The sequence below is a fragment of the Trifolium pratense genome, linkage group LG3 (genome assembly GCF_020283565.1).
Source record: "Trifolium pratense cultivar HEN17-A07 linkage group LG3, ARS_RC_1.1, whole genome shotgun sequence".
NCBI lineage: Eukaryota > Viridiplantae > Streptophyta > Magnoliopsida > Fabales > Fabaceae > Trifolium > Trifolium pratense.
The window spans coordinates 37,872,880-37,944,760 of record NC_060061.1 but is presented as its reverse complement, the minus strand read 5'-3'; the positions used below and the strand labels follow the sequence as shown (position 1 = coordinate 37,944,760).

Sequence of the window (71,881 nt, the reverse complement as noted above, 5' to 3'; positions counted from 1 at the left end):
ACATCAGTCTTCAAGAAACACGTACGAAGTATTGGAATGCGTCACCTTCGAGACATTTGAAGAAGAATTACCTAGGCTTGGTTAAGGGGGAGCATAATGTTGTACTCTTTTTCCCTTATTGAGGTTTTTATCCCAATGGGTTTTTCCTAATAAGGTTTTTAACGAGGCAACGTATGTTCCCATCACATTCTTCTAAACAAAATTAAATGGAGCACTATGATGAATATTTCAAAGGGGGAGTGTTATAAGTAATTAAATAAATCATCAAATTAAGGTGAAAGAGATGTTTCACTATTAATGTTGAAATATTCATGGATAATGTCAACTTAAAATAGTAATATAGATTATTGTCTATCTTTGTCAACTTAGAATAGTAAATTTAATTTGTTTTTATCCATGGCTTTACTAGTATAAAAAGCCACTTTGTGTTCAATGTAAAATGCACCTTTCATGAATGATATGAATACATCTAACCCTTCTACTCTCATAATTTTCTTAAGTTTTAATTTAATATTTGCAGCTTATAACTAGATTAGTAATTTTATCATCCTATTAGTACCTAATAAATAATTAAATATTTAAATTTCTCAACAAGATATGTTTTCTGTACTCAAGATATGATTGTTACTATAACTATTTGTAACCAAAATCAATATTTAGAAACGCATAGTGAATTAGGTTTAGTCTTTCACATGAACTAGTCGATTGAATTGGATTGGATTGGAAATGCAAAAATTATGTACAAAGGTATTTATGATATAATTAGTTGTGTGGTCTAGTCTTTCACATGAACACACTCTTTGAGAGATTCTTTTATGATACAAGAGATTATGATCCAACTACTCGATACAATGATCAACTGGATCATGTTTTAAGACATTGCAATGCAAATTATGCAATCATAAAAGATCAACAATAATCACGTAAACATCGTTATATAAAACTATGACTAGATTATTTTAGTCCACGAAAAGAAAATAGAATTATCATATAGAATATAGACTTTACACATTTATAAGTTCACACCTCTACTAGATACAATAATGTCCTGAGCTAATTATATAATAACTGTTAAATTAGTGTATAGCCTTAAGGTTTAGTGTCAAAAAAGGAAAGTATAGCATTTTAAGGTTGTGATTAGAAAACGATAACAAGCAAAGAGAGACAATTTTTTTTGAATGAAATATAATATATGAAAAGGACCAGAGAAACAGCATAACTTCTTTTTTTTTCTTTCTTCATAGTTTTGCTTGATTAAAACACACAAGACATTGAGTCAAAAATGGAAAATATCATTGGCCACATGTTTATTATTCATCCACCCAAATAAACGAATTAATGAAGAGTGTGAATAAAATCCGGGTAAAGTTGTCATGTGAGCTTAGCTTAGTTGACAGAGACATTACATTATACATGAAGGAGTCGGTGTTCGAACTTCGATTATCCCACTTATCCACTTAAGGATGAAATTTCTAACCACTAGATTACTTGCAAAAAAAATTAGGTAAAGTTTAATAGTATCCATCCACGTACCTGCCTTACTGTTTGAATAAATATTTGTACTCATAGTTACAGTGGTCCGAGTAGCAAGTAACATCAAGCATGCTCATATTACCTACACAGATCCAGATTCCCTGCTGTAGCAGGTGCACGCAGTAGTCAATCTCAGCCGTTGATTATCATATCGAACAAATCAGATTAACTCATTTACAAAATTACTAGAAATGATCCTAACCATCAGATTTTAATCGGGCGATTCCTAACTTTTACAGCACAGCATCCTGCTGTAACAGTAGGAGATCTGTTTCCTTACCCACACTGCTCTATGACTTTGAGTACCCATTAACTCGTATCTTAGCTAAAATAAATTAATAAATAGCAAAATATTACTATATCATTTTAAGCCAATTAATAAATAGTATTAGTATTTGGGAAACAAAGATCTATGAATTAGGGTTTGAGCAAGTTGTATTAACTAAACATGGAACTGCTAATGAGTATGAGTGTTACTGTTACGGGGTGTTTGATTGGAGTTAGAGAATAAGGTTAGTCACAGCAGGAGAAATAATGGGCCCGGTTTAATGGTTGATTAGAGGCAAAAAAGTCAAAGGAAATTCAACTTGAATCACGTGAGATTCTCACAGCCTGGTAGTGGGCTCTCGTTACGTGGAAGACGTTTAAGTCATACTTCAAGCTGCTCTTTTGTTTTTAATAATTAATAATGCCTTTCTTTTCTTCAAAGACTTTGGATTTAACTTTTTATTGTTGTCTAAATTTTATATAGTGGATGAAAATTATGCTTGGACGGTAAACACAGCCGCCGCTCCCCCTCTCTTCTAACCCTATTTTGCTTTTCTTCTTCATCATCCACCAAGGAGGGGTGGTTTTTGGGTCAATTTTTGACCCAAAATCACCCCTCTAAGTTGTTTTTTTATTTTCTTTCCATTTAAATAAGTGATTTCACATAAATTAAGTTTTTTAGTTTTGTTTTTCTTGTTTTGTGATTTCGTCGTCTGAGTGCGGCGCTTTGTTGGTGGTCGTCATTGTTACGGCGTTTGTTTGTCCGTCTTGTTGCGGTGTTCGTTTGGTTCATTTTGAAAGGTAGATTTCAATCAATTGCAGATTCGATCAATGATTTGGGCATCATCGTTGCAGATCCGGAAGCATGGACATTCTGGTGACTTTTATCATATTATATTATTTGTAGGCATATTGCAATTGCCGTTGTATGCTATTAACATGGATGCTGTGAGATTGTTTGCAGTTTCATCCTTTTTGTTTTTAGCTATGTTGAATTTGTATTTGCATGTGATGTACTGTATCAATTATTGGAATGAATGAATATCCTTATTTTGAGTCAAAAAAAAAATTTTATATAGTGGATTAGTACGTAGTACATTTTTATAATTTGTTGCATTATGTTCTTGATAAAAATAAAAATTAGTTAACAAAATTTGATGTAATTGATATAAAATTTTAGACTAAATATATTAATTCTTGTGCATCCATTTTTTTTTCTTTATTTTTTGCTTGAAAAAATAAAATTAATAAACACTAGTAATACACTACTACTTTTTTTTTTTGACGTATAGGTACACTACTACTTGTATTCAACGAAATCTTAAAGGAAAATTAAGGCACTTTTTATTGGGGGAAACAAGCGCAAATTGTTAATAACTTAAAATAAGAATATTTGTTTTATATAAATCGTGTATTTAATTTTTAAAAATTTAAAGTGTATTTTTTATGTAAAATTTTATTTGTGGGATTCTTATGTGTCGGCCCATATGACACAAGTTAGTAATACTGGATTCTAATATTTATCGTATCAACAATTACATATACAATGATAGAAAAAGAAGGATGAATTTAGTGGTGAATGATACATTTGAAAATATAGTATGGAGCAACAAATTGGAAATATACATTTGAAAAATAAGAAATTATAGTTACATTGAAAATTAATTGATCATTAATTGATTTAGTGGTGAATGATGTTTGACTTAATAGGGAGGAACCACGGTTCAATCCCCTACAACTGCAATCTAAAGGTGACTGAAACCACTTGATGTCAGAATTGACTTCCAAACAAAATTAAACTTCTAACGTAGTTGAACATTCCGAGGCTCCAAATAAAATAAAAAAGTGTTAGTGTCTGTTTGGTTACAGATTTTGAGGCTTCAAAGGCGAGTTCGTCGTCCCAAAACGTGAGTTCAGTGTGAAGCTGCACATTCAAACAAGGGCATTCTATGTGACTCCATATGCTCTAGATGTAATAAAGTGCCAGAAACCATTGACCATATTTTTATGACTTGTGAGTGGGCTCAACAGATGTGGTTTAGCTCTCCCCTAACCATTACTACTACTACTTCTAGGACTCAATCTTTCTCAGATTGGTTTGCTAAATAACACAAACAAGGAAAGTATGCAAATCATTACTACAATCACTTACACTATATGGTTTGCTAGAAATCAGAAAGTTTTTCAACATCAAGACATACCTGTGGAATTAGCTCTCCCTCGTGCACTGAAGCTGCTTCATGAATACCACCATAACATCAATGACCAACGACTTGAACCCAAGACTTCGTCCCATCCTTCGTTTTCTAGTAACGACAAAAGCTGGAGTCCCCCGCCTAGGAACTGCCTAAAGCTCAATGTGGATGCTCATCTTCAGGATGATGGCCATTGGGGGTTAGGTATGGTCCTACGACGGGATGATGGCCGCTGCGTTGGGGCTGCAACAAGGGTTATAAAGGGATCGAATGATGTGGGTTTAGCAGAAACAGTGGGACTCAAAGAAGCGCTGAATTTGATTCAGTCGATGGAGCTCGATGAAGTTATTGTGGAGATGGACGCAACAATGATAGTTAACGCGATTCACAACAAAATTTTCCCAAGGAACCAATGGGGATTGTTGGCTCATGAGTGCTCTAGGGCTTTCGATCTAAACAACAAGCTTTCTCTGAAGTCGGTAAGCAGAGAGGGGAATCACGCAACACACTCTTTAGCTAGATGGGCTTTAACTGAGCCCAACAAGTGGTGGTCCAATTATTTCCCTGATTGTATAAATCACCATATCCAAAAAGATATGGCCTTTGTAACCTAGTCTTGCTTCTTTAATAATATTTGCTTTGATTCAAAAAAAAAAAATTTACTACAAATCATAAAATATAAAGTTGGAAGAATCAATTTTATGTTAATGTATTTAAACATAAATAAATTAAGCCTCAATTCACTTTTAACCAAAATTAATTTTGGCAAATTCAATTTCAATTATATCAAACTCAATTTTTGTCGCGACGGAACCAAACACATTCTTAGAGTAAACCCTAAACATAATTGGTGATGAGCAGTATACTAGTCCTTTCTTTTGACTTGGGTAATTGGTTGCTTATAGATAAGCTTGAGAAGTTGAGTTTGGCTTTTTAGATCACAGCTGTATATGTATGTTCATGAAACAAAAGTGGTCAAAAAGGGTTTCAACCCCACTTGCAAATAATTCTTTAAAATTTTTCTGTTGTATTTTACTAGTAAACAAGATTTTTAAAAAAACGTTTGTTGTGTGCCAAACAGCTCAACTTTTCCTGTCATATCATGTTTTAAACGCATCCAAAAAAACAAAAATGTCCATTAACTACTTCTCCCCCTAATATACTATTCTATTCACTCACCGTCTTAATTTCCCTGCCCTACTTATTCAGTACGAGAATGATTTTATGAATTTATATACCCTCTTTCATTTCTATTTTTGTGCTATCTTTCTTGCTCCCTATACTATACACACCCCTGTATATATACTAGTATACTTTTACTAGTACATTATTACTCTATCTAATATTATGATGATTATGATCTAATAGTAATTAATCTACAGCTGTTCAATGTGGTACCGATCCTATACCTAGCTCTTAATTTGGACTGTTTATATGTGAACTAGCTAGTAGGTTACTTTAATTTATATTCTAACTCCAAAATTCTGCCTAACTGTTATCATTATAAGGTGCTAAAACAGTAAGGAGAAAATGACCAAATAACAACAATAATAAGTCTTCAATTTTTACAATGAGAGGGATCTGTTTTGAAGTATCATATATGTAATTTAACCAATTGATTTATTATTATAGTTAATTAGGTTTACTTAATGACAAATCTTTTAGTAGAATTCAATTTCAAATTCTGATTGAAACCGGATTTTACATATCTCTCGGATGAATTTTGAATTATCAAATTTCGCCTTCTCTTAAAATGAATTGGTGTGACAAATATTTTTTTAATAATTTAGTAATTGATATAATTCTATGCCCAAATGTTAATTAATGTCAATAGTTACAAATTTATACTTCAATCTTCTAAGTAAAATAGTAGACAAGTCATATACTCTTTAAATTCAAAGTCTTATATACATTAAAGAGAAGTCATATACCATTAGACCTTAAACTACAATAGTACACATATAATGGATGAAACAGAAAGCAAGAGGTGCAAAATAGAATAATAAATTAATAGAAAATGAAGATGTGAGGAAATTTCAAAGAGGACAAAATGGTAATAAAAGAAAGAAAAGAAAAAAAGACAAACCTGGATCAGAGTGTGCCAGCCAGAAAGTCTGGTCTATAACACAGACACACACGCATACCAAATCGCATCTAATCTATAGAGTCATTGTATGTAGTTAGACCCTCCACACACTCACACCCACCAACTATACAAAAGCCTAGTTTCCTGGAAAGTACTCTTCCCCTCACGGTCACACCCCTAACAACATCCCTCTCTATTTTTTTTAATTAATTAATTATTAATCATGATTAATTATCTTATACTTGTATAATCTTGCATGCACCTTTAACTAATTATTAATCACCAAATCAAAACATTATATTCAACTTGTTAGAATGGAGCGAATCATCGACCTCTAGCCTACTACTCAAATTTCCCACCACTACTAAATCTAGTGACTTAAGTAAATTAATGTATTTGAACTACTTTTATTAGGATCTTGCTAATCAGTGCCCCTGAGACACTCTTTATATAGTCTAAATACATTAATTATGCAATGAATGTAAAAATGTGAAATTTGCTTATAAATTGTCACAAAATGAACGATAAGTCGAGAACCTAAATTTGGTTTCTGATGAAAACAAATTTTAGTCAAACTTTATTTACTTTACATCCAAACTCTGAATTATCGAACGGGTAACACAAAGAAATAAAATAATCATTAATCAGAAAATTAGTCTCTTTCTCTCCATATATAAACCCAATTAACACTTCACACTCATTTGCTACTTTCTATTACAACATATCATATCTTACATCAATTCACTTAATTATAACAATACTAAGTTATACTATATATTATCAACACTGAATATGAATATGAATTTTGAAGCAATGAATAGAAGCTGTTCAACAACAACATCTTCATCAGACTCATGTTCATCAGAATCAAATCCAACGAACCAAAACAAACTAGACAGAATCAAAGGTCCATGGAGTGCAGAAGAAGATAGAATCCTAACTCGACTCGTTGAACAACACGGAGCAAGAAACTGGTCACTCATCAGCCGTTACATAAAAGGAAGGTCCGGAAAATCCTGTAGACTCCGGTGGTGTAATCAGCTCAGTCCAACGGTGGAGCACCGTCCATTTTCGCCGCAAGAAGATGAAACAATTATAGCGGCGCATACTCAATACGGTAACCGCTGGGCTACCATTGCGCGTCTTTTACCTGGAAGAACTGATAATGCTGTCAAGAATCATTGGAATTCGACTCTTAAACGAAGAGCGAGTTGTGGCGGTGCTCGCGGTGGTGGTGATGATTCTGTTACGGTTGCCGGAACTGTTAGCGGTGGAAATGAAAGGGGAAGTTGTTCTGCTTTGGCTTTTGAAGATGATCCGTTGACCGCGTTGACTCTTGCTCCTCCGGGGAATGTTAATGGTTATTGTGTGGAAGATCGGGAAGAGGCGGTTGCTGATCGTCGGTTTCCTTCGCCGTCGCCGGAAAGTTTTCCGACGGGGTTTTGGGATGTGATGAAAGGTGTGATTGCAAAAGAAGTTAGAGAATATGTTTCTTCTAATTTTGCTCATAATAATAATAATAATTCTGGTTTTCATTAAATTAATTTATGAATCAATAATCATGAACTTTTTTTGTGTTATTGTTAATTTAATGAAATTAATTATATTTTGTTCTGCTTAATTAGGATTACAATTCTGTTTCTGGATTAACATTTGTACTATTTTTTTTTTTTGTTAAGCTAAATTTTATTGCTGGCAAGCATTGGGCCTTTTAATTTTAATTTTATTAAAGTAACGACTGTATTATATTTGGAGCAAACTGTAGGTACAAAAGCTGTTTGTGAATAACTGAATATTGTACAACTACTTTTTGAGTATATATTTCGTCAAAAAACAAAATAAAAGTTGAAAAAACAAACTTTCCAACTATTTGATGTAGACCTAGTAAATGAGGTTGATTATTTGATATTTTGATTCAATCAAAATTGAAATATTCTTTCGAAAGATTTGTTATTTGGTTGAGCTGACTATTTAAACTCAATCAATATTGTTGACAAATAATTTTTTTTCAACCATAACTTAAAATTTGGCGTAATGTGTTAAGAGCGACAATTTAGATAATGATATCCAAATACTCATGTTTTTTCTGATTTCATTTACAAGAAAAGCCAGAAAACACAGATTTTTCAAAAAAGTAATTCCGTTTAGTCCCTAGTTTTCTTGTGAAACTAATGAAACAAAGTTTTTTATTTTTTAAGTTGGATTATTTTCTATCTCTCTTCTAACTTTAATCTCCCAATCAAGTAAGAGAGTGGAAAATGATGAATTAAGCAAGTTGCAAGAGATTTGAACCTCCACACCAACATGGCCCAATTAGGAAATTGGTCTTCGTAGGCACAAAACAAACCCATTTCATGTTTTTGCTTTATTGTACCCCACTTCAACACGGAAAGAGAATATTATTGCAAGTTGTAAGCAATATTATTATTACGTGACCAAATAATCAACAAAACTGATGGTACAAACAATATTGTACGGTTTTTGCCGTTTAGTTAAGACTTAAGATACATCAGAATCTGTCCATAAGTAACACCACAACGGTTGTACGAAGATTAGATTTTTATGATATTCTGTCCACACCTAGGCAACCTATCTTAGCCGAATATTTATCACTCAACCCGTACCTAAGCCAACACCTCAGTCCTACCATTGAGAAAAATGTACTATGTGCTACTTTGAATAATCATAATAAAAAAACAAATTAATATAAAAAAAAATTAAAAAAAAGTTGTGTATTCAACTTGTTAATAGTTACATTTGTTTAAAAAAAAAATAGTTAAATTATTATATTTTGGGTCATGCTAACCGATGCCCCCGGGGCACTGGTTAAGGAAACCAAAAAAGGAAATTTTAAAATTGAAAATAACACTTTTTAGACTTTCGAGGCGTTGACTGCACAAACTTCAATATGATATTACTATATTTGGTTCCTTAAAGAGTGCCCCGGGGGCACTGTTTAGCATTTTCCTTATATTTTTTAGGCAAAATTAGATTTTTGGCCCTTTAAATTTTAGAAAGTTGCGATTTTGACCTCCTATATTTCAAAATAGCATTTTTTTTGTCCTCTATGTTTAACTCATTTTACAAAAGGTCAATTTTGACCAAATCAATGCTGATGTGGCAAGTCACTTAAGTGACTCAGTTGCCACATCAGCTTTGTTTTGCCACTTATAATTTTTTTTTTTTTAAAAAAGAAAAGAAAAGAAAGGAAGTGTTTGGTACCGGCGAAGCTTATCTGTATCGGAGGCAATGCTTCTTCCATAGACCTATAAAGAACACATAAACAAACTCAATTTTTATTTTTTCTTAAGCTACAAAATAATAAAAAGAGCACATAAAATTGCAATGCACCTAAATTTGAACAAAATGACTCATTTTATGCATAATATTTCAATATTGATAGTTCTAAACCAAACGAAGACCCAAACCTTCCATTACCACCTGCCTACGAGAAAGATAAGCTTTGCCTGACGTAAACCAAACACTTCCTTCTTTTTTTTTTTCTTAAAACAAAATTATAAGTGACAAAACAAAGTTGATGTGGTAGCTGAGTCACATAAGTGACTTAACACATCAGCATTGACTTGGTCAAAATTGCAATTTAGCCTATTTTCTAATGCGATAATTTTACTTCTGAGTTTCTTAACATGTATCATAGACTCAAAGATATAAAATATCATTATCGTTGTTGTGGACCGGACCAATGTCTATATCCATTTTGCTTGACGCTCAAATAAAATTGGTTCACAATGACGGTCCAACACTCCAACAGACACGAGCAGACAACACTTGTAATGTCTATTATCGACCAAATATGTGACTATAAGTACCCATCAATGCATATTAATGGATCAATTTCTAATTTGCATAAGATGAATTCTCTTTAAGCCCCTCAAGAATTGTTTGAGCATGATTTAAGCTTGAATTCTTTTTAAACTGAAGTTAATTAACCACTTGAAGAATAAATTTTAGAATCGAAACAAACCAAAGCTCCATTTCGTTTATATCCAACACAACATTATGTTAATATTGTCAAAATAGGGTGTGCAACAATACACTCTTTAAATCACTTTTTAATACACTATCTTTTAATGGTTAAAATTCATACGGATTCTGCCAAATTTATACGGGACCTAAATTTTGATCAATAAAAAAGTGTATTAAAACTTGTGTCTTTTCCTCATGATTTTTTTTAAGAGAGTGTGTTGCTAGCATTATTCTTTGTCACAAATAACGATATAGTGAAATAGATATTGTTATTTATTGTTCTTGACACTTTTATGATTTTATTTTAAAGAGTTTATTGATGAAACTGACACACACTAAATATAAAGAATATAAATATTGCGAGTTCAAAACATGACTCCAACATATCAAATGTTTCGACTATCTTATTTTACCAACTCAACTATATTTAGAGCATAAATATCGGTGGATGCATTGCCAACGTGTAACCACACTTGTCAGCAGTGGCGGAACTAGAAAAAATATCGTGGGTGGGCCGAAAAATAGTCAATATATTTTTAAATTGAATTTTTTGCTCTTCTATTTTCACATGTTACTATTTTGGTACCAACAAACTATATTTTTACTCTAAAAATTGTGATTTTTGGCTATAAAGGTGATTTATTGTCTCCAACATTGAATCTAAAGATGAAATATCAAATTTGAGACCAAAATTCACAATTTTTTCCCATTAAAATTCGCTAATTTTACAGCAAAAAAGTAATAAAAAAATATTGAGATAGGACTAAAATTGCAACAAATGTGAAAATATGGGACTTTAAAAATTTAATATTAATTAAACATATTTTTTATGTCATTTCATATTTATATACGCTAGTTCAACTGCTAATTTTATCTATTATTATAAATTCAATTAATTATGAACTAACATTTACACTAGTACTTGAACTAATATGTGTACCAAATTACTTATAGTCATCAATAATATACTCTAAATTAATATTTATATTAATATTTGTACATATATATACCGGGTGACTTAAAATCATTAATAATACATTTAAATTAATACCCTACATATAAAAAAAATTATTTTTTGGGGGTGGGGGTGGGCCGCGGCCCACCTCAGCCCACCCCTAGGTCCGCTGCTGCTTGTCAGATAATCATGAATAATTGAATGCATAAGGTGTGACTTTGCTAAACCATATCATTCTCACCCACTCACACAAACACCCAAAGAAACCAAAACCTAGAAATCAAACTTCCAAACAAAACCCAAAAAGCCAGAAAAAAGGAAAGAGTAGAACTTGAATGAGTAGTTAACAATAACATGTCTTGAGAGATAGCAGATCAAACCAATTGAAAAGAGGAAAGGAAGAGAGGAGACATTGAAAACTATTCAGAGGAAACAATAAATTGAGCTCACTCACTGCAACTCTTCACAGACTAACTCTATGATTTAAAGGAAAAAGAGATTTTAAAATGAATGGAATGGACGTAAAGGAAAAAAAAAAAAAGTTTCTTTGAACTCTTCATAAGATTCTGATTCTCTCTGAAATTTTTTTTTTCTTCTGAAATTGCATTTGAGATTCTTTGATTTTTGTTTTACTCTTTTTCCTTAATTTGGGGCATAAATAACTGTTGCGGTCAAAACGCAATTGCGTTGCGGAAAAACGCCGTTGCGTTGTAGCCAACTTGGGCAAAGGTGTCTTTCAACTTTTTTTCAATTTTTTTTTCAAAAGTTTTTCGAGTTAAAATAAAAATTACCATTTAAAATACCTTCACATATGGTGATGTCAAAGTAATAGACAAGTTTACAAATTTATGATAATATTGAAAATGATAGGATAATCTCAACGATTATCAAACTAAGCAGCCTTCTCAATCTAGACTGGTCCTAAACTAATGAAAATGTTCATAACCTTTCAAACTTTCAGTATAAAGCACTGAATACAATTTACACAATCAAAATCCTCAAAAACCCACTGCAGTTTTATTTTATTTAAAACAGTAAGAGACAAAAATACATCATCAAAACAACATACAATATTCTTTTTTCTTTTGGTACCACATGAAAGAAAAACAGATAAAGACTATCCATTTTATTTTATATTTAAATTCAACTATGTTAGAAAGAAATAACTTTGATTTAATTGGGTCATGAGGTTGAAAAAGGAATTGGGCCAAATTAAAATGAACGTGTAGATGGAACTGCAATGAACTTAGTGAGTCCAGCAATACAATCATAGGCATTGCCTTCATCAGAGGCAAAGTAGTAAGGCTTCAACTCATTCAGCTCAATCTTTAAGCCTTCACCACCACCCTGAAATTCACTTCCAATTAGCTTTGCTCCTCTAAATTCACATGTCATATAGCTCCACATGTTTGGTAGTAAGTAAACGCTAGGAACAACGGTGGAATTTCCCTTTGGGGGATACTTGAACACTGCATTTACGTTTGCAAAAACCAAAATTAATCCATACAGGATGCGGTATTGACATGTAGACAATGGTAGTATGGTAATTTGATAAAATATAAGTGATTATATGCATGAAATGTGTCAGTGTTAAATAATATGAAGTGTCAGTGCTACGTACCTAATGTGTCATTTATGCGGAAGGGACTATTTTTGATGGCCCATTGAGTGTAGTTAGTACCGGCACGCCAACCTTGAGAGTCTCCAACCAAGATGCTTCTTTTGGCTCTAGCCTTGTTTTCTGACCCTGCTGCTGCTAGTGAAGCAATCACAAGGAAGATAAATCCTTGTATGAAAATTCTAGACATATGTTTATACATCTTTAATTAATTTGTACCTATGATATGATTTGTTGATGGTGAATTCTAGTTGTTGGGGTTTATATAAACATGATTTTAACATTGACTAAACTCATTCACAAGTTTATTGGGCTTTGAAGTTCAACTCATTTCAGTTATTTTCGCACAAATGTTAGAAAGTTTGAATCTCCAACATTTTCATACTTAGAAAGTCTACATGATCTCAACGACTTTGTGCACTAATTAAATACTTTTTCCCGATTATTATATTGGATTATTGCCTTAGACGTATCTTGCAGTTGAATCCCAAAATCGACTTATTTACGTGTAATGTTCCTACCAACCGGTCGAAGACAAGGGATGGATGTCGCTAGGCTAGATCAACTCATCATTGGTTTAATTATCCCTATAACGAAAAAGATATGTGCTACTACTATCCCGATGCACCAAAGCTGGGTGATGCTATTATGGCGGGGGAAGGGTCTACTTCTGCTCCGAATCCTGGCAGGTGGCTGAGACTAAAATTTCATATAAATTATTTAGAACTTAAATTTAAAATATTGTTATTTTATAAGGATAAAACATATAGTTAATCATTTTTAAAAAATTTAAGTAAAATCTCATTGTATAAATGAGTTTTTTATCTGTAATTTATAACTCAATCGACAAAAATGTCAAAATTGATGGAAGTGTCTCGAATCTGAACTTAAATTTTTTTGATTTTTGTTTGTGAATTTTATGGGATATTTACTATTTCATCAAAAATAAATAAATTGTCCGGTTAAGAACAATTTAGGGAAGGAATATCTAGAAGAGTCTTTGTGGATAGTTAGGCAAAGATACACAAAATGCAACTAGTAAGGTTCAAAGAAAAACTTTTTGGTAAGACCCAAGAGAATCATCAAATCAAAGAAATAAAATTAGTTAAAGAACAAAACCTTTTTGTGGGTCAGAAGAGTTACACTTGGGCCTGATGGGCCCAAGTAAGGGGCCTAGCATAGTAGAAAATTCTCTTCCCCAAATTTCTTTCAAGTCTTGAAATTTCAATTTTGCTTATACAAAAAAAGTTCGGAACGTATTTTTTGAACTTTTTTTACCGTTGAAAATAATATTTTATATTAGAATATATTTTCCGAACTTTTTATGCATAGACAAGGGAATAAAAGAAACGTTGGGGGTGGGGGAAGAGTATTTTTCAGTCTTGTATCGAGAAAAACTCAACTTAACTAAAATTGGATTCGTTCATCCAATTTTGGAATGAAACATCTCTAGTCTTTCATTCTATGGAGTAAAAATTTCATTATAAATTAATAAGTGAAATGACCTGAGTTTGAACTCTAATTACATATATAATGCAATGTGTTAATAAACTTATTCTTACCGTTGGATTAAATGAAACTTTTATATAGAGAGTAAATTTGTTGTCTAACGAGTACATAGCGTGGGTAGTTTTCCTGTGGAGAAATAGAATATGTGATGCAAGCATGTCCTGCAGCTAAGTGAGTGATGATGAATGAAGAAGGGAGGTTGATTTGATTCCTCCTTCTGTCTCACTCTCTATGTTTGATGAGCGGTCCAATGTTTATTTTTGATTGCGACTATATAGAAAGGAAGAAGAACTACTAAGGACCCACCACAACGAATCTTTTCATTTAGGGGAAATAGCTATTTTAGTCCTCAATGTGTAATTTGCTGTTATTTTGGAATCTTAATGAGGAAAAATTATTGAATAGTCTCTGAATCTGCATTCCGTTAGTCAGTTTGGTCCATGCTGTTAAGTTTGACCGTTAACTCAACAAAAAAGCTGACGTGACATTTTTTTGGACACACGTCAGTTTGCTGAGTTGACACGAGGGACGGAAAAATAACCATTTTGGTCCTTGAATATGCAACTCGCTGTCATTATGGTCCATGACTCAAGAAAAAAATACAAAATAGTACTTGACTCTATAATCCGTTAGTCAATTTGGTCCCTTGTATTAAAAATTGTTGCTAACATTATAAAAAAGCTGAAGTGACATTTTTAAGGAACACGTGACACACAGATTTAACACATTTGTGTGACAACAGGATGAATAATGTGACCAGAGACTAAAATGACATTACTTTTTATTTTCTCTTCATTTTTTTATCTTTTTCCTCTCATTCTTTTTCATTTTCTTCGTACATTTATAAATAAAACCTATAATTTTAAACCCAATTTATAAAGAAAAAATCATTGACACATAATCATTTATCTAAAAATCATATATAAACTACTTCATCCGTTCATTTTTATTTTTCGTTTTTTATCACTGTACACATGCTAATGCATAACTTTGATCACTAATAACTTTAATTATTTATTATAAAAAAGTATGAAAATTTTATATTTTGAGAATATTCGTCGAGACAAATTGAAAGAAGAAAAAGCAAAATGGGTTGTTGTTAGGTTATTTAATGTATGAAGAAGGTAAAGAAGAATGATAGGAAGAAGATAAATAAATGAAGGGAAAAAAAGTATGCATAACAACAAAATTTGAAAGAAGAAGAAGCGAAATGAGTTGTTGTTAGGTTATTGAATGTATGAAGAAGATGAAGAAGAATGGGAGGAAGAAGATAAATAAATGAAGAGAAAAAAAATGTTATTTTAGTCCCTGATCACATCATCCATCCAGCTATCGCACAAATGTGTTAACTTTGTGTGCCACGTGTCACTAAAAAATGTCACATAAGTTTTTTTTATAAAGTTAACAACCATTTTTAACATTAGGGACCAAAGTGACTAATGGTTTGTAGGGTCAAAGACTATTTTGTATTTTTTTCTGAGTCAGGGACCATAATGACAGAGAATTGCACATTCAGGGACCAAAATGGTTGTTTCCCCGTCCCTAGTGCCAACTCAGCAAGCTGATGTGTGTCAAAAAAAATGCCACGTCAGCTTTTTTTTTAGTTAATGGTCAAACTTAACAACAGGGATTAAACTGACTAACGGAATGCAGATTTATGGACTATTTAGTAATTTTTCCTCATTGAGGGACCAGAATGATAGCGAGTTATACATTGAGGGACCAAAATGACTATTTCTCGTTTCATTTCATGGCTAAACAACTCTCCTATCCTCTCCTCTACCATGTGTGATTCGTATAATCATTCATTCTCTGCCTGCTACTATATGTGTTGAGGCAAAAATGCAAAATCCCAATTTGATGTTTTAAAGATAACAAACATCTTAATTATATTTTAAATGTAATTCTGATCTCATTGTTATCTAACAAGTGCTCTTGAGTGTTTTAATTAGTCAGGAACAATTAAGCTTCTAATATCAATGATATTCATTATGTTTTTGGCAAAAAGAGAAGCTTCAGGATCAGTCTGAGAATGATCTCTGGTTTAATTGCAATATTCTCCTCATGAACAAGAATAAATGCAAAAGCACTTATTTCATTAAGTCAACCATATACAAGACAAAGAAGCACTTTATCTTGGTTTTAACTCACAAGATCACAACAGTTCATGAACAATTAAGGCAAGGAATAATTGGAAGAAAAGTGACTTTCCTCTTTGGACAAAGTTAATGATCAAACATGTGCAACATGATAATTTCTCAAGGCATCATCTAATCAGGTGTATCAAGAGTATTTGGACAAGAATTACATAGACCAATAAGGATGAGACAACACACATTCAACTCATAGTTGTCATGTACCTTCAAAGAGATTAATTATTTAATGAACATTCTCCAAGAGATTAATTATTAATCAAGAAAAGAAAGTACATGGAAAGGACAAGTGAATAGTTATGCAAGGACACCACAGCTGCATTCTCTTCACACTACAGCTGGCCACAGTTCTGCATCATTCTCCATTTGAAGATCAAGTGTAAAATTCACCCAGATTGGAGAACACTCTCAGAATGATGCTGAGAATGACTGTCATTTGCTTTTGAAGTTGCAAGCTCATCTACAACTGGTCAAAACGTGCCTAAATGGTCTATAACGGATATACTTGGTGAGGAAGCAAGGAACAACTATCCACAGCCCATTGCAAGCTGTCATTATGGCCCTTTTGTTTGAAAATATGAAGAACTGCAGGGAGAACGTTCTGAGAAAGAACAGTCTGAGCTTATCCACTCAACAATTCAGCATGAGCTGTCTATTTTGAATCAACTAGTCGTTGGAGAACTTCCTTTGGGACCAAGGAACTGAAGACTCAAGGTTCAACTATAAAAGGAAGGCTTTGGTAACATTTGAAGAGCAAGAGTTTAATCTACAACAATCAATCTACTTGTCTTTGTGATACAAGTTTTCAAGCTCTTCTTTAAAGATCTCTTTCACTCCATATTTTGTAATTATCATACTAGGATCAGTATCCAGTTTGAGTGAACAAAGAGAGATTTTATTGTAACTAGCTTTTCAACTTAGTTTGAGTGAGAAAGCTTTAGATCCAAACCATTATCAAAATTGTAAAGATTGGCTCAATTCAATACGTAACTATTGATTGAGTGACACCTCATAAAGTCTAGGAAGACTTAGGTAGATCAAGCAAGTGAAGCTTGGAAGATTGTGATCTTGGATTAGATCAAAGAAGAAGTGTATCTTGAGATCGGTAGAATCTCTTAGTGGACAATCTCACAGGAGCGTGGGGACTGGAGTAGCCCATACTATTAAGGGGTGAACCAGGATAAAATTATTGTGTCTCTTCTCTCCCTTAAACTCATATTAATTTTTTGCAAACACTAACACACACAAATCACTTATTGTTTTTGTTTGCAGCTCAGAGATCGTTCTAAGATCATTCTCCTAACTTATATTATTTATTCTGAGATCATTCTAACGTATGTTTTGATATCTAATTTTTAAAAGGACAATTTTTAAAGGTTCACAATTCAAACCCCCCTTTCTTGTGAAAAACTTTGCTACTTCAATTGGCATCAGAGCTCTGCCTCTAAGGTTGAGCATCTAACAAGTGTTAGAGGAAAAGATTCAGGAAGGAAGTAATGAATAAAAGCGCAAAGTTTATATCAGAGGGAGGATCTTCACATAGGCCACCACTATTTGAAGGAGATGACTACTACTATTGGAAAGACAAGATGGAACTATTTCTTAGATCACAAGATACGCACATGTGGACAGTGATTGAAGTTGGTGATTATGCTCCATTAGTAAAAGACTCTACTACTCCAAAGACAAAAGATGAAATGACAACTCAAGAAGCAGATAGGGTACTTCTAAACACTAAAGCTCAATTATTTATTAAAAGTGCTTTGTGTAGGGAAGAATATGACAGGATCATGGAATGCAAAACGGCCAAAGAAATGTGGACAACACTCCAAACTCACCATGAAGGAACAAGTCGTGTCAAGGAAACAAGAATTGACATTGGTGTTAGAAAATTTGAGCTATTTGAAATGAAGGAAGATGAATCAATTGATCAGATGTATGGAAGATTCACAATTATCATAAATGAACTTAACTCATTAGGGAAGAAATTCTCTATACATGAAAGAGTGAGAAAAGTACTTAGATGTTTACCAAAAAGTTGGAGACACATAGTAACAGCAATCACAGAGTCAAAAGATCTCACTAAGGTTAAATTAGAAGATCTCATTGGATCTTTAAAAGCTCATGAGTCCATTCTCCAGGAAGACAAACCTATGAAAAACAAGATGATTGCATTAGATTCACAGACTAAAGAACGTTCTAAGAACAAAGAAGCAGTGGAGGAAGACAACAAGTTTCTTCAAGAAGATGATGAAGAAGAGTTAGCATTTTTATCCAGAAGGATACAAAAGCTAATGATGAGAAGAAATCAGATTAAGAAGAACTTTCCACCAAGAAGAAATGGATCTAAACCAGAAGTGGATGTCAGTAAAATACAATGCTATGGATGTAACCAATTTGGACACTAAAAGAATGAATGTCCTAAACAAAAGAACTCTCCTTACAAATCGATGATGGTAACCTGGGATGAGTTGGATGAAGTACAAGAAGCAGAAGAAGAACAAGAAGCTAATGTATGTCTCATGACAAATGCAAACATTGAAGAGGTAACTCTAGATCCTTGCTCATCATGTCAAAAAACTGAACATCTCTTTGATAATCTTCTATATGACTCTCAAATTCTAAATTCTAAAAATGGTCAACTTAGAGATGAAGTCACTAAGTTAACCAAAGAAAGAGATGAATATAAATCTGATAATGATATAATGAAGGAAATGATTAAAAATATGCAACTTGCACATGAAGGACTTTATAAGCAAATTAAAGAACTTAGAGACAATCAGAAGATGAAAGAATATTCTATGATTCAAAAAGAGAATATCATTTTAAAACAAAAAGTGTCTAAACTTGAAAAAGACTTAACTAAATTTGTCACTACCACAGAAACTTTTGAAAATATATTAGGATCACAAGTTAATTCATATAGTAGAAATGGATTGGGATACAAACCTTTTCAAAATAAGAAACTGATTGAAAATGTTTTTGTTCCTCATAAAGAAAAAAGATTTCAAAAATATAAATGCACATTTTGTCACAAGGATGGACATCTTGAACCATTTTGTTTTAAAAAGAAATCTCTCTACAGATCAGAACATTCTCAGAACAATCTGAAAAGAAATTTTTATTCAACACCTCCTTATAAGAGATCATCTTATCAATATAAGAAGATGCCTTATAAGAGTACTAACCTTCAAGGACCCAAAAAATTATGGGTACCTAAGAATTTGTTAAATTCAAATGCAGAAATGTCATCTAGCAATGAAGAAAAAGCCTTGGTACTTGGACAGTGGTTGCTCAAGACATATGACAGGAGATAGACAAAGCTTTCTTTCATTTGAAAAGAAGGAAGGAGGAACAGTTACCTTTGGAAACAATGAAAAAGCCAGTATAAAAGGTAAAGGTACTATTGGTAAGAATAACTCTGCAAAAATTGAAAATGTTCACTATGTAGAAGGACTTAAACATAACTTAATTAGCATTAGTCAATTATGTGACAATGGCCTTGAAGTTATTTTTAGATCTCATACATGTGAAATAAAACAATCTGACAAAACTCTTTTCTATGGATCAAGAATAAAGAATGTATATGTCATATACTTAGATGAACTACCTACTGAATCCTGCTTTATTTCTCTTGAAAGAGACAAATGGATTTGGCATAAAAGGGCTGGACATATAAGTATGAAGACTATGTCAAAACTTTCTAAACTTGATCTAGTTAGAGGCTTACCTGACATTAATTTTGACCTAGATAAAGTGTGTGAATCTTGTGCAAAAGGTAAACAAGTTAAAAGTAGTTTTAAACCAAAAGATTTTGTTTCAACAAAAAGACCTCTTGAACTACTTCACATAGATTTATTTGGACCAGTCAAAACTACTAGTCTTGGTGGCAAAAATTATGGTTTTGTCATAGTTGATGACTTTTCAAGGTTTACTTGGGTGTTATTTTTAAAACATAAAGATGAATCTTTTGAAGCTTTTAAAACATTCTGTTTACAAGTTCAAAATGAGAAAGGTACCAATATTGTCTCTATAAGAAGTGATCATGGAGGAGAATTTGAAAACTCTCACTTTGAATCATTCCTAAACAATAATGGTATATCTCATAATTTTTCTTGTCCAAGAACTCCTCAACAAAATGGAGTTGTTGAAAGGAAAAATAGAACTTTACAAGAGATGGCAAGAACTATGATAAATGAATCAAATGTTGAAAAATATTTTTGGGCTGAAGCCATCAATACTTCTTGCTACATCTTGAACAGGGTTACCATAAGAAAAATTTTAAATAAGACACCCTATGAACTTTGGAAAGGAATTAAACCAAATATTTCCTATTTTCATATCTTTGGATGTTATTGTTATATTTTGAATATCAGAGACAACTTAGGTAAGTTTGATTCCAAATCAGATAAGGGAATATTCTTAGGTTACTCTCTAACCTCAAAAGCTTATAGAATATACAATTTGAAAACACAAGCTCTAGAAGAAAGCATGCATGTCAAGTTTGATGAATATGAAGATATATAATATACCAACACCTTTAATGATGAAGAAGAAGTAAGAAATGAACAAAGCAATGATGAGAATCAAGAACCTACAGCTCAAAGACCTCCAAAGACTTGGAGAACTGTTGGTTATCATCCACTAGAACAAATTATAGGAAATACTGAAGATGGTGTAAGAACTAGAAGAGCTTTACTGAACAAGGAGAATAATCTGGCAATCATCTCTCAGATAGAGCCAAGATCAATAAATGAAGCTATCACTGATGAATCTTGGATTGAAGCCATGAAAGAAGAACTCCTGCAATTTGAAAAGAATGAGGTTTGGAATCTAGTACCAATTCCACAAAATCACTCAATCATTGGAACAAGGTGGGTCTTTAGAAACAAACTTGATGAAAATGGTAAGGTAATAAGGAATAAAGCAAGACTTGTAGCTCAAGGATATAATCAACAAGAAGGTATTGATTATGATGAGACTTTTGCTCCAGTGGCTAGATTAGAAGCCATTAGAATTTTACTTGCATATGCTTCACATAAATGTTTTAAACTTTTTCAAATGGATGTAAAAAGTGCTTTTTTAAATGGATTTTTAAATGAAGAAGTTTATGTACATCAACCTCCTGGGTTTATTGATCAACATAAACCTAATCATGTTTTTAAATTAACCAAAGCTCTTTATGGACTAAAACAAGCCCCAAGAACTTGGTATGAAAGATTAAGCTCATTTTTACTTGAAAATGGTTTTTCTAGAGGAAAAATTGACACTACACTTTTTAGAAAAATTGATAAACATGATTTACTTATTGTACAAGTATATGTTGATGATATTATATTTGGTGCTACTAATGAAAAGTTATGTGAAGAATTTTCTGAACTTATGCAAAGTGAATTTGAGATGAGCATGATGGGTGAACTTAGTTTCTTTCTTGGCTTGCAAATCAAGCAACATGAAAATGGAATCTTCATCAGTCAAGAAAAATACATAAAAGATCTTCTCAAGAAATACAAGATGAATGAGGCCAAGATAATGTCAACTCCAATGCATCCATCAACAAGCTTAGACAAAGATGAAAAAGGAAAAGATGTATCTGAAAAGGAATATAGGGGAATGATTGGATCACTCCTATATTTAACTGCAAGCAGACCAGACATTGTATTCTCAGTAGGTCTATGTGCTAGATTTCAAACATCACCAAAGGAATCTCACTTAACTGCAGTAAAAAGGATTTTCAGATATCTAGTTAGTACACCAGATGTTGGTCTTTGGTACCAAAAGAAATCACATTTTGAGTTAAAAGCTTTTTGTGATGCTGATTATGCTAGTGACAAAGTTGAGAGAAAAAGCACAAGTGGAGCATGTCAATTTCTTGGAGAAGCTCTTGTAAGCTGGTGCTGCAGAAAACAAAACACCATAACACTTTCAACAACTGAAGCAGAATATGTATCTGCAGCAACTTGTTGCTCTCAGGTAATATGGATCAAAAATCAACTTGAAGACTTCTCATTAAGGTACACAAAAATCAAAATTTTATGTGATAACACTAGTGCTATTAATTTGTCAAAAAATCTCATTCAGCATTCTAGATCAAAACACATTGAAATCAAACATCATTTTATTCGTGATCATGTCAACAAGAATGATGTTGAATTAGTTTTTATTGATACTGAAAATCAGTTAGCTGATATTTTCACTAAGCCTTTGGTTGAGGAACGTTTCAATATTATCAAAGAAAAATTGAAAATCATCAAAAATCCAAACCAAGTGTGAAAATTTAAATTTCTCATTCTTTAAAAATGATCTGAGAACGTTCTCAAATCTGGGCGTAAGGAAATTTTTTGAATTTTCTTTCAAACGGTTCTTTCCTTGGTTTTAGCCTTTTTAATTAATGATAAGCATTAAAGAAGATATGTTTACCTTCTCCTCATTGGCTTAACACGATTAGTTTCTCTTTCTCCCCTTTTTCTTTTCTAAAAACAAGTACATTAAACTAACTATTCATCTCTACAATCAAGTACACCTAGTCTACTACACTCTTCCTCCTTCCCAAGCTTCCACCTCTTTTTATACTCACCTAAACTCATCATTTCATCACATCACCTTCATCCAATTATCTTCTCTTTTTCTTCAAAAAATGGCACGAACTAAGAATCCAGGAAGAAGAAGTACAAGAGCTCCATTTCCACCTCTACCTTCATCCTCATCAAACTCTTCATCTTCATCAGAAACTTCTGATTCTTCAAACCCTCAAACCTTTGATCAATCAAATTTCTATGATTCAACTGAACCCTTAGATCTTCAACCTCTTTCTCAAATTTTCCCACCTAAATTAATTGAACCTCCTGCAGAATCAACTGTTGAACCTCCTGCAGAACCAACTGATGAACCTTCTGAGAACGATCCCTTAGAAGAAGAAACCATCCAACTTACCCAGAAACCTAACCCTAAAACTGATGGTACCACCACTCCTAAACCTACCATTGTTGTACCAAGTCAAGCTGAAACTCCACCAATCATTTTCAAATCTAAGAAAGCCAAATCTTATGATTCTTCAAAAATCAGAAGATCATCTCGTATTATGTCTGGAATTGGTACAGGAAAGAAACCTGTTGTTGACAACACTGTACACACCATTCATGATTCAGATTCTGACAAAACTATCTCAGATTCGGAACTTGAAAAAATTGTGCTTGAACCTCTCACCTCATCAAAATCTGTACCAGCAAAACATTCACCTGTTTCTATCAAAAAGGGTTCTGCTACTGCTGTCAAAGCTCTTAAGAAGAAGAGCTTACCTAAAAGGAAAAGACCTCAAGGAGAGCTGCTTGAAGTTCCACTCATTCATCCTGAAGAAGAAGCTAAGTTTGATCAATATTGGAAAATCAAACCTGTTGCTTCTGGTAGAGTGTATGACTTTGAAGAGATTTCTAAAGGAGGAGTAGACCTGCTCAAATTTGTTGAACCACTAGGATGGACAAATTTTTTTCAGATGAAAGATACAATAATGCCTCTGCTAGTACAAGCCTTCTACTTCAATGCCAAGATACATCCTGGCAAAGATTTGATCATCTCCAACATCAAGGGAGTTGAAATCCATGTTACAGCAGATTTAATCAGCAACTTACTTGGAGTGAAGAGAAATGGAGAAACTTTGTATGGAAAAGACTGGTATGCTGCTCAGAACATAAGCAAAGATGATTTAATTGTTGAGATGTTTACTGCTGAAGGAGCTTACAAGGAGCAACCACCATCATCTATGCTAAAGAAGGAATTCAAAATCTTCCACAACATGTGTCAACATTCCTTCTTTCCAAGGACAGGAAGCAAAGATAAGGTAACTGATAATGATTTACTAGTCATGTATCATCTATCTAAAGGTATTCCACTTGATTTACCTTATTTGATTCTTCAACACATGATGACAATTGCAAAATCTGGAATAAAAAAGATAGCCTTACCTTATGGAATGTTACTCACTAGGATTTTTAGAGATAACCATGTGGATGAGTCTAAACAACTCTTTGATAATCAATGGTTTACTTTTGGAACAAAAAATCTGAGTCACGTGAAAAAGGAAATTACTCCTGGAAACACTTCTACTGATATTGGAAACAAAAGGAAGAGAATTGATCCTGATAACAACTTGGATATGCTTGCTAAAGCATCTGGAGAACAATCAGAGAATGTTCTCCCAACTGGTGAAAATGTGGATATTCACAACACCATCTCTGATACACAGCCAATCCATTTGAATACATCATTGAATTTAGGACCAACTTTCTCTCATGAAGTAGAAACTTCATCTCAACAAGCTGGGAAGATTCTCCAAGGGTTTCATTCTACAACTGCTCCATTCAACACCTCTGTGTTTTCACCACTTATGTCATCCTCTCATGGAAGCCTTCAATCCATGTTTAGTACTGATTTTGTAAGGAATTTAATGACTTTTAACAGCCCTGATCCATCACAAATACCTGTTCCCATCTTTTCTGCTGGTACACTACCATCTTTACCAAGCTCTTTTGCAACTCTAGACTCTTTTTGCTCCTCTGCAAATGCTGCTGCTGGTTTTAACTTTTGAAGGCTGCTGGTTTTAACTTTTGAAGGCTGCTGGTTTTAACTTTTGAAGGCTGCTGGTTTTGAAGGAAATTTTCAACATGAGGCTGGTACTTCCACTGATCCCAGGCCTCCCAAACGTACCAAGCTTGAAAAGAGAGTGTCACAGATGAGAAAGGATCTAACTCAGCTGATGAGAGGAATGTCAATGCAAAATGACATGCTTATGTACATTATGCTTGAGTTTCAGATCATGAGAAACTGGTTAAATGAATGTGTCTGCACTCCTCTTCAGATTGTTCCACCACCTCCAAATCCACCACCACCTGTTGAGCCATTCCCACAACCTGAAAACTCCACATCCTCTGATGATTCCAGCCCCACCATTCCTGAATAACTTCTGCTGCAACCCTCTTTTTCTACCCTTTTCAATGATGACAAAGGGGGAGAATGAATTGAGAAAATAAGGGGGAGAATGAACTTATCTTTTTTTTGAAATGCCTAATCATGTTTTAATTACCTGTTTAGAGGATTAGATATTTTGGGAAGTTCCTTTTGCTGCTATAAGAACTTCTCCTACTATGTTTTTATTTTCTAAACTAGGATTTGTGTTTTAACTTTTGCTTGAATCATTATGTGTTAATCATGAACTAGAAATCATGTTGGATTCTCACTTTGTGAGCTTGATGATTAATGTGATCTATGTTGATTCATATTATGTGTTTTTGCTCAATTCTTTATGCTTAAGCAATTATGAAAATTGGATGCTTGAATTGAGGGGGAGCTTGAAATTTAAAACACTAAACAATTTATTTGTGTTTACTGAATTGATTAAATCAGAAATCCCATTTTTAAAACATAATTCAAGAAGTTTGTCATCATCAAAAAGGGGGAGATTGTTGAGGCAAAAATGCAAAATCTCAATTTGATGTTTTAAAGATAACAAACATCTTAATTATATTTTAAATGTAATTCTGATCTCATTGTTATCTAACAAGTGCTCTTGAGTGTTTTAATTAGTCAGGAACAATTAAGCTTCTAATATCAATGATATTCATTATGTTTTTGGCAAAAAGAGAAGCTTCAGGATCAGTCTGAGAATGATCTCTGGTTTAATTGCAATATTCTCCTCATGAACAAGAATAAATGCAAAAGCACTTATTTCATTAAGTCAACCATATACAAGACAAAGAAGCACTTTATCTTGGTTTTAACTCACAAGATCACAACAGTTCATGAACAATTAAGGCAAAGAATAATTGGAAGAAAAGTGACTTTCCTCTTTGGACAAAGTTAATGATCAAGCATGTGCAACATGATAATTTCTCAAGGCATCATCTAATCAGGTGTATCAAGAGTATTTGAACAAGAATTACATAGACCAATAAGGATGAGACAACACACATTCAACTCATAGTTGTCATGTACCTTCAAAGACATTATTTAATGAACATTCTCCAAGAGATTAATTATTAATCAAGAAAAAAGGAAGTACATGGAAAGGACAAGTGAATAGTTATGCAAGGACACCACAGCTGCATTCTCTTCACACTACAGCTAGCCACAGTTCTGCATCATTCTCCATTTGAAGATCAAGTGTAAAATTCACCCAGATTGGAGAACACTCTCAGAATGATGTTGAGAATGACTGTCCTTTGCTTTTGAAGTTGCAAGCTCATCTACAGCTGGCCAAAACGTGCCTAAATGGTCTATAACGGATATACTTGGTGAGGAAGCAAGGAACAACTATCCACAGCCCATTACAAGCTGTCATTATGGCCCTTTTGTTTGAAAATATGAAGAACTGCAGGGAGAACGTTCTGAGAAAGAACAGTCTGAGCTTATCCACTCAACAATTCAGCATGAGCTGTCTATTTTGAATCAACTAGCCGTTGGAGAACTTCCTTTGGGACCAAGGAACTGAAGACTCAAGGTTCAACTATAAAAGGAAGGCTTTGGTAACATTTGAAGAGCAAGAGTTTAATCTACAACAATCAATCTACTTGTCTTTGTGATACAAGTTTTCAAGCTCTTCTTTAAAGATCTCTTTCACTCCATATTTTGTAATTATCATACTAGGATCAGTATCCATTTTGAGTGAACAAAGAGAGATTTTATTGTAACTAGCTTTTCAACTTAGTTTGAGTGAGAAAGCTTTAAATCCAAACCATTATCAAAATTGTAAAGATTGGCTCAATTCAATACGTAACTATTGATTGAGTGACACCTCATAAAGTCTAGGAAGACTTAGGTAGATCAAGCAAGTGAAGCTTGGAAGATTGTGATCTTGGATTAGATCAAAGAAGAAGTGTATCTTGAGATCGGTAGAATCTCTTAGTGGACAATCTCACAGGAGCGTGGGGACTGGAGTAGCCCATACTATTAAGGGGTGAACCAGGATAAAATTATTGTGTCTCTTCTCTCCCTTAAACTCATATTAATTTTATGCAAACACTAACACACACAAATCACTTATTGTTTTTGTTTGCAGCTCAGAGATCGTTCTAAGATCATTCTCCTAACTTATATTATTTATTCTGAGATCATTCTAACGTATGTTTTGATATCTAATTTTTAAAAGGACAATTTTTAAAGGTTCACAATTCAAACCCCCCTTTCTTGTGAAAAACTTTGCTACTTCAATATGCTCTCTTCTTTCCGGTGTCTCTTACATCATACTCTCCATTCCTAAAAGGTCTTTAAAACAAAAGTTTATGTATTTTGGTTTAAATTTTGAATCAAATATATTAATATTTGTCGATATATTTTTACTTGTAATTAGAAATAGAGCAATCACCAACAATAAATTGGTTTAAGCGATAATTGTTTTGGTTCCTTCAATATATGGTTTTACTGTAGGATATACAACCTTCAAAGTTGCTTCAAATAAAGTGGTCAAACATGAGATAGCGTCTTCTGACAATCAACATGTGTTTATACCTTTTGCGTTTGACATTTTTGATTTTCTAGTACCAGAGGTTGTGGCTACTTTGAAAAGAGTTAAAAGAGTCATGCATAACAATGTGGTGTCTCCTAAGTCTCAGGATGTAGTGTTTAAGAGAGTTGGTTTTGCGATCCAAAAAGAGGTAGCGACACAACTTGTTGCCCGTCTGCCTTTCATTCAAGTGTAATTATCTAGCATATATAATGAATTACAAAAATAACCATTGGATTAGGAGTGAAAACTTCACAATATCATAGTAATTAAAATATAAATAGAGCGATCAAACATCTTTATTATTCACATCACATGTATGGACGTGTGAGTTATAACTTTGGACATTTAGTTAGATTTTTTTTTTTTGTTGATATATAGTTAAATTTTATGTTTGATCATAGTAAATATCCCAGAATCACGTTAATCAACTATGATTTTGTAGAAGTTATACTAGTTAAGGGTAATATAATATTAAAGAAACAAGCATATGAATATGGGCGGAGCCCCTCATGGGCTGGACAGGGTCATGGCCCGCCCCAACATTTTAATTTTTTTACTATTTAGCGGCGATTTTAAGCCCCCGCTAAATAGTCTGTCTGCTTCAAGTTTTGATGGGGTTTCTAACCCCATTTTTTGACAACCCAAAATCTGCTTTGCAGTTGCGGGGGTTATAAACCCCCTTTATTTGGAACTTGACAACCCAAATGTTTTATTGTTTGATAATTTATAGATGTTTTTAAAATGTGTAATTTATTTTGTAATAAAGTACTCAAATTTTTATTTAAAATAGAGTTTTAGTGTATAAAATATTCATGTTTGATCAATCTTTTGTTAAATTTTTTTTTAAAGAGATTGTATAATACTATAAACATAAATAATAAAACTAATTAAAAAGAATCAAGTTTACATACGAATTGACATAAAATATATTTCATAATATATTTTTAAAATGTATTTATTAAAAATTGTAATGGTCCATTTTTTGACTATGTTTATATATCAAATTAGATATACCCTCAATATGATTTTGTTTTTTAGTAATTTTTTTTGGGTATTCGATTTATATTTATAACGGCCCGCCCCCATTTTTTGGGCTAGCTCCGCCAGTGTATATGAACATTCTTTAGAACTTTTACATTCAACTTTTTAAATGTTAAATTTAAAAAATCTATTAACTTTTTATATTTAATCTCCTTAACATGTATCATTTTCCTTAGTTTATTGTTATCTTAAACATAAGAGAAAATTGGATCAAAAGTAACTAAAAATTACTTGTGGTTAGGTTCTAATTGGTTATATTAATTACTTTAGGATCCCTATAAAAAGTTATCATTCATTCATATGAATATCAACTTTTTCATAATATCAATTCCAAAATTGATATTTTTCTCAAATTATTTTTCTTTGTTAGAATCAACCGTGTTTCTCAAAAGGAGACCTCGCAACTAATAAGTCAGTTTACCAGTATTGATATTATTTATTGGATTGGAGTCTCTCCTTTTCGTCAGACCCAACCTTAATTTTGGTGAATGATATCATTTATCCTTTTATAGACACGGTAATGTCTAGAATTGTAGGTGAATTTGATCCATTGGCCACTCCTATTCATATTTATAACTGATTATTATTCGATATGGTCGGTCGTTACATGGAGGGACGTACTTAGTTAGTCGATCTTCCTAAGGTTTGAGCGTTTCAATATCAAATAAGATTTGCATGTAAACATACAATCTACTTAAAAAATAATCACATGCGTTGATGGTGTATCCATATCAAGAACACAGTTGGGGAAGCATGAGATACAACAATTAGATAAATGTCTTAAAATCACATTTCTATTCAAATTCTTATAGTATTAGATATAATGTATGAGTAAATATAATGTATGAGTAACGAATCTGGGTTGCGTGTGGTCGGACAATAATAACGGCAATACAGTTGGTCCAATAATCACCGTCGGATAAAGATCGGATGATTCGGAATCTAAACTTGAATTTTTTATTTATAAACAATTAAAATTTGATTATAAAATCTAGACTGTCTGATCTTAATCAGACGGTCCAGGTACAATGACTGTGTGCATTCCGAGTTAACCGAATCCAAATCCTATGAGTAACCAATCTTATCTCTTTATGTATCCAACATTAATTCATTCATCATAACATTGACTTGAAACCCAACCCAATATCAACTAACTACATCATTTATATTCATTCACCCATTGGCAAGAAGTACTTACATAGACTGGTGATGATTGGATAGTAGAGCAGATTTTGCAAGACAGAAAACAAGACAATTGACGAGGTGCGGGGTCCTCTCTCCTTTAGCACGCTTTTGTGGTGAAACTATGCACACTTCCAAGATACTTATTCGTTATATTATATATTTAATTAACTCTCATCTTATTTTGTTTGTTTCATTTGGCTTTCTTCAATCACATCCTAAAAGGCTATAGACATCAGAATAATTGCCAATAGTAATGTACTACTAAAGTTATGTGCAGCGAAATAGTAGTAATGTATGCCAAACTAAACTTTGATTCTAACTTGATCATTAGGATGATTCAATTGGACTAGCAAATTAAATAAAAAGTAAATTGAAACAAATAAGAGATTAGCAAAATATTGAAATGAGGAGTTTGTTACTACTAACTATGAATCATCGACACAGACACAAACACCGAACCTAACACATTGACACCAATGATAAATAGAGAAAATGAAATTATTGAATGTCACTACATGAGTCGGTATTATATCAATGTCGGACACCGACATATGAGACACAAGTCACATAAAGAAACTAAATCAAGTGTTAGGTGGTGAATTCTGAGAAGAAGATTGTTCTGGTTGTGTAGTTTCTTGACGAGTACTAGTATTGATAGGTGTTGCAGGAAGTGAGGTGTTGGATTCACTAACCCTCATAGGCATTGAAAGGTTAATTCTTCCATCAATACAAGTAGAACATTTTGTCTCTGCCCAGCTTTCTAAATCATATTGTCCATGACCCATGATTTTTCTTCCTGAACAAAGCCTTCCAATCATCACTGCAATTATTCCCAACACAATTATCACTACAAGAACTCCAATGACAGGACCAATGGAGTCATGATGTTGTGATGAACCATTGTAAGATTGTGGTGTCACTATAAATGGTGGAGGTTGTTGATACATTGGCATTGATGTTGATGACATTGTGATTCCTGCTACATAAACCAGAACAACTTTTGAGTACTATTTGTGGTTATGTTTGAAGGCACAACACAACTTAAGTTACTTGTAATGAAGTTTGTAAGAACTAGAAAAGGAAAGTTGGTAGGAGAGTGTAGAAGAATGTTGTGTTATTATACTTGGATGCTTCATGAGTTGATGAGATATTGTTGTGAGATTTTCTCATTCTGAAATTCTCTTTGTAATGTCTTATATTATTGTAGATAAAGAGAGATGTCTGCTTTGCTTCTACTCTATTTACAAAGAGAACTGCTTCCTCACTCCCTTGCTTTTGAAGTGTCATTTCACATGAAAATTTTGTTTCTATTAATTTCATTGGTCGTTTTCAAGTAAAAAGAAGGGTAGAATAAAATAATGGTTTCCGTTAACTTAGCTCAATTGATAGGATTATATATATATATATAAGAGTTGGGGTTTGAATTCTAGACACTCAACTTATTCACCTTTAAGGTGAAATTTTTAACCACTAAACTACTTGAAAAAAAGAATAAGATAATAATGAATAGCTAAATACATTATAGAAAAAGATAAATAATCTCATAAAAGTAACAATACATTTTTAGTATTTTTCATATATTTAAATAACTACAAAAAAACAACTAATAAGTAATGAATAGGAAGAATTGCGATTGGGAGGAGGCTGAAAACACTTTGATGCCAGAACTGATTTCCTAATCAGATTAAGCTGTTGGTAAAAGAAAAAAAAAATCATGCGAGTATAGAATCAGAGTATTAAAAATTTTAATATAAATCATTAAGTACTATTAATATTTTTTTTGAATAATGCTAGCAACACACTCTTTAACAAACACACTCTCTTTTATTGGTTGAAATTCACATGAGTCCCATAAAAAAATGTGGACCCATATAACTTTTATGAGACTCATATAAATTTTAACCAATAGAAAAGAGTGTGTTAAAGTGTGTTTGTTAAAGAGTGTGTTGCTAGCCCTCCTATTTTTTTTTAGCTTAACTCTTCACTTTGTAGGTACCGGTAATTTTGGATTTTGCATGTGAGACAAGTATACTCAATAATTTGATTTTGTGTTAAAAATGGAAGGAGGTGAAAGCTTGGAAGGGTTATTGTACTGTTTAAAATTGTTTTCGAGGAACCCCGAGGGACAGTAAAAGGACGAAAGGAAAGGCGAAAAAAATATCAGAAAAGTGGAATCTTTTAAGAGTAAAGTGAATACCCTATTCTCGAAAAGCCCTTTTCAAAACAACATCAAACAACTTTTTCAGGAGTCTGGCTACTGTATGAACCCATGAGGGAATAACCTTAATAAGACAGTAGAAAACAAACACTTTTTCAATTTTCATACTTGTTTAATTTAGCTAGTAATAATAATAATAATAAAAATAAAATAAAACTACCTGTGGAGCATTTTAAATTTCTAGTTATTTACTCTTATTATGTGCAACAATAATTGGTAAAAAGAATTCAGAGATCAGTATCATCTAGAGCATCATAAGTATTGCAATGGCCAAAAGTCATTCCACCATTGTCATACAAATTAGGAATTTCTTTATCATTGATGTCTTCAATTTGTTTTGTGTATAATTGTGACTTGTGAGCAACATTTTCACTAGTGAATTGTTGTCGTTCATTCAATGCCAGAAATGTGTTTCTTACAGTTTTTATGTCGGAGGTTAACATTTTGGGGATGCCCTATGCCCCTATTGAATGCTACACTACACTGGACCACTTGTGTTTTAGATGAAGCCAACCATGATGCTCATCAAGAATACAAAACATTGACAGTTGTCACTGTCATCCTTCAACAGTTTGTAATGTGTCTTTTGGCACTGGCCTTTAGCAAAAGACATTTTGGACATCTGTGTTAAATTCACTAGACATTCATAGCTGCTTCATAAAATAGAAACCAAAATTTACAAGAACAAGACCGGCTGATTTGAGCACATTTTCAGAACATTTGTTAGCAAGACTCTTTATTATTTAGTCACATTGTTAGTAGTGGAGTGTACCATACAAAAAAGATTTTGATTAAATATATGTGGTACATATTCTAAAAATCGAAGAATCAGAAAATTATTAATAACAGTAACATTAATGGACATTTTACAACTATCTTATATGGAATTTGAACTTTGTCCTATGAGTTACGGAGTAGAGTGATATGGAAGAGCAATTCTTCTATGAACACAACTTCAAATCAATTATATTTGGGCATACACACAAATGACACAAATTTAAAGATAAATATAATTTAGTCACATAATTTAATATTAATCAACCCTTTTTATCTTTTAATTTTTTTAATTATGTATGTGTGTCCAAACATATTTAATTTAGGCTTGTGCCTATGTAAGTATTGCTCGATAAGAAGGATTGAGTTGTACATATAATACTAATATTTTTCATTAAAAAATTATGAAGCCCAATCACAGATAATATTGTGCAGAAAGTAAAATATGAAGGAAAAAAAACTAGCACAGGCTTTCACAATCTATACAAGGATTAGGATAAATTATCCTACATAGTTGCACTTATAAAAAAATAAAAATAGACAATACTCTGTACAACTTACCCTGTGCACTCATGCAGCCTGCAATTACTGGGCGGCACACAGGTAACAAACAACCTTAAAAAAATTTGCCCTTCACCAAGCTCAAAGACCAAGCCAATGTGACATTCTCTCACAATACTGCACAATATCAAAGCAGGGACAGAACTATTCTGATATTTAGATAAATTTCAAGACAAGCCACCTTAGATCAACCAATTTTACCAGAGGCTTTCCCCAATCGTGAAGTAACACTTCCAGGGCCAGAGGTGGTCATTAAATTTCCATTAGCAGACATATAGAAATAGTTGTAGTTAATTCTGGTGACCAGATCAACCAAATGAGGGAAATGCCCTACATTTAGTTTGAAAGATAAGACCTGAAAAAACCGGGATAAGAATTACATTATCAAGTACTCACATAAAAAAGTATTTTAAAGTAGACAATTCACATCTAAACTTCCCCTAAACTCTAAAAACCAATTATTCAAATAAAAAATATTTTCAATGCTTTTACTTAGGCTCTGTTTGGGAGTTCGGAGGGAAGGGAGGGCTATGAAAGGAGGGGAGCAGAGGAAAAAATAGAGAAATCTTTTCAACTTTTTTAAGAGAATGTTTTTGAAGAAAATGATAAATGAAACATAGATTGGATTTGGAGAATTTATCCAAGCCCCCCCAAAACCCTACAAAATCCTCCAATACAATTTTTGAGTTCCCCCTGATTAGGAAGATTTGGTAGAATGAAGAAAAATAAACCATCCAAAGTCCTCCCCTCCCCTCCTAAACTCCCAAACAAACCCTTAGGGTTTATCTTATTCTTTCTCTACCTCTAGTTATTGTGTTATCGACTCTTCAAGTCGGGGCTTCTATTGGTCATTAACCATTTTCTCTTCAATTTCAGAGCATCTTAATAAAAAAAATCCATTTTTATCCAGACCATAAAGTAAAGCAAGCGTCACAAAGTAGCAGCCTAGTTAGAATCTTAGAATAAATTCTGAAGAAAAATACCCTGAGTAAGAAAGCAATGCAATCATCAAACTGTTTCTCTATCCGGTCGACTTCCATCTCACACCTTGCCTTGTTTGCAGAAACAGCTCCGCCCCTTTTTAATGTTTGTTGTATGTTATAGAAGTCTAAAGCTAAACCAAGGATGATATTAACACGGCTGGCAATCAAAGCTCCCTGCACACAATAAAGAAGTTTGAAACTACTCAAGCTTTGCTCCAGCATAAACACATAAGTGAAAACACGATACAAGGAGAACACAAATATCCAAATTGTGAGACACAGTGAATCACCAGTTTATCAGGAACCACAAAGCACTGCCGCTGTATCGATAACATGTAAGCCTCGTGGGCTTCAATGACCTCATCGAGAGATTTGGCCACAGACATACCTTCACATAGTTCACGCCAAGCACTGTGATATACCTGCATACAAATTGTAGTAACAGGTAAACCGCTTAGGTTCTGTTGCCAAGACGCAGAACCACATAAGTAACGAGTGTATGGCTAATGTGAAGATTCCATTAGCAATAAGCCATTTTATTGGTAGCCCAATGTTACATTTATATTCTCACCTCCCTCCAAAATCTAGCAAAACGGGTATTAGTAATAGCAGTACCTATTATTTATTATGTGTGTTTATGATGGATTATGTCCAATTATCATGCCCGTGTATTGTGCTTTGCAAGTAGATATTCTATTGGATAAATTATTTTGGGTTAATCATGCCCGTGTATTGTGCTTTGCAAGTAGATATTCTATTGGATAAATTATTTTGGGTTATTATCTTAATGCAATGTGCATACCCGGTCCATCACATATTGGTGAAAAGCATCCACAAAATGTAGGAGTTTCTGCTCCACTAACCAATGATGTTTTCTGTTATTTGTTGTAGACCCCCTACCCTGCAAAGGATGATTGCAGTTTCAAATGTTAGGGTAAGTATCATGAATTAAGTAAAATGTAACTGAGGGTGCACATGCTCCACTGAATAGAAATGGGGAGTAATATAGAGTCACCTTCCACATCCACCTCCGCACTTTATCTAATACGAATTTTGCACGCTTGACCTTCAGCAAAAACCGCATAACCTAATATACATGTGAATACATATAAAGTAGCAGATTAGCATAAGAAAAAAGAAGCAACCAGAGAGCAGGAAGACACACCATCACCTCATAGATGAACAGAACTAAAAGGCTAAGAAAAAAGAGAGGATTGTAAAGACAAGTCAGATACCTGGTTGTACTTCTTAATTGCCTCTGTGTTTGCAATGAGTTCAAGAGGCCAAGGTACCTGCCCGTTCATACCTTTTTATAATCCTTGTACTTCTTAATAAGTAAGTGTTAAATAGAAAGGAATTTAAATTGACTGAAGAGTGACCTTATATGTGAATTTTAGCATATCAAGGCCGTTAATCCCGGAGTTATTGACATGACTTTTACGAGAAGTACCCAAAACAGAACCACTTGTGCTAGCTTCCTCATCCTTCTCAACAATATTTTTGGTTATTGACACTACCAATGCATCTGGAGCACTTAACAGCATACAATCAGCAGAATTTCTGATTGATTCCTGTAATTAATATGCATAGATAGACTATGAATAGAAAATAGCTTTCATAAACAAAGGCGCAGAAGGATCCCTAAATTTATGAAATAAACCCATGCATACAACAGAGCCTGTCATTATAATATTGTTAATTGCTTTTTCAGTTTATACAGCACAATAGTTATACCAAATGATCACAATCATTTATTCACGACAACTTTGCCAAACCATTATAGGCGGTAGCCACCACAAATAATATCTCCATAATCTATTTTCAAAACATTGAGGACCCAAGAGCAGACTTCATCTGGGATATCTGGAGGCTGCTAGAAAGTAGGAAGAGGATGCGGTAGTGAAACAAATTGATTTACGGTTTTAGAGACAGATTGTAGAAATGATAAGCAGAAAAAACCAAAGAAAAAGAACTTGAGAAGAGTGGCCAAAATTTGTGCAAGACTGATAACAAAAGAATCATAGCGTTGATTTCCAGATTTTAGAGAACTCAGACAACAGGAAAGTGACAAGCCAAGTCATGGAAGATGACACTTCTTTGATTCCATGTTGAAGTTATAGGGAATTAAGAAAGAGAAAAAATATAGACTTTGAACTATGGTTATTGTTTTATAATATTATACAAGAGTTATTACCAACCCTTATTCACCCTAATACTAGATTCGTGATTCTAAATTCTAATTAAACAAGGAAACTAGTCATGACATAAAACTATAATCCAAATCCTAGGGATGATCTAATATATAATAAATTACTCTAAGAAACAACATAAATACTAGGGTTATGAAATCTTTTTCATATTTTCTATCAGATAGCGTGCAATGCCCTGTTGTAGTCATCTTTGTCATGGAAACATATTTTAATTAGACAAAGTCACACACACATGGGGAATAAATCTAGTTATTGAAAAGTCCCATGTCTGAATGAAGTTGTCCAAACATAGACCGGGTGCTGAGGTATTTTCTAGTTTCCTTACACTATAAATTTGCTCTATCCATATGCAACTGGCCAACAAACTCTGGAGGTGTGGCCTTTGTCACTTAAGAAGCATTTGAACTATGATCCATTCCTTTAGTCCTCAAACCTAGGAATGCATTTAAATATAATTTGATACAAGAAACTATAACTTAGAAGTAATTTCCTGGTCTAACTATAATAATCAATGTGAGTAAAGTAGTTCTTACAAGTCTTGATCAATCCCCATCTCTTGAGGTAACTTTGAAAATTGAGTAGGTTTAACCCAAATTTTAAGATGGTATAAAGCCTGTCCCAAACCAACTATTGGGACCTATAGATATCCCATCCTACAAACTTCACGTTACAGATATCCAATCTCAGGTGTGAGGGGGTGTTGAGATCTCATTTTAACAAGAGGTTTGACCAAAAAGTCTTTATAGGACTTGCATAACCAAAAAGTATATCAAAGTACACAATTAAACAAAATCAAGAAATTGTACCTGTAATATTGTGTTTAATTCAAAATCATCATCCAATGTTTCACCCTTATCCAACTTATCGAAAATTACAGTTGAAAAGTGTTGTAGCAAATCACCTGCACAAGACAAAATATCAATACAGAAGACAATGATAGTATACCAATATGTCTCCTCCTACCCAACCTAAAGTTGCTAAATATTTCGATGCACAAATATACTATGGGTCTATTTGATTTGCAAGAAAGTAAGAAACCGAGCAAAGATGGCAATATGATATGACTCTTACCCAACATAATGTTATTAAAAAAAAATGAGGCACAATATACTATGGATTCGTCTGATTTGCAAGAAAAAGATTGAACAACACAAAAGTAATTGTTACATATTTGATTTAAAAAATTAGGCAAAAACAAACTAGTGCACTGGGGGCACTAAGTTAACAATACAAATTTAGAATTTTTTTTCTTGAAAGTTAATCATACACCTTAAAAATATAAATTTTGGTTTTTTCAATAGTTACATATATTTTCTTTTATTTCTCTTTTTAGTTCCTTAACTACTGCACCAGGTGCACTAGTTAGCCAGACCCAAAAAATTATCATACATCAGAACAAAATAATGATTGAGGGACAGCACAAATACCTGAACCTAACAAGTATATAGCTCGCAGCACTGCAAGCTCATCCATCAACCTCCATTCATTCATCAACTTTAACAACATATTCACTCCAATATAATCTACCTGCTCTTCATCAAAATATAAATAAAAATTAATCTACCTGTTCTATTCAAAATAAAGCAAAATATAAATTATCATAGTGTTAATCCTGGATTTGTCAGGTGGTCTATCTTTATTCACCTGTTTCTGAATATAGGTGGTTAGACAGTACTGCATAATAATCAGAGGCAGTGGAGTCATTCTTAGGTCAACATTTTGCATCCAGTGAAGAACTTTTGAAGGAAGAGTGCTGTTTCTCTGGAAAGGCAAGAGCTCTGACACAGGAAGACCATCCTGTTTCAAATGAAATATTTGTTTATGGCACTAATGTACTGCATACTTCACCGAAAGCTGCTAAGCTAGTAAGTATAAATACCTGAACCGAAGGCAAAATGGTGGGAAAAGGAAACAGCATTTCTATCAGATTCCTCGTATCATGTGAGTGAAGGTATTTGGATTCATCATACTGAAAACCAAACAAATAGTTTGTTCCTTCACTATCAGAAAATGACGTACTTTCTGCACCAAATATAGCCTTTCTTAAACCCTCATCATTTAAAGAAGGCAAGCAGAACTTTTGAGATAAATTCAATGTTTTCAAGGCATCCCCATTGTTTCCAATTGTTTTTCGAGAAACAGTAATAACTGGATTTTGTAAGCATGATCTCAGGAGAAACGATTCCTCGTTAAGAACTTTATCCCCTGTAGAATCTCCATTGACATTATTTTCATATTTTGGCTTCAAATCAGCTGATCCTTTTTGAAATAATGTATCAATCAAGAACTTGTACCAAATCTTCTCCGAGTGTGGTGAAGCAGTTAAGTTTTCATTGTCTGTTTTTTCCGCGTTTAAATTTAAATAAGATGCAAAGGGAGAAACAGACACAGATTCGTGCCAATCATCTTGCCAAAAGTATTTACAAACATGGTCACCATGACCAATAAGTCCAGCTAGTGATACAGAAAAAATTTCTGACAGCGTTAGCCCAGCCACCCTATGAGAAGGAGACAAACCATAGTTTAAAGATTGAGTTCTTTCAAACTGAAAATTATTTCTTTTGCTACGTACTGCTAAGGAATTTGGGACATGGCGCATCAGCTGCAAAGATTTTCCTGCAGAAACTATTGACTTAGCTAAATCCTTAATAAACAAAGGACAAGCTGGACAGTCTCTAATGATCTGCTCTTTTCCTTGAATTGTACTAGACAAAGAGATGGAATCCCTCATGCCCATTTCCTTCTTCTTATTTGAAGCTGGCATACCGGCATAATCTGTGGAAGACAACTCAGTATCTAATTTACCATGTTGTAGCTTTTTTATTAGATAACTCTTTTCCCAGAACTCAGCCTCAGCAACTGAGACTTCTTTATTAGCAAAAAAGAACATCTGAAAAGATAGATGACATGATAAATACAACATTTTATCTGTGTCTCTAGATTAGCTTATTTTATGTTTAGAAAACTTTATAATGAACGCGCTACACAAAGCTGTTTTTTGGCTAAAATGAATTTTTGTGTAAAGATTAAATAAAACCCAGTATGTTCTTAACCAGTATGGGCCAAAAAACAGGAGAATTTGCAGTATCAATATGACCTATAAGTTATTTAAGGATATGTGCATTAAAAAATATGCATGCAAATGATTCCCTTAAATGAGTTTCGAGCACACAAATCCAACATAACCACAAGAAGAATGCAACTGGAGGTCAGAAAGACACTTTTTAGCAAGTTTTGCACCAAATGAGAACATGAAGAAAGTATTTCTTTGTTAAACAATATATCACAGGCTACTTATATGACATTCTTTAAAAAAAACATTGAAAAATAACTTCTTTATCCCCTAGAAATAAAGAGGTTCAATAACGATTACCTCATCAGAAGGGTCATCAAGTATTCCATCAAAAAGCCAGGAATCAAGACCCTCAATATATGGCAACAAGCTTCCCACATACATGTAAAGTACCATTAGATAAGCTTCCTCCTGTGATCAGTATAGATTTTAAAAACTTATGAACCAAGAAAAATGTGTAAAAATGCATAATGTGATGCACGAAAAAGATTCACTACCTCGCCACCTTGTACAAGACACATTTCTTCAAGCTTCTTATGAAGATAGTCAAGAACATGAACAGCCAAGTCTGCTGCAGGCACAGATGGCCCAAACTCAAAATATACATCAGGGATGGCCTCATGAACAATTCGCAATAGAAACTCAGCACCCGAGCAAAGACTAAAAATCAACAAATGATCATTAGATACTGTCACAAACTCGAAACCGCGGAAATAAATTAAATTTGAGGAAAAATATATCAAAAAGCGCAAAACTTCGCTGTTTTTCATTTTGTTCTTCACTTAAAATATTCATATCTACAAATGATTTCCTCAATTCATAATTATGTCAAAGTTTGTTATATCCGAAAAGTACATTTTAAGTGAAAAACAGGAAAAACACATAAGAAAATGCACCTAAGTTTTAACCTTCGAAAAATTAATCTAAATATAACCTACCTTAACAAAAAAAATCAAATTAATATATCGAAAACCAATAGAATACACACAAATAAAATATCGATTATTCCAGATTATAAAATAAATATACCTCGATAAAGAATTTTTGAACCCTAACAAAGTAGGAGTGGATATTCCATCTACATTGCTAGTAGACACTTCCTCCTTCAACACAACATTCCGTAACCGCTACATCACCACAATTCAACTCAATTTAATCAATAAAACAGAGAAAAATTCAATCCATAAAAATAGATCTTAAAGAAAATCACAAAAAAAAAAAAAAAACCTTAAGCCACTCAGAAGCAGAAGTAACAAACGCTCTCAAAGTAGGAGGAGGACTCGGCACTGCAATTTCGATCTTCTTGATCGTAATTTCCACCAATTGAAGACACGTAGCAGCGTGAATGAATTGATTGAGAAGTGAATGAAGACTATTCAGGGACAAATGCGTCACATAAACTCCATTTTTGACACGAAAACGGTTTTCAATGTGATCCCAAGAGAATAACGAAGACGAAAAGCCTTGTAGCATTCGTAAAACGCCTCGTACCTTGAATCAAATTAGTAAAAACAGTAATTAGAAATGAAACGATAAATTATAGTTGAAATTGAGGAATTAAGAGAGAGAAAATACGAGTTCGAGTTCGTTTGTTCGGAGAGAAGGAAGAGGTGTTGCGAATGGAAATTCGTTGGATAATGGAGCGTAGATTTGGTGGATTAAGCTTCGGGAATGGTGTGACTCTGCCCTCATTTTTGGGCGCGGGAAGATGAAATGAAACAAAGAACAGTGAAGAAAGGAAAGTGAAGACTCTCATAGAGATCAAGATTTTATTTTTATTTTTATTTTTTATTTTATTTTAGCAAAGTATATATAGTTAATTTTAAATTAAAAATGGCGGAGATATATAATTTAATATCGATTGGGCTGGGTCTTCTTTTTAGAGTTTTGCTACCCACACTCCCTGCGTTCCTTTTTGTTTTTTACATACCACTTTTTGAAAAATTAATTTATGAAACTGACAAAGGAGATGAGGTTGTTACCAAGAAACACACAATTTGTTTATTAAGATAGATGTAGAACGGCGGGTGTCAGGACATCCACCCTAGTCAGCATAAGTATAAGAGATAAGTTTCTCAATAGGGGATGGATAGAGATGTAGGCAAGAATGTATATGGGCTCTATTATAAAAAATTGTTGTTATTTCTATTGGTGTTGGATTGTAAGGGTGTCTCCAGACCTCGTTTAGTTAGTTAGTTTATCCTTATTATTATAAAAAAGTAAAAGAAACAAGAGTTTCTAAAATAATATATAATATTAGAGAATCTACAAAAACAAAAATATAATATTAGAGAAGCTCTAATTAAATATCACCTAAACAATAATATTAAAATATAATATTAGAGTTTCTATAAAAAAAAATACATTAGAATTTGTACAAAATAAATACTATATGATATCAAAGTTTCTACAAAAAAAAAAATAGTAATAATTTTAAAGAAACTCTAATCAAATGTCACCTAAGTAATTTCTATTAAGAATGCACGAGAGAGCTCCGTGAAAATCATTATAAAAAAACAAAAAATAATCTATTTTCCCATATTATAAAAAAAAAAAAGAACTCTTTTCCTAATACTATATAAAAAAAAAAAGATATCTCTTTTTCCATAAGCCCTACTTGAATGTCACCTAAGCAATTTCTACTAAGAATGCACGAGATAACACCTAAGCAATTTCTATTGAGAATATATGAGAGAACTCCGTGGAAATTTCGTAATGTATATTATAGAAATAATGATAGAGATGTTAATACTTTTTTTGGACAATTTTTTTTTTATATTAGTATAGTAAGAGGTTTTATTTAAAAAAGAAAAGGAAAGTGATAAAAGCCCATAATAGTATAAGGATGCCTCATCGTCTCCCGACATTAAATAGGCGACCTTGGGAATTCCAACCGACATAAACAATAAAAAAAAAAAGCAATTGCAACTTGTCACTAGGTCAATTCCTGCTTCGACGCACTCCCGCATTGTGTTTTCGACAGAGTAAGTGTTGTTCCATACTTCGAGAATGACACGGTTTAGCACTTTACCTTCCGAGGAGTTTGTGAATTGATGGCCCGATTTCAAGTTCAGGTGGCACACCCCCCACACAAGCACCACCCGATGAAGGAATTCCCTCCTTGAGATAGTGGATATAGAGAATTGTACACCTAAAAGAAAGAATCGCGAGTTGTGCTACTGGCCAGCCCCACCTTCATTTTTTCTAGCTCCTCTAGACCATGCCTGTTTAGCCGATGTCTTAAATATAAGACTGGTAGAAATTATAGGAAAAATAGCATTTAGAAGCCATGACATAACCAACTAATTTGTGTAAGGGTAGCCCGACCGGAAGTCTTATTCTACGTTGGAAAGAATCGTCACCGATGGTGAGATAAGAAAGAGAAAGTACGAACACAGCTCTCCTTCGAAATAAATAAGAAGCAAACCTTCACACCAAAAGACCTAGATTGGTTTACTAAACTATAGACAAAGCTATGTAGCATGGGTACTCCTAAAATGGTGAAGTAGCCGTACCGGGTACGTATCAGTACCAGATACTTCATGGTACTCGTATACTACACAAATCTTTCACCACTAGACCAAACCTAGTGACTTTACCACCGAAATCTTTACTAACCGAAAGATGCTCCCACGATATAGCCAATGTAATCGACAAGAATTCTAACGCTTGGTGTTATTCATTTGACATTTTATAATTGTGATGAATTTTCATTGACTTTATAATCCGATTTAATACAAAGACAAAATAATTATAGAGACGAGTCAACCAATTTAGTTTGTTCTTTCATGCGGGTTCAACTGGTGATTTAGTGATCTAACACCCATACTTGATGATAACAAGTACAAATTTTAAGAAATGAAAATTGAAAATGTTTTCATAAAGTAAACAAAGCCTAAACTTCTTAGGCGAACTGATCTTAACTGTTGATCAGAACAGGTAGAAGGCCAGCTGGAAGTCCGTTGAGCAGGTGGTAGGCAGTAATCCGAGCAGATGATCCACGGAGGGGGGGGTTGTACCTGCAGGTGCTCCGATGCCAAAGTCAGACAAGGAATAGAGAGCAAAAGAGATACTAGAGAGAAGTTAGAGAGAGAGAGTAATTGTGATAATGAATAGTGTTCTACCTTGCTCTCCCAAGAGGGAGAGTATTTATAGCCCCCAGCTCTGGGCCAAAGGTCCTCTTAGTGGGCTGGACTAGCCAAGGCCCATTAAGAGGGACTGCCAAGATATTACCCTTAGATAGTGGGTAGAGTAGTAATTTTACCCTATCTTGGTGGAGAGGTTGTGCCATGCTGACATGGAGGTGGTTGGGCAAGCCATGTGGACTTTGTGAGGGTCTAGGTGGACTAGCATTAGTCTAGTCCAGAACACGAACAAAGTATGTTTTAAACTGATGACAGAATTCTTCTTGGTTTGAAAACAACCAACTTACTTCAAATTTTTCCCAACCAAACCAGTGTTATGAGTGCAATTAATTTGCTAAAACATAAAAGGTCAGAGTGAAAATTATATGCAAGAGTAGTGAACTAGCTAACGCTGTTTTGCCAACCATTTTTGTGTCTAAAAAATATATATAATAAATAAATAAAATTTTACATGTGAATAATAATATCTCTCGTGGAGTAGGTTCAACTAACCTAGCCTTCTCATGTACATACATAACAATAACTGCAAATTAATGCGATTCGCCTCTTACATCTATTTTCATGAATTTCTAGTTTGTACACAATCCTATAATGGTAAGCGCCAATATATCCGGTAAGACTGCTGATGAAAACTCAGAAGAAATTCATGCAGAAGTCCCTGTCTCGCTGTAAGTTAAATCTCAGCTGATGACATGCTTCATAGGTGCTTCACGTTTCTCATAACGGTGAAGGGAATGTTGGAGGATTTGGTAATGGTCATGCAATTGCGGATATTAGGATTAAAGGGAGACTAAATAAAGGAAGCTGGCACTAAACCACGGTTATTTTTTGAGCCGCCTCCTGGAATATGTTTACGTGATTCCTCCTACAAAAGAAACTATTAGAAAACATCTCATCGGGTGATAATTAAATTATTCACAATGTTTGTCATTAATCCACGATCATTGAATTTAAATATAACTAGCACTTACTTTGGGTCCAGTGTCTCCTTTTGTACAAATGCATGTGTTAGAAGCTCCGCTGCAGATGGTCGTTCTACAGGATTCCTTCGGAAACACTGCTCAAGGAAATCATGTCCTTCTGGAGATAAAGTTTTGGGTATGTCCGGGGATCTGTGCAGTGCCTTGAACATGGCTTGATGCTAATAGACATAATGAAAACACGACGTTATATTATTAAGTAACAAAATCTCATTTAAGGTATGCATGGAATTCAAATGCCTTCTGAGACACCTGAAAGATTAATCAAATTAAAATGCATATTAACATTAAAGATCAGCAAACACTTCAATTGCATGTCTGCCCGGTCCTGCTGCCAAAGGTGGAGGTGCTATTGATCTTACGTTAAACCAATGAACTAATATGTGCAATCCTTAACAAAAATAGGTAAAGGTGCTCACCCCTGAAAACTCGCTCCAAGGGGGTTTTCCTGTCAACATTTCGATGACGGTGCATCCTAAGCTCCATATATCGACAGCCATGGCAACGTTGGGATTGGTTGCTTTCTTCATGGAAGCCACCATGAGCTTCAATCAACAAAGTAAAGTTAAAATGACAAGTGTCATAACGCATTTGCCATCTAAAAGTCTGTAGGCAATAGAGTAAAAAATACCTCTGGAGCCATCCAGTAGGGACTTCTGTTCAGCAAAAGTTCACTTGATTTCTTAGTCAGCTAAAAGGATTCAATGATAAGAAAATTATTATTGCTATAGCGACAAATTAACACTTGCAAATTTAAACACTGGAAGACAATTTATATATGTTCATACATAATTAAAAAGTAAATAGAAAAACAGAATTTGAAACTCACAATTTTTGACATCCTAAAACCTGCAAGCTTGACAATGCCAGATGCATCAACCAGCAAGTTTGCACATTTAATGTCCCTAAAAAACCATATATAGAAATAGCAATCATTATAGGATGTTATGGTATTATTTATCTATGTGGTTGTAAGACACAATTTTAGCTAGTATCAGATTGCTCATCAGATGCAAATATATATGTAGTTCATGTGAGAGATAACAAGTCATCATTCCAAGAAATTATATCAGCCCAATTCAGCCGACATGGTTGTTACCTGTGGATAGTCTTGGTACTATGCAAGTAAGCCAATCCAGAGAGAATATGCCTCGTAAAATTGCAAACCACAGATTCTGTCATAGCCCCAGAATGTTCATGCATAAACTTATTCAGTGATCCAAGTTGGACATATTCCATATATATGCGCACTCGATCACCAACCTGAAATCAGGGATGATTCACAAATTCAATCTTATTTACAAACATAATGATTGTTGTATAAGCATACTCGGCGGAAAAACAAATAACAACTTACTATATCACTGCCATAATATTGAACAATGTTGGGGTGGTGTAGTTGACCAAGAATTCTGATTTCCTGAAAGTAGGGACAATACAGAATAAAATAACATACTAAACGTCACTCAATTGGCAAACGTGTAAAAACTACTATAGGCTACAACTACATAAGAAAATTTAACATTGCAAGGAGAAAAAGGGACAAAATCCTGTGAAATCCTGTGAAGCCCAAGCTCTTCCGAAATTGTACCGACAGTGTAATGCCAAATAATTTGGCATCTATGTTAGTATTAACATACTATTCACTATTATTTTGTCTAGTAGAGGTGAACTTTTTTTTGTTGACCAAAGTAAAATCAGAAACTTTGGAAATTGGAAGAAGAACTTGGTGTAGCTGCTTTATGCAGTCAGCAAATTTAGGATCATCAGGAAGCAGATCCACCTCTTTCATTGCGCATGAGGTTCCGGTCTCTCTGCGAGAAAAACAGGACCGCACGTGAGTAAAATGCAGAAAGGAAAAACTTTAAAGTAGATTAGACTCAATGAACAGAAAAGCTTCTATATACATGTTTGTTGCCATATAAACACTTCCTAACGATTCTCGTCCAATAAGTTTTCCTTTCTGCCATTGACCCTTCATTGAATGAAAATTTTCGGTTGAGTGATGCAATGTGACATTAGTTTGATGTTGTGCAGCTGATTGTTGTGGTGGTGGTGAAGCTCTCGGAGGAAGGGGCAATGGATATCCATCGACATGGTTATTTTCAAGCCACACTCTGGTGAAATATTTAGAGTGGTGAGAATGAGACCCTCCTTGAATAGTGTGGCAGTAGTTAGGACTGTCGTTCCCCGAGCTATGACGAGGAGACAAGTCTGGACTACAAGCAGTTTTAGTGGGCAATCTCAAAATGTCATTACAATCTTGAATAGTGTGGCGGTAGTCAGGACTGAGGTTCCCCAAGCTACGACAAGAAGACAACTCTGGACTACAAGTAGTTTTAGCAGGAAATCTCGACACATCATTAAAATCTTGAATAGTGTGGCGGTAGTCAGGACTGTGGTTCCCCAAGCTACGACAAGAAGACAACTCTGGACTACGTGTAGTTTTAGCAGGCAATCTCGACACATCATTAAAATCTTGAATAATGTGGCGGTAGTTAGGACTGCAGTTCCCCAAGCTGCGACGAGGAGACAAGTCTGGACTATGAGTAGTTTTAGCAGACAATCTCGACACATCATTAAAATCTTGAATAGTGTGGTGGTAGTCAGGACAGTGGTTCCCCAAGGTAGGACGAGGAGACAAGTCTGGACTATGAGTAGTTTTAGCAGGCAATCTCGACACATCATTAAAATCTTGAATAGTGTGGCGGTAGTTAGGACTGTGGTTCCCCAAGCTACGACGAGGAGACAAGTCTGGACTACGAGCAGTTTTAGCAGGCATTCTCATAGTCATGGTGTCATTAAAATCTTGAGAAAAATTGATGGAATGATCAAATAAATCTACACCTACACGGCTTAATCTGTGTGGACTAGTAACAGGACTGGAGAATATGCTTGTTGGGGCACTCTTGGTAGCATATTGCCATTTTGTGTTGCAAATACCTTCAAAGTCATTATCATGAGAGGGTCTTCTCAAACTGCTTGAAGACCTTAAACTTTTCACAGCATCATGATCCACCATCTTTCTGATAATATTGAGCGTCGAAAAAAATGAATTAATACAACGAAACCACATCCCATACAACACAACTAGTTACCAACTATTTTTTTTTTTTTATGAATTAAAAATATGTTAAACATATTCAATATTGATTTTTTTTTTTTTTTTACATATTTCAATTCAAATTGGTGGTATTAATTAATAAGAGATATATTTGAGTAGTTAATTTAGTTATTCCAAACATTGCGCTAATTTACTAGAAACAAGTAAATTGATACAAAAGTTATCCTACTTCTTGATGCATTTGGCATAAATTAAACGGAGGGAAAATGATTTTAGTACCCGGAAAAGAGTAAGGCAGCATGATGATCTGGTCGTCGGTGCCATTCCGGAAATGGAAGTGGTTGAGGAGAAACAGAAAGAGACCAGTGACCGGACCTAGAACGAAGAGGAGAAGCCGGCTGAGAAGAAACAGCATGGTATGAATTTGAATGAAAGAATTCTCCATCTTGGTCGGTAGGGTACCATGAACTCCTCTGTCTGGTAAACTTGGGCTGCTGAGTCAATTGTCCCTTAACTTGGTTTGGAGGAAAAGATGATTTAGTAGTAGTCATTGTTATTTGGTTGTAGAATAGTAGTAGCTATGACACAAACAAAGGTATAAATAGGTACAAAGAGTCAATGCATGATACATTATAATACTCCCTCCTTTGAAACATGCACAAAAAAAACTGCTTTTCAGAATTTTCTCGTAAGGCGGCAGCAGCATGATGATCAAGTAGGCGTATTTTGAATTTGATCAAAGTCCCTTTGTTAATCCCTTTGTAATCCCTTTGTTACTATTAAAAAAGTAGGGGTCAATGACGATCGTTGTAGGAATATTTAAAAAGTTGGTAATCCCTTTGTTACTATTTATAAGCACATTGCATTTTGTTCACATACTATATTAAAAAAAAGTTGGTGATGTAATTGATATGTAATCAAATTTCGTTTTGTAATGCTACTCGTAGTCTAATTCTTTTAGGTTTTGCTTTGTAATATATATTCTATGGCGATGCCGTTACCAAAAACCGATGCCTTACCACTTGGCTATACTCCATACGGCTTTTGGACGGTAGAACGAACATGGAGGACGTTTAACATGCATAAAGCCTCTTAAGTAGGGCATGATGCATAAGTAGTGAATAATATTATAACCAATATGAATTTTACAAAATTTATTGTTGAATTCAAAATTTATATCATATAGATGATGTGGTGTGAAATCGTTGGATTCCGATAAAGATATTTGTCTTCGCTTGGAAGCTCTTTCAGAATCGTTTACCCATAAAAATAATTTATTTAGGCGTGGTGGAGTCGTGGAATCATCTCTTATGTGTGCATTGGGTTGTTCATGTGCTGAAAGCTTGAATCAAATTCTTTTTTAATGCCCCATTTTTAGTAAAGTTTGGGGTCATATTCTAGATTGGTTGGGAGTTCGTAGCGCACTATCAAATTCACCCGTTGATCATGTTTAACAATTTTATGGTCTAGCTAATAATATCAAGTTTGAGAAGGGCATCTTCAACATTATTTGGTTGGCATGCTCTTGGTCAATCTGGAAAGAAAGAAATAGTTGTTTATTTTGGCAAAAAGTTATCTCAATAGATGATTTTTTTTTAGAGTCATCACTAGCTCTTTGGTGAGGGATCACTTCAAAATGCATCGGTTCTAGTTATGATTGCTATCATTGCCTCTCCAATGTTGTTAACCTTTTATACTGTACTATTTATTATTAGACAATTTTATCTTGTTATGTTAGCACGACTTGTGCTAAGGTAACTGTTTTAAAAATAAAAATCATTTGATATGTTACCGAAACCCATCAAAATTAATGGTATTCAATAAAAACTCATAATTGATAATTCATTTAAGGAGTCTAAAAATCACCTGATTAGCAAGTAGGGGTGATCGCGGTGCGGTTTGGTTCGGTTTTGAGCATAAAAGTCATCATAACCGCGAGATAAAAATGCATGCGGTTCGGTTTGGTTCGGTTGATTTTTAAAAAGTCATCCAAACCAAACCAAACCAATGCGGTTTGGATCGGTTCGGTTGGTGCGGTTTAAAACATAACGATTGTACCGAACAATTTTAAGCACAAAAAAAAAATAAAAAATTGAAGTTCCAAAATAACATTGTAGTACCAACAAAAATTATTTATCCAAAATAACATTATAGTAACTTACAATTTTAAATATATAAAAAAATTGAATTTTCAAAATAACATCACGGTACCGATAAAATTTGTTTATTTAAAATAACATTACAACACCAAAATAAAATTTCAGTACAAAAAATAAAAACAACTTGAAGTTCGATTAATTTGGTCGACTGACTTGGTAATTGGGCATGTATTGGAATATAAATATATTTTCTTTTACGATATTGGAATATAAATATATAATAGTAACTTAATGCGGTTTTTGCGGTTATCCGCGGTTTTTGCGGTTTGCGGTTTTGCGGTTTGCGGTTCAGTAAGAAAGCCATCCAAATACATCCAAACCAAATGCGGTTTTTGCGGTTTTCGGTTTGGTTTGGTTCGATTTGCGGTTTTACTTTTGGATTGGTTCGGATACGATCACCCCTATTAGCAAGGACAAAGTTTAAGAAACGAAAATTGAAAATGTTTCACAAAGTAAACGAAGTCTAAACTTCTTAGGGGAACAAAGTACGTTTTAAACTGATGACAGTAGGGGTGTGCAAAAAATTTGGCTATCCTTAACCAAATTACTAACCAATCCATATCCAATTTTAGTTTGCAAAATCCATTTAAAAAAAAATCACACCACTCCAATAAAAAATCACCAATTATAAACCATAACCACATTTTGTAATTTGAAATATTTTTTTTCCACCCCAACAATTATACCTCTACCCCTACAAATTAATTTGTTTTCCAATTTTACCCTTTACTTTTTTGTTTAGAATAATTTTACTCTATTATTTAAGTTTAAAAGAAATTTGACTTATAGTGACAGACAAAACTATCACTAAACGTATAAAATCCGTAAATATATGTCATTTTCCCCTCTACCGGAACACTTTTTCACAGTAATCCGGTTCATTATTGTTTACCGGAACACCTTCTTTAAAATTTTTGGTATAATTATTTAAATTCAAGAAATTTGACTTATAGTGACAGACAAACTGTCACTAAAAATGAAAAATATGGAGATAACTCACCGGAACACTTTGGCAATGTTTTCCGGTAATACCATTAACACACCAGAACACTTTGCAAATGTTTTCCGGTAATGTACTCAACCATGGCTAAACTGCATAATTTTTTAAACTTAAAATCCAAAACAGTCAAGGTAAAGAGTGGAGAACTAAGAAATTTTTGAATTAAATAGTTTCTTTGCATATTATTAATTTGATTTTCACCGATTCATGAATTGAAATCACCGATTCATGAATAGAATAGCATCATGTGCAGTACCAACAAATTAAGGGACAAATTTTGCAGAATAATCAACATAACCAATTAATCCACCACTATAAACTAGTCGCGCCTTTGTGAATATTCGCCGCCTTTACAAAGTCGTGTGACCGTCGTAGTTGTGTTTTCTTCGCCGCATCTGCTAATAAATTCCTCTCTTCAACACTTGCACATTGAATCAAACTCTACAAAAATCCACAAAATCAAAATCAAAATAGAGTTCAAATTGAAACTAAAACTAAAATTGAAATTCTGAAACTGAATTTTGATTTTACTACCTTAGCGAGTCAGTAGAATCGGTGGTTAATTCATGTGTGTTACCGTTGTGATCGAAATTGTCCTCGTCGGAGCTATTAGCATTAAAGCAGTTACAGTGGTTACGACCGCATCTAAGAGGCCGTTGAAGCTCTAGTGTTAACCGGAACACTTTAATAAAAACCAGAACAGTTTTTTCCAGTAAAAACGAGAACATTCCAATTTTTTTTCATACCCGAACACTTTTGAAAAAGTGTTCCGGTAAACATTCATAGTTTTTAGCTATCTGAGTGTTCCGGTAACTTTAACATACTGAAAAAGATAAAAACTTATCGGAACAGTTTTTTGGGAGTCTGAACAGTCTACCGAAACAGTTATAAAACGATAAAATTAAAAATATTAAAATATACTAAAATTTGATAAGGGTAGAATGAGTATTTTAAAAAGAATAATGCTAACAACACACTCTTTAACAAACACACTCTCTTTTATTGGTTGAAATTCACATGGGTCTCATAAAAAAATATGGACCCATATAACTTTTATGGGGCCCATATAAATTTTAACCAATAAAAGAGAGTGTGTTAGAGTGTGTTTGTTATTGGAGTGTGTTGCTAGCACTCCTCTTTTAAAAAATATGTTGGGGTAGATGAAAGATTGTTGGGGTAGGAAAAAAAAATTCAAATTCTTGTAATTTAGTTTGGAATTAGTTTGAAAATTTAGGCCCAATAGTTAATTCAGGCCCAATCTTCAATTTTTAAAAATTCTTAATTATATAATAAATTAATTAATTAAAAGAGGTGGTGGAGGACCGGTGGTCAACACGGTGGTCAACGCCGGACCACCAGTGGCCGGCGCGGCGGCGCTCCGACCGGGACGGCGGCGGACGGCGGTTTTCCGGCGGACCTCCGACGACTTTCACGGTGACCGGTTGTGGTGCTCCAGCGGCCGGCCACCACCAACCACCCATACTATTTTATTATTATTTTATTTTAAAAATCAGATTTTTAATAATTATTTTAAAAATAATTAAAAAACCAGTTTTTAATGTTTTTAGTTTTTAAAAATAATTAAAAAATTCAGTTTTTTTTTAAATAATTAAAAAAATCAGTTTTTAATGTTTTTAGTTTTTCAAAAATTTAGTATTTTAATTTTTTCCTATTTATTAGTTTTTTTTTGTATTTAAAAATCAGATTTTTTAATTTTAAAAATTACTCTTTTTAAATAATAAAAAATATTTTTAAAACAATATAAAAAACAAGTTTTCGGCTGAGTAAAAAATAATTTGGGTTTAAAAAAAATATTTTGTGGGTTCATTATAAATCAATTCAATCATAAAATTAATGAAAAATTATGTTTTTAAAATAATTAATAAATCTATTTTTTTTAATCAACTAATAAAAAAAATTAGTTTAAGTAAAAAACCTATTTAAAATTGGATCATGTGAATAACTTAAATTTTATTATAAACCGGTTATAAATTGGTTCGATCCGGTTAATAACCAAATCCAAATTAGTTTTAAAAAATAACCGGTTTGTTATTGAAATAATTTTGGTTTAGAACCAAAACCATCAATTAGGTGTGGTGTGGTTTCCAAACCATGCACACCCCTGGATGATAGAGTGCAAATTGCAATTAATTTTACAAAACATAAAAGGACAGAGTGCAAATTGCATGCAGAGTAGTGAACTAGCTAACGTTGTTTTGCCATCCATGGTTGTGTCTAAAAAATATATAATAATAAATTAAATTTTACATGTGAATAATAATATCTCTCGTGGAGTAGGTTCAACTAACCTAGCCTTCTCATGTACATACATAACAATAACTGCAAATTAACGCGATTCGCCTCTTGCATTTATTTTCATGAATTTCTAGTTTCTACACAATCCTATAATGGTAAGTGCCATATCCAGTAAGACTGCTGATGAAATCTCAAAAGAAATTCATGCAGAAGTCCCTGTCTCACTGTAAGTTAAATCTCAGCTGATGACATGCTTCATAGCTGCTTCACAATTCTCATAATCGTGAAGGGTATGTTGGAGGGTTTGGAAACGGTCATGCAATTGCGGTTATTAGGATTAAAGGGAGATTGAGGACTGTTAACTTCAGTCAGCGAGCAAGGAGATACAGGAGAAGATCTAATGTGATTAGATTCCTCGGTATCAGCTTTTTTGGAAGTGTCACTGTCAAACAAAATAACGAAGAGAATTATGTCAGTCCTGTACCACATATCAGTATGTGAATTACTAACAGCAAAGGTACCAAAATGTTACCCGATTAAATTTTGAATTTTGCAAAAAATTCGTGCACGAAAGGAAGCTGGCCCTACACCACGGCTATGTTTTGAACTGTGTCCTGGACTGTGTTTACGCGGTTCATCCTACAAAAGAAACCATTAGTCAACATCTCATCGGCTATAATCATTGATTTATTCATAATATTTGTCATTAGTCCACGATCAATGGGTTTAAATATAACTAGCACTTACTTTGGGTCCAGTGTCTTCTTTATGAAATCCTTGTGAATGAACTATGGTGTCTTCTTTATGACAGACTTGTGAATGAACTATAATATCTTGATCATGCAAATTTTGCACAAAGGCATGTGTCAGAAGCACCGCTGCAGATGGTCGTTCTGCAGGATTCCTTCGAAAACACTGCTCAAGGAAATCCTGTCCTTCTGGGGATAAAGTTTTGGGTATGTCCGGGGATCTGTGCAGTACCTTGAACATGGCTTGATGCTAATAGACAGGATGTAAACAAGATGTTAAATTATCAAGTAAAAAAAATTCATTTAACGGATGCCAGGAATTCAAATGCCTTCTTAGACACGTGAAAGATTAATCAAATTAAAATGTATATTTTAACATTAAAATAAAAGGGAAAACCAGAAAACACTTCAATCCATGCATAATTAAAATGATGTATAACACAGCAAGTAGTTCTTTTTCCATGATGGAAACACGTGCCAAAACAAGGGAAAAGGATAATTGCCACAGAGAAGATGTTGCATGTCTGCCCCACGCTGCTGCCAAAGGTGGAGGTGCTATTGATATTAAATTAAACTAACGAACTAATATGTGCAATCCTTGACTAAAATAAGTTAACAAGCATAGTAAGGTGCTCACCCCTGGAAACTCGCTCCAAGGGGGTTTTCCTGTCAGCATTTCAATGATGGTGCATCCTAAGCTCCATATATCGACAGCCATTGCGACGTTGGGATTGGTTTCGTTCTTCATGGCAGCCATCATGAGCTTCAATCAACAAATTAAAGTTAAAATGGAAAGTTTCATTACTCAATACACATCTAAAAGTCTGTAGGCAATAGGAGTAACAAAATACCTCAGGAGCCATCCAGTATGGACTTCCTTTCAGCGAAAGTTCATATGATTTCTCTGTCAGCTAAAAAAGAAGTACAATGTTCAAATAATAAGTTCACCAGAAAAGTCAATAAAACTAAGCAAAAAGATTCTGGATTCAATGATAATCAAATTATTACAGTTATAGCAACAAATTAACACTTGTACGTTGAAGGACTAGAAGACAATTTATGTACATACATAATTAAAATGTAAATAGAAAAACAGAATTTGAAACTCACAATTTTTGACACCCCAAAATCTGCAAGCTTGACTATGCCTGATGCATCAACCAGCAAGTTTGCACCTTTAATGTCCCTATAGAAACATATACAAAATGGCAATCAGACTTTTATTACCGAAAAATCAGACCAAATAAATGTTCTTTTACCAGAGGAGGAACAAATTTCACATGATCTTTTCATTTATTTAAGAGTTATGATTCAAATGTTTAAGGGTAAAGAATTAACGAGAAAGTAAGTTCCTTTTTGTAAATATGGGAATGTTATGATGGATAAGGGATAAAATAAAATGAGGTATATCAGATTATCAGCTCAATTCAGCACATAGTTGTTACCTGTGGATAGTCTTGGTGCTATGTAAGTACGCCAATCCAGAGAGAATATGCCGCGTAAAATTGCGAACCACAGATTCTGTCATAGCCCCACAATGCTCATGCATAAACTTAGTTAGTGATCCAGGATGGACATATTCCATATATATGCACAATTGATCACCAACCTGAAAACAAAGATGATTCACAAATTCAATCTTATTTACAATCATAATGATTGCTGCATAAGCATACTTGGTGGAAAAGCCAATAACAACTTACTATTTCACTGCCATAATATTGAACAATGTTGGGGTGGTGTAGTTGACCAAGAATTCTGATTTCCTGAAAGTAGGGATAATACAGAATAACATACTAAATGTCACTCAATTGGCAAATGTGTACAAACTACTATATAGGCTACGCTACATAAGAAAATTTATCATTGCAGGGACAAAATTCTACGAAAAAATGAATGGTAAGTCCAAGATCTTCAGAACTGTAGAACAGTGTAATGCACAACAATTTGTCTTCAATATTATTAGGTAGTGAAAAATCTTACCACTAAGGATATTGCTTGTGTGAACTGTACTAAGTACCAACAGTGTTAATGTGTTATTGATTAAAAAAGTCGTTTCTATGTGGTTAAATTTTTTTAAGCATTAGTAATAAAGTTTTTATTGTAACCCCTCTATGAGTGTGTTTTCTACTTAATTAATTTGCTTTTTCCTTTTTTGGTGAAATGACAACATCGAATTGGGAAACACAACAGACCGACAGGGATGAACCTATGACAGGGGTGGATGATGGAAATAAATAAAAGTATGATGAAAAGACTATAACTACTACGATTAAAATAACATTCCCTTCACATTGGAAAATGGTAGTTAACCTGAAGTGGGAACTTGGCTAAATCCATAATACATTTCAGGGAAAGATTCACGGCAAATCAAACAGACGTATAGAATTAACTGTGATGTATATATATATATATTTAGTATCAGCAGCATACTATTTAATGTTTTCTCTAGTAGAGGTATTCTTGTTTTTGAACAAAGTAAAATCAGAGTATTTGGAAGTTGGAAGAAGTACCTGGTCTAGCTGCTTCATGCAGTCAGCAGATTTAGGATCATCAGGAAACAGATCGACCTCTTTCAGTGCACATGAGGCTCCAGTCTCTCTGTTAGAAAAACAGGACTGCACGTGAGTAAATGCAGAAAGGAAAAACTTAAAAGTAGATTAGACTTAATGAACAGAAAAATTTCTGCATACAGGTTTGTTGCCTGATAAACACTTCCAAATGATCCTCGTCCAATAAGTTTTCCTTTCTGCCATTGACCCTTCATTGAATGAAAAATTTCTGTTGAGTGACTTAACGTGACATTTGATTGATGCTGTGCAGGTGATTGTTGTCGCGGCGGTGAAGCTCTCGGTGGAAGGGGCAATGGATGTGCATCAACATGGTTATATTCAGGAGACACTCTGGAATAATGTTTAGAGTGGTGAGAAGGAGCTCCCCCTTGAATAGTGTGACGGTGAATAGGACTGTGGTTCCCCAAGCTACGACGAGGAGACAAGTCTGGACTACGAGCAGTTTTAGCAGGCAATCTCAAAATGTCATTAAAATCTTGAGGAAAATTGATGGAAGGATCAAATAAATCTACATTGCTTAATCTGCGTGGACTAGTAACAGGACTGGAGAATATGCTTGTTGGGGCACTCTTGGTAGCAAATTGCAATTTTGTGTTGGAAATACCTTCGCAGTCATTATCATGTGAGTGTTTTCCAGTATCTTTACAAGAACTATGGCCTGTATTAATTAACAACAACACGAGAAAGATAAAGCATTATTCTTAGAACTCAAATTTGGCAACAACTTAGATGGTTAACACTTAACACAGTTCAAATATGTGGTTCATTATGTCCAGCAGATAGTTAATGAATATAACAAGGTGCCAAAACTAAAACCGCATTGAACACAAATAACCACGATTTTGAACTTCATCATCAACAACTACTTTCAGGTGTTCAAATATAAATTTATATCCATTAACCATCCAAACTGTGTTCAAATCTACATGATATTCATCAACCACCGCAATTTGGTTTTAAAGTTACGCTTCAAAATCGTGTTTAATGAAGTTCAAAACTGTGGTTAATTATTTGAGTATATGGTTAGCGAGTTGTGACACCGGTTATATTCATTAACCATCTATATGTCAATTGTGTTAATTAACCAACCATCTAAATAGTTGTTGAATTCACAAGATTCTGTAACAAAATTGGAGAAAAAGAACTCACTTGACACCAAACCTCTAGCAGGTGGAATATTCACTCTCAAATCAGAATTTGCATTTCCATTCACCATGTCAAAAGAGGATTTACTCAAATTGCTAGAAGACCTTAAGCTTCTCACAGCATCATGATCCACCGTCTTTCTGATAATTTTGAGAGTAAAAAATAAAATCAATACAACAAAACTACATTCCATACAACACAACTAACTCATAGTTCATCTACTATTTATGCTGAAATACAAGCAATTAAATCTAAAGTATAACAAATAGGATTTAATTAGTATATACTAAAACACTATAAGTCTGTAAAACATTTTTAATAGTGCATCCAATTAAATCACACCATGTGTCCCCGTGAGCTTAGCTCAGTTGGTAGGGACATCAGTATTTTATATGCAGGAGTCGGGGTTCGAACCCCAGACACTCCACTTATCCATTTTTAAAGGTGAAATTTCAAGCCGCTAGGCTACCTGACAAAAAAAAAATCACACGTAGATATTTTTGAAACTAACCTATAAAAGTGACACTATGGTGTTTTTATTTATTTATGTTGGTTTTTACCACCGGTATTCGGCCCACTGGACCGTTTAATCTGGTTCGAAGATCAGTTCTGGCATAAAGTGGTTCCAGCCCCCTCCCGACCGCAGTTGCGGGAATCGAACCGTGGTCCTCCCTACCAAGTCGAACATCAATCACCACTGGACCAACTAACGATTGGTCACTATGGTGTATTTTTTTTTGTGTGATTTAATTTGACACAGGTGTAAACAAGTTTTACACCGTCAATGATATAAATTAATCTCTAATAAATAACCGTCAAAAAAAAAAAAAAAAAAAAAACTAGTATACGAAAATTGAGATAATCAAATCTATCAACTCAAACAAAAACCTCTTCTATTTATCTAAGTTTCAAACTAACATGTATCAAGTCAAAATTTCACACCTATGTTTACCAGTCTGATAAGAAAATAAAATAAAATAAAATAAAATAAAATAATCCTAATTAATTAGAGCTATGTTTGGAATAACTAAATTAAATTGATGAAGTGGAAATAATTAAATAACCTGGAAAAGGGTAAAGCAGCAGCATGATGATGTCGAGTCAACGGCGACTCAGGAAGAGGAAGAGGTTGAGGAACAGCAGAAGAAGACCAATGATCAGAACTAGTTCGTAAAGGAGAAGACGGTAACGAAAAAGAAACAGCTTCGTTAGAATGAAAAGATTCACAATCTTGATTATTATTATTATTATTATCACTAGGATAACATAATCTCCTCTGTCTTGTAAGTCTACGTTGCTTAATCGATTGTCCCTTACCACTACCTTGATCCGAACAAGAAGAAAAAGATTTCTTAGTTGCAGTTGGAGTCATTGGTGTTTGTTTTTGTTGAAGTCTTCATTCATGTGACGTGTGTGAGAGAGAGAGAGAGAGAGAAAAGAGTAGTGTTGTAGCTAATAGCTATGCCATGGAAATTGGAAAAAGGAAGAAATAGCCACGAAGGAAACAATAACACAAATTTTCTAAATTCAAACTCTAGTTTTATTCATGTGTGTTGAATAAAGAATAAAATAATAGTTTTTTTTTTTTGTTTTTGAGTTTACGTGGTCAAATGTTATGACTCTGACTTTTTTTCGTTTAAATTATGCTTTTGTAAGGAAATTTGTAATGCTAAAATTGACTTGGGTTTCGGGTCTATTTTTTAACTCTGGCCTAATTCGGATCTCGATATTAGTTGACCGGGGGATAGTCATGGACTCATGGGAGTAGTTTTGGTAAATACTAGTACATTGGTTTAGTTCTGTCTATATCGATGAAATATAATTAATGGAATCGAGTAGAATGGAATATAGTAAAGTGAAATTGAATAAAGTGAAATAAAAAAAATATTGAAATTGCATGTCTTTTGAATCAACATAAAAATGCATCAATTGATTCAATTCAAATAGACAGAAGGAATCATCACAAGATTCATATAAATAACAATATCATAGCTTTTGTTAGACCATCTTTAACGCACATCAACTATCACCAAGTTTCTTATATACAACGTTGGCTATAAAGAATTGTGCATTGGACTAAGCATGACATGACAAGTGATGAACTAAAACTTCAAACATATAATAATAATATTTTATATAATTATGAAAATGAACATGAACTAGCTATACAAATAGAGTTTAATTGATATGCATTGACGGTGTAAAATAGTTTTACACGATCGTTCAATAAATAACCATCACTCTGCCATGTCATGTTAAGAAAGTGAAGTGAAGTGGGGTGATGTGACAGAAAACATAGTTGATATTGATTGACAGTGTAAAATTATTTTACACCGTTAGTGCATATTAATTAAATCCATACAAATATGTGGGGTCAACTTTTGGGGCTTGCATGCCTAGGATTATGTGTGTAATTTCATAGTTTTTTTTTTTGAATTTTGCCTTCTTCATGTACCAAAAAAAAGTGGAATGTAGTAAAATTATTTGGCAGAATAGACAATTGATATTAAATGACGGTGTAAAATTATTTGTTCTACTTTGTTCAAATCTATAATCTATTTTGTTTATATTTTTAAGCTTATCATTTTTTTTGGTATTTATCTTATATTCTTTCTATATATTTTTTTTTCATTTTTTTATAGTAAAATTATAATATTGAAGGATATAAAACTTGTAATATGGTTAAAAGTAATAAGAAATAAGGATTTTTTATTCCTTATAGCGTCATAGTACTCCTTGTACTGTGTTTGTCCTTAATAAAATTTATTTGTCTTTCAAACAAAAAAAAACTTTGATGGTAATCGATTTTAATATATTAGTAATAAGTTTGACAATAATTTGTATAATTAAGATAATTTTAATGAGTCAATTGATATCAAGTATCAAAATTTTAGTTTGACACCAAATCCCAACCGTCAATTTTTTTTTTAGTGAAATGCTAAATATCACTTAAATTTCAAAATTCGTCAAATATTTCATTGAAGTTTGCAAATAGATAAATACCCCCTCTAAAATTATAAAACGTTAATCAAATTATTCCCGCACCATTTGAATTAACCAAAAAAGTTTGAAGAACCAATAATGAAATCATGTTTCCTCTTTTGCCGATCTCAAATTCTCAACTACACAGCCACACTACCCACTTCCTCATTCATTCCAGCAAAGTTATCCAACTCCATTAAATTTAAAGGGTTTTCTGTGTTATCCATTAAAATTATTTTCTGAAATTCAATACGGCTGGTATGAAATAATGTTTCTTTTCACCGATCTCAATTTTAAAAACTCAATTCTCACATCTAAAATACCAATCGAAGCAAACCCAATCAAATATAAATTTATGGACATGGTTTTTTTTTTTTTTTTGACAAGAAGTTATGGATATGATTAAAATGCAAGGGACAATGAAAACTAAGTGGAAATATTTTTCAAACAAACTTCGTGATTGAAGAACCATATCTATCCATAACAATAAACAAAAAGTGATCAAATTAGCAACAAAGACAAGTCAAACATAGGCATGTAAAAGATGAACACTCTGCTACTCCATAATTTTGGTGGAAATTGATAACTTGTAGATAAAATTTAATGATAGTCCAATATAAGTCATTTAAAACTACTTATCTATAGGATTGAGCACTTGCCCAATAAAGAGTATTGTTTTAGAAAAATCTTCCCTTATGAGAAACAAAAAAGGATGATCAGCAACAAAGTCTATCTGAGGCGGAGTGAAACCACCCCAAGAAGACCCAGCCATTGTACCAACTGTTGTTGCGGCAGCTTCAGTGCCTTCTTCTTTTACTTCAATGAAAGACTTGTGAAATATTTTAGAAACATAAAGGTCTTTATCCATAGGAGAGTCCACCATTTTTGTTACACTTCCAGGGTAGAAAGGTAGATCCACTCCTAGTTCCTTCAACACATTTGAAGTTTCAAGCTCAAATGATATTTTAAATTTGGGAATCCTGAAGTCACCTACTTCCACTTTTTTATTAGGAAGCTTGCTTTTTAGGAACTTAGATTCAGAAGCCAACTTCTTAATCAAAAGTGGGAGACCATCGTTTGTATCAGGAAGGAAAAAATACATAGAAAATCGACGTTTATCTTTGTCTTGTTTATAAGGAAGGCCAAGAACTTTGAAACCATCGAAAACACTAATAAACTGATCTTTCGTGCTAGTTATGAAGGGAACCTTAACTGAGTTGTCATCGTGAATATGAAAATCATATTCTTTCGTTTCCAAAGCATCAAACTTCTCATCCCATGTTCCTTTGAAGTACAATGCATTTGCAAAGATGAGTTTGGTTGTGCTATCTACTGCTCCACGTGGAACCATAGTTTCAATAAGACCATTTGTCTTCTTTTTCCCCCACAAATTTAGTTCTTCAATCACTTCACCAGCCTTAAAATCAATATAAAATCAATAGGGCAAAAATATCAATTTCATGAGGATTTAAATAGAAGAATTGAACTCTTTGCTAGTCTAAATATCATACATATTCACATATTCTGTTCCTATAAAACAGTTGGATGCAAATGCATATCAAATATACCATCTACTTTGGCAAGACATCAATTATAGTACATAGAATTTGTCACAAACATTTTAGTTTGTATGCTAAAGTATTGAGTTAGTTACTTTCTTCAGTACCAACCACTATAAAGTTTGTAGTTGGCTTTCTATTAAAATTTTGCAGAACCAAAAAGTTCTGTACTGTAGCAAGATATTACAAATTAGCTACAAAATCTTGAAGTTAAGAAATAATAAGTAAATAGAAAGAAAATCCATACCTTGGTTTTGAAATCAACGGAAGCCAAATCAGCCTTATAATCTGTAGTGACAGATTTTTTGAATGAAGGTTGAAGAGAAAGAGATTGTTCCACCCACACACCATTAACGAAAGAAAGGCGAGGCCCGCCAAAGCAAGAAGCATCCGAGAGTGTAGAAGAAATAAGTTGAGAAGAGAAGGAATTGAGTTGATCAGTTGAGTTGGCTTGGAGGAATGAGAGAAGCTGTTGTTGTGTTGGTCCCTCGGATCCGACAGCGATGATGCTGAGTACGGTGAAGAGTGAGAGTGGTGAGAATACAATGTTGTTGTTCTGAAATTCTGGCTTTGTAAACAAATGTTGTGTGATGTTGAGGGAAACATCAGTTTGGTAACTGAGTGGTTGATAAAAATCCATTCTTCTTTTTCTTTCTTTCTCTATTACTTTGTTGTTGTTCTTCTTCTTTGGATCATGAATGAATGAACCCTTAAATCTTTGTTACCTTTGTTGTTCTTTCTTCACACGAAACGCGGTTTTACGGCTTTTATTTTAGACTAAAAAAGATTGACAGAGAGAGATATCAATTTTTTTTATAATATTTCTCTCAGAATTAAATTACTTTCCATTTATGTGTTAATGGTAGGTAATTAATAATAACGTGTGCAGGAAGTAAAGAGAGAACACACCATCATACAATATCGAAGTAAATTATGCACAAAATCTCAAGAGATTAATCATAAAAACATCAATAGAAAAATCTCTTCAAAAAAAAATAAATTAAACTCTCTTCATTCTTTCTTCAATCGGATGGAAGTAGGACTAACAATTAGTCGAGCGAACTCGAACAATGTTTAAGATACAATTCGATAATCGATTTTTTGGACTTGCTTTTTGAATTAAATGAGCTGAATTTGAGCTAAAAAAACAGTTTGTTAATTAAATGAATTGAACCTGAGTTGAGTTATATATATAGTCGACTCATTTGGTTCACAAGTTTTTTTTCTTTCTTGAATGACATTTGCTTCATGAGTTGACTTTTTTTGACTTGATTATATATATATATATATATATATATATATATATATATATATAGAGAGAGAGAGAGAGAGAGAGAGAGAGAGTAAATTGCACTCTCTTTCGTTAAAAGATGCTTGAATTACACTCTCCTTATTCTTATGTAAATATACCCTTTAGTCCATTTTAACATAAATAAACATTTTTGTGATAACAATTAATGTGAAACAACTATTTTATGTCAAAAACTATTTGCATCAGAATTATTTTTTTTTTGACAACCAATTTGCATCAGAAAGAAATTTGATTATATTAAAATGAAATATTTATTAAAAAAGAGAAATTTTGCAAGGGCTAAATAAGCATTTACCTTAAAAAAAAATTTAAGAGGTACCAAATTGTTATAACTTTTCAATGAGGTTCTATTTCCAAATAAAGATAATATAAAAAAGCTAACAAACTAAGTTCAATTACCCTTCAAAGTAAGTTACATTTACCAAAAATTTGTATAGACTAGGTAGCACTTCTATATAGAAACCAAAGTAAGTTACATTTCCCTGTCATACTCTGCTTTGATTTTTTTTATTTTTAAAAAGGCTAAAATAAAAATATATTAGAAGAAAAAAGAGTACAAGGGAATAATTACAATACAATGTGTATTTAAACCCCTATAAAGCAAAATAACCTAAACATACAAAACAGGGCCATATAAACATACGGTTCACACCAACCAAACCACCAAACAAACTCAAAGCAAAAATATAATGCTACCAACACTCTCCCTAAAAACAGAACAGCCACTCTGCATGCCACAACGAGCAGAGAATAAAAAACCAGCAAAATACAGAAAGTAAATCACCAGCAATGCAGCCACAACGAGCACAATCCTAAACTCTTCTGATACAAATTAAAGGCTCACATAACCATTCATATAATAAACAAACTTTCACCATTTTAGTACTCAAAAACCACTTCCAAAACCTTGATCTCCTTATCCTTCTGTTAGAGTTGGGATCATTATACAGTTCAGGTGGAGTGTGTTGTGGTGTTTTCTCCTCATTTTGCTTCATATTGTTTTATTTTAGGAATATTTCTTATACTCTTTGTTACTAGTATAACTTACCCGTGCATTCGCACGGGTTAATGCTCAATGAAAAATATGAATAATTAAACTTTTAATATTTTGTTATTTTTTAATTATTGAGTCAGAAAAAATATTTTGTGATTTTTTAATCATTTGTAAAATTAATTTTACATTTAATGTAATAATTTATTTAAATATGAAAAATATTGTTATCAATTTTGGAAATTTTAAAGAGGATTGGCGGAATGGAAAATGATATTCCACTTAAACTACATGTTATTTTTTTTCCGTTTCATCAGTCTCTGCAAGTTCTTTTATTTTTGCAAAAAAAAAAAGAAAATTACTATGCAAAATTAATCTAACGGGTATTATGCATCTATTCTTAATCGTCATCTCTCTATTGTAGACATTCGCTTTCTTCTGGGAATTTACTCCCACGTCCCCGTGTGGAAAAATATTCTCACATGTGGGAATAAAAGAAATCTATAGAATCTTCAAAACTCAGTATCTATTTCAACAATAAATAAATGCCAGAATTTTTTTTTATAAACAATAAATGCCAGAATTTCAATCTACCCTAAAATGGCGAGATTAGTCCATATTTGACACCACAAATAAATTCACCAATAACAACTATCTCAAAGAGACTGCACTTCCACCATCACTTAACCCATTACATTGTTCACAACACAAGAATGATAATTTTTTACACATTTAGTCTCCTGCAAAATTGTAAATTATGTGTAACTAAAATATTTCTTCACCTTTTGGTACAAATATTAAAATGTTTGTAATATAACATATGAACACCTAATTACTCAATCCGTTGCAATTTTCAAAAACAAAATCCAATATAATATAGATCACCTTGTTCAAAACTAAAACATAAAAGAAAATTTACAATAGAAAAAAAATAAGATAAAGATAAACTTAACACTATTGAGAAAATACATCATTTGATCAATTTCTTAGTATATCCAACAATTAAACATATAGGCCACATTTTAGCTCATATATACATTTTTACTGATATTCCAACTTTCATTTTGTGAGAATGTGATGCATTTCTTCCCGTCTTTCAATTGAATCCCTGTCGAAAACAAAAACCGGCTTAATAAAAAAAATGATAAACATCAAAATAAAATAATCTAAATAATAAAAAAGAAACAAAAAAAATCAGGCAAAAAAGAAACATAAGAAAACTTGAACAAATCCGTCAAAAAAATTATTGATCAAAGAAGAAGAAATTAAAATTAAAATAAAAGGGACAATAGATAGAAAAATTAGTGAGTATTAGAGGAAAAAAGAGAGGAGAAAATGAGGATAGAAAAATGTGATTTATTTTATGTTATAGACCTTATATATATCCACCGAATAAATGAATCATATTTTGATTTTATATAAGGAAATTTCTAAAATAAGCCAGTAATAAGCGAATAATTAATATAAAAACTTCTCTAAGAAGTGAAGACTCCCATAAAATATCAATCAATTTAATTCAATTAAATGCTAATAAGGTGGGATTAAAAACAAAAATAATGTATTCATAAAAAAAAAGGAACAAAATAAGAAATTAATTTATAAGAATAAAAAATTTCTATATATGTTTATAATTGAGCATTGATAACTAATACTTGAGAAATGTTTGACTTTTAATTATTATTAATATTTAATACAGAATGCAATGTTCAAGAAAAGAATAATCAATTGATTTGAATCAACAAAATTTATAATAATAATAATAGAGGACCAAAATAAAAATTAAGGAATCTATTAATTTAATTTTAAAATAAATTATTTTCATATTTTTTGTGCATGTATATAATGTAAAAATAATTTGTTGTAAAACTACTCATTTATGTTAAAGGTAATTTAGACAAATGCACTCAAATAATAATCCAGTTTTTTTTTACTAATCAAATAATAGGTGTCACCTATTACATAGATTAAGGAGAGGTTGCCACTTAGGAGAAAGATCATGAAAGAGAAACTTATAAACATATAAATAATAGATAATAGATATTATAGATACTTTCTGCGTCCCAAAATATAAGCAAAAATTGATCAACTAAAGTGGATAAAAGTGAAATTAAACATTTGAAACATTTAAAAATTAGTCAAAGTTTCTTAGAAAAATGACCAATTTATCTATACGATATATTTCACCATTCCAAATTATAAGTTTTTTTCTCAACTTATAAAGAAAAAACCATTTTTTTAGTTAATATCTAAAAAAGACAACTATTTGAAATTGTACAATTATTTTAATTTTAAATTTTTTTTTTTTGAAAAATTATTTTCCTTTAATTAGAATTAGAATTATTTGAATCAATTTTTTTTTTTATTGAATTGAATTATTTTTGTATTAGAATTATTTGAATTGAATATTTCCTTTTTAAATAGAAAAATTAATGTCATGTATTTTTTCTGACGCAACTATAATGTCATCTATTAGAATATTAAGAATAAAAAAATATTGTTGAACATTTTTTAAACGAAGCAAAAATCTAAACATTGAATACTGATCAAAATAATTTATAAGAATAAAATATTTCTATATATATTTATAATTTAGCATTGATTATTAAAGGAAACTCTTAAATCTATATCAAAAAATGTAAAAGTTCTAGTTAAATGACACGTAGGCTGTGAAAGCGTCATTGAATGACATGTAGGATGATTTTTTGAGGAGTTTTGAGAGACCGCCACATATGAATTTTTTCATGAGAGAGAAACTCTCAAACATATAAATAATAGATTTCTGTAATGGACTGGATTTTCATTTCTTTTTAGGCTTAATTAGTCTATTAGTCCTTTAAAGACATTTTAGGTTTCAGAATGGTCCCTTAAAGAAAAAAAGTCCGGATTGATCCCTTAAAGACACATCTGTTTCTCACATTGGTGCTTTCCGTCAATTTTTTACAAAAAACGTTAGTTTTAGTTGACTGAATTGTGGATGTCATTAAGTGTAAGTGGTCCACCAAAAACCTTATTAATTTTTAAAATTTTAACCATTGGAATTTTTTGTTATATTTGGAGTTAAAATTTAACGGAAATGACCAATATGACAAACATATATGTTTTTAAGGGACCAATCCGGGTTTTTTTCTTCTTTAAATGACCAATCCGAATTTTTTTTTTCTTTAAGGGACTATTGTGAAACCTAAAATATCTTTTAAGGGACTAATAGACTAATTAAGCCTTCTTTTTATATATATTTTTTATTTGCCATTAAAAAAAATATATAGAAACCATAAATCATTATCCAACTCAAGCATACATATTTGTATGTGTATGTGGCACTTGAAGTAAAAAAAACCCAGAGCATTTCTGTTGTTTCCGAGGTTCAAAAATCGTTAAAAATAATTTTCAGCCACCGAAGAGATTACTGGACTGAGTCGCGGGTGAATACGCTTTCTTTAAGACGTTTCGCGGCACTGCCCAAAATTGTGCAAGGCAAACGATCAACCACGAAGTCTCCAGGATAAAACAGCCCAGTTCTCTACTGATACCGATAAATACTGCACTGTAGATATCGGGCAAGAATTACACCCTCAAATATGGTACTAAAACCAGTGCGCTATGGTTTTAAGTCCATTCTAATATGGTACTGAGACTGCTTGTTCAAAAAAAAATATGGTACTGAGACCATTCTCATATGGTAACTAAGACCATTCAAATCATAGGGAATGTGACGCTATAACCATTCTTAAATTTGAAGGAACTGTGATACTATGATCACTCTTAAAACATAATAATAATACTAATATTACTGTTAGTATTCTAATGGCGCTTACCGATATAGATCAGTAACAGCCACTTGGTTTGATACAAAAATTAATAACAAGTGGTCATGATATCAATTAACAATATCCATTTAGTTATATTATGAATTGAATGCAATAAAACATGATTTCCACTTTACGACAAATATATGTACACTTGAAATAGAGAAAAGTTTTGTCTAACCAAATCAAGTATATATCACACACAATTAAATCAACCGATAATGATTATTCATAAATCATTTGCCAATATTAAAAGGATAAAAAAAAGGAATGAGAATACCAATTGCTAGTTGAATCAAACCATTACATGACAAGATGCCATAGTTGCTGTTAAGCTCGGCTTCTTCCCTCACAATATTAGCCATCGATTTTAGAACCAACCATCTCTGTAAACACTATCAGTGTTGATTGTAAAACTAATTCAAGTGCTCTAATAGCATCAGGGCCGTCTCCGAGTATTTAGAGGTCCAGGGCAAAAAAATAAAAATGGACCCCTTATAAAAATATAATATATCTAAATTGTAAACAATTTCAATAACATCAAAAATAATTATTCATTGTTGTGACTAATAAAAAAAAAGTCATATTGTAATCAATATTATCAAAATACATTTTAGCTACTTAAAAAAAGCTCTTAGTAGACCTGAAATTGAACCTAGTAGACCTGAAATTTTCAACAAGTAACAACATCCTTATTTAGTAATAGACTATTAGCACAAATAACCTCATGTTCAACAATTTTCGTCAAAAAAAAAAAAAAACCCTCATGTTCAACAACAATAACATCATCATCAACAACAACTATGATATGAACTATCCTTTCCTAATAATGAACAAAGAAGAAATTAACAATTTAAAAACAAAAACAATTGATCAATTAAATACTAACCTTGAATTTTGATTTTTTTTCTTAGGGTTATGATTTTCCCCTTTAGTTTCATTGAGAGAGATCGAGAAAGAGAGAAGAAGGGAGGACGAAAAATCCCCCTTTAGTTTCACGGTGCGGTGACGAAATTGGTGATTCGGTGAAGGGAGGAATCGGAGGATGAGGAAGTGAAATCGCTGAAGTTGATCAAGGGTGAAGAAGGGGTGAAAGAGAAAGTGTTTAGAAGCAATATACCCCTTTTCTAATTATGTTTTTTTTTTTAAATATATATATATATTTTTTTTTTGTTGATCTAATTATGAAATATATATTTTTTTTTTATCTAATTATGATTTTTTTTTGTCTACTTATGTTTTGTTGGGCCATAAATGTTGCTGGGCCACTATTGTTGCTATTTAAACCCCCCCCAATATTACTACCTATTACCATTTTATTTTTTTTGTGGCCCCTTTTTTTGTGGCCCTGGGCTGGAGGCCTGGAAGCCCAGGCCCAAAACCGGCCCTGAATAGCATGTGCGTGTATTTGAGACCAGATTCTCAACAACACCGTTTATGCTTTATATTTAGGGTTAGTTTCTAAAAACTAATTAACACCTTTTTTTTTTTTTTTGTAATTATTCCACTAACTTCCTTTTAAGATCATTCTGAGATTTAATAAAAATGGATGAGGTGGTCGTGAAAATAGGAACACATGCTCTGACTTTTTCTACTACTCTCCCTATTATTTAGTAACTCAAATAAGTTTCTACAACATTGTTTATTTTCATTATTTTTATTCTCAAAATACACACTAGTATATAATACATACTAGTATGCTCTAGTACCCGATGTGGGACTCAAACATTTTATTTTCAATTCACACATTATGTGCTCTTTGTTCCAACAATCCCCCACTTGAATTTAAAAGAAAATTCCAAAATAGCGTAGGACGCTTCGATAAGATTGTGCATAAGCAAAGGTGACGCTTGTCTTGAACCTTCACATAGCAAGTAAGAGCCTGATTTAACAAGAGTGACGCTTGTCTTGAACTCTATCTCAGATTTTTCTCAAACCCGCACACAACCTCTCTTAAGGTGTATCTTAAAAGCCCGTGCTTTAATGGCCCTGCACGTGTATCCCGGTTTCATGAACGCTCTAGGAATTCGCCTCAAAACTCCATAGGAACCGGCCTCAGTTCCACATTCATATAGGTGAGTCTATCTGGAGTACTCCTGAAGCTTGGTACGCCACTCATATTAGAGTATAGATCTCATTAAGAGTTTCTATTATCTCATCCTTTCACATCCGCTTCAGGATTCATGCTTCTTCACTTGCATGATCATTTCCTACCACTCACAACTTGTTGTTTACCCATTGGAACCTAATTCTTGGGATCTCCAGTCTTTTAGGTTGGGTTACCATTATGAGCAATTCATAGGCATTAGTCTCATCTTCTTTGATGTATTATGGACTTCATTTTTAGCTATTCCTTTCGTCAAAGGATCTGCTAAACTTTCATCAGTGTGTATATGACCCATTCTTACAGCTCCTCTAGAGAGTAACTTTTCTCCCTGTGCTGTGTTTTCTTCTTATTTGACGTCTCTTACCGTTATAATAACGGTTCTCAATTTATGCAATAGCCGCGGTACTATCGCAATGGATCAACACATCTGGTATAGATTATTCCATAAAGGAATCTTAGCTAGCAAGTATCTCAACTGTCTTGCTTCTTCATTAGCAGTCAATAATGCTATCATTTCAGATTCCATAGTGGACAGAGCCAGTATGATCTGTTTCTTTGATTTCCAAGATATAGTTTCTCTACTATTTTTAGGACCATATGATAATATATTTCAATCTACATTACTGGATCCTTCAAGTACAACAAGAAATCTCTGCTAATATAATCTAAGATTCATGGTTCTTTTAAGGTATCTCATGAACCTGTCAATAGCATACCAATGCTCATTATTAGGTTTACTGATAAACCTGGACAACAATACCCACAACAAATGCATTGTCGGGTCTAATACAATCAGTGACATACCAAAGGCTGTCAATGATGCTCACATACTCAATTTGTTTAACACCTTCACCATGTTCTTAAATAATTTTACACTTGGATCGTAAGGTGTGCAAGTACGTTTACCGCCAAAGTAATTGTACTTCTTAAAGATCTTCTCAACATAGTGTGATTGATTTAAAGAATTCTCATTTATGAGTTAATAATCTTAATAACTAAGATTACATCTATCTTTTCGAACTCTTTCTTATCAAAGTTGTTAGACAACAATGGTTTCACTCCATTCACAACACGAATGTTTTCTCTAAATATGTAAATCACTTACATAGAGACATATGATCAATCAAATGTTATTTACTAGTTTATAGTAAGTACATTTGTCACTTTCATTCACTAGATATAATTTGATATCATCAAATTGTCAAAC

At 33.0% G+C, this 71,881-nt stretch overlaps 8 protein-coding genes across 8 annotated transcripts; 2 read left to right on the top strand and 6 right to left on the bottom strand.

Moving 5' to 3' along the window:
- The first annotated feature begins 3,925 nt into the window (after positions 1-3,925).
- LOC123915051 lies at positions 3,926-4,609 on the top strand. Its single transcript, XM_045966204.1, has one exon. The coding sequence runs from the start codon at positions 3,926-3,928 to the stop codon at positions 4,607-4,609; it is 684 nt and encodes a 227-aa protein (XP_045822160.1).
- A 2,181-nt stretch (positions 4,610-6,790) lies between these two features.
- LOC123918735 (transcription factor MYB73-like) lies at positions 6,791-7,702 on the top strand. The gene has a single exon (XM_045970873.1). The coding sequence runs from the start codon at positions 6,874-6,876 to the stop codon at positions 7,618-7,620; it is 747 nt and encodes a 248-aa protein (XP_045826829.1). The 5' UTR covers positions 6,791-6,873; the 3' UTR covers positions 7,621-7,702.
- A 4,313-nt stretch (positions 7,703-12,015) lies between these two features.
- LOC123916719 lies at positions 12,016-12,910 on the bottom strand. The gene is made up of 2 exons (XM_045968234.1): positions 12,645-12,910; positions 12,016-12,492 (listed from the first exon to the last, which is right to left on the bottom strand). The coding sequence occupies exons 1-2, from the start codon at positions 12,841-12,843 to the stop codon at positions 12,236-12,238; spliced, it is 456 nt and encodes a 151-aa protein (XP_045824190.1). The 5' UTR covers positions 12,844-12,910; the 3' UTR covers positions 12,016-12,235.
- Positions 12,911-30,380: 17,470 nt separating this feature from the next.
- LOC123916912 lies at positions 30,381-31,288 on the bottom strand. The gene has a single exon (XM_045968494.1). The coding sequence runs from the start codon at positions 30,992-30,994 to the stop codon at positions 30,608-30,610; it is 387 nt and encodes a 128-aa protein (XP_045824450.1). The 5' UTR covers positions 30,995-31,288; the 3' UTR covers positions 30,381-30,607.
- Positions 31,289-33,489: 2,201 nt separating this feature from the next.
- LOC123915840 (gamma-tubulin complex component 5) lies at positions 33,490-41,628 on the bottom strand. Its single transcript, XM_045967102.1, has 16 exons — positions 41,421-41,628; positions 41,073-41,336; positions 40,875-40,972; positions 40,343-40,505; positions 40,146-40,256; positions 38,652-39,662; positions 38,417-38,569; positions 38,200-38,299; positions 37,579-37,673; positions 35,942-36,133; positions 35,798-35,854; positions 35,578-35,649; positions 35,365-35,463; positions 34,853-34,984; positions 34,563-34,736; positions 33,490-33,934 (listed from the first exon to the last, which is right to left on the bottom strand). The coding sequence occupies exons 1-16, from the start codon at positions 41,535-41,537 to the stop codon at positions 33,767-33,769; spliced, it is 3,006 nt and encodes a 1,001-aa protein (XP_045823058.1). The 5' UTR covers positions 41,538-41,628; the 3' UTR covers positions 33,490-33,766.
- Positions 41,629-44,406: 2,778 nt separating this feature from the next.
- Positions 44,407-47,991, bottom strand: LOC123916587 (mitogen-activated protein kinase kinase kinase 5-like). Its single transcript, XM_045968067.1, has 9 exons — positions 46,878-47,991; positions 46,697-46,784; positions 46,328-46,390; positions 46,070-46,233; positions 45,800-45,875; positions 45,602-45,661; positions 45,390-45,515; positions 44,962-45,131; positions 44,407-44,855 (listed from the first exon to the last, which is right to left on the bottom strand). The coding sequence occupies exons 1-9, from the start codon at positions 47,762-47,764 to the stop codon at positions 44,801-44,803; spliced, it is 1,689 nt and encodes a 562-aa protein (XP_045824023.1). The 5' UTR covers positions 47,765-47,991; the 3' UTR covers positions 44,407-44,800.
- A 5,428-nt stretch (positions 47,992-53,419) lies between these two features.
- On the bottom strand, positions 53,420-59,471 carry LOC123913597 (mitogen-activated protein kinase kinase kinase 5-like). The gene is made up of 12 exons (XM_045964386.1): positions 58,982-59,471; positions 57,921-58,057; positions 56,892-57,429; positions 56,712-56,799; positions 55,902-55,964; positions 55,644-55,807; positions 55,309-55,384; positions 55,050-55,109; positions 54,836-54,961; positions 54,197-54,448; positions 53,982-54,088; positions 53,420-53,891 (listed from the first exon to the last, which is right to left on the bottom strand). Exons 1-12 carry the CDS (start codon positions 59,287-59,289, stop codon positions 53,705-53,707), a joined length of 2,106 nt encoding a protein of 701 aa, XP_045820342.1. The 5' UTR covers positions 59,290-59,471; the 3' UTR covers positions 53,420-53,704.
- A 1,857-nt stretch (positions 59,472-61,328) lies between these two features.
- LOC123916378 (serpin-ZX-like) lies at positions 61,329-63,189 on the bottom strand. Its single transcript, XM_045967828.1, has 2 exons — positions 62,706-63,189; positions 61,329-62,316 (listed from the first exon to the last, which is right to left on the bottom strand). The coding sequence occupies exons 1-2, from the start codon at positions 63,096-63,098 to the stop codon at positions 61,531-61,533; spliced, it is 1,179 nt and encodes a 392-aa protein (XP_045823784.1). The 5' UTR covers positions 63,099-63,189; the 3' UTR covers positions 61,329-61,530.
- Between the last annotated feature and the right edge of the window lie 8,692 nt (positions 63,190-71,881).

Coding starts and splice junctions, on each gene's coding strand:
- LOC123916378 (XM_045967828.1), bottom strand. CDS start 63,098: ATGGATTTTTATCAACCACTCAGTTACCAAACTGATGTTTCCCTCAAC. Junction 62,317..62,705: donor CCGTTGATTTCAAAACCAAG/GTATGGATTTTC, acceptor ATTGATTTTAAG/GCTGGTGAAGTGATTGAAGA.
- LOC123913597 (XM_045964386.1), bottom strand. CDS start 59,289: ATGACTCCAACTGCAACTAAGAAATCTTTTTCTTCTTGTTCGGATCAA. Junction 55,965..56,711: donor GCATGAAGCAGCTAGACCAG/GTACTTCTTCCA, acceptor CCCTACTTTCAG/GAAATCAGAATTCTTGGTCA. Junction 54,962..55,049: donor CATACTGGATGGCTCCTGAG/GTATTTTGTTAC, acceptor TGTTGATTGAAG/CTCATGATGGCTGCCATGAA.
- LOC123916587 (XM_045968067.1), bottom strand. CDS start 47,764: ATGACTATGAGAATGCCTGCTAAAACTGCTCGTAGTCCAGACTTGTCT. Junction 45,662..45,799: donor GTTTTAGGATGTCAAAAATT/GTGAGTTTCAAA, acceptor GAATCCTTTTAG/CTGACTAAGAAATCAAGTGA. Junction 45,132..45,389: donor CTTGGAGCGAGTTTTCAGGG/GTGAGCACCTTT, acceptor TATGTCTATTAG/CATCAAGCCATGTTCAAGGC.
- LOC123918735 (XM_045970873.1), top strand. CDS start 6,874: ATGAATATGAATTTTGAAGCAATGAATAGAAGCTGTTCAACAACAACA.
- LOC123916912 (XM_045968494.1), bottom strand. CDS start 30,994: ATGTCATCAACATCAATGCCAATGTATCAACAACCTCCACCATTTATA.
- LOC123916719 (XM_045968234.1), bottom strand. CDS start 12,843: ATGTATAAACATATGTCTAGAATTTTCATACAAGGATTTATCTTCCTT. Junction 12,493..12,644: donor CCGCATAAATGACACATTAG/GTACGTAGCACT, acceptor ACGTAAATGCAG/TGTTCAAGTATCCCCCAAAG.
- LOC123915051 (XM_045966204.1), top strand. CDS start 3,926: ATGCAAATCATTACTACAATCACTTACACTATATGGTTTGCTAGAAAT.
- LOC123915840 (XM_045967102.1), bottom strand. CDS start 41,537: ATGAGGGCAGAGTCACACCATTCCCGAAGCTTAATCCACCAAATCTAC. Junction 38,570..38,651: donor CCATTTTGCCTTCGGTTCAG/GTATTTATACTT, acceptor CATTTGAAACAG/GATGGTCTTCCTGTGTCAGA. Junction 38,300..38,416: donor CCACCTATATTCAGAAACAG/GTGAATAAAGAT, acceptor GATGAAGAGCAG/GTAGATTATATTGGAGTGAA.